The sequence below is a fragment of the Beta vulgaris genome, chromosome 4, assembly GCF_026745355.1.
Source record: "Beta vulgaris subsp. vulgaris cultivar EL10 chromosome 4, EL10.2, whole genome shotgun sequence".
Classification (NCBI taxonomy): domain Eukaryota; kingdom Viridiplantae; phylum Streptophyta; class Magnoliopsida; order Caryophyllales; family Amaranthaceae; genus Beta; species Beta vulgaris.
In genome coordinates, this window is record NC_079205.1 from 46,831,716 (window position 1) to 46,883,915 (window position 52,200).

At 34.7% G+C, this 52,200-nt stretch overlaps 1 protein-coding gene across 1 annotated transcript; it reads left to right on the top strand.

Moving 5' to 3' along the window:
- The first annotated feature begins 4,017 nt into the window (after positions 1-4,017).
- Positions 4,018-49,878, top strand: LOC104907769 (uncharacterized). Its single transcript, XM_019252675.3, has 10 exons — positions 4,018-4,751; positions 6,051-6,541; positions 6,683-7,280; positions 7,609-8,102; positions 25,350-25,971; positions 36,707-37,203; positions 40,807-40,911; positions 41,028-41,595; positions 48,107-48,585; positions 49,019-49,878. Exons 1-10 carry the CDS (start codon positions 4,151-4,153, stop codon positions 49,658-49,660), a joined length of 5,097 nt encoding a protein of 1,698 aa, XP_019108220.2. The 5' UTR covers positions 4,018-4,150; the 3' UTR covers positions 49,661-49,878.
- Positions 49,879-52,200: the final 2,322 nt, after the last annotated feature.

Here is a 52,200-nt window from a genome sequence, read left to right on the forward strand (position 1 = left end):
TGTGGCTTATAGCAGTCTTAGTGGCAACTTGCTTGCCCTTATCTTCTTTTTCTTGCAGCCCATTCCTTCTTAAAACCCTTTCCTTTTGAACCATAAGAACTTCCTTCTTAGGTGCAAGTGATGTTTTGCTCGCAGTCATGAGCATCCCATGTAACTCAGCAAGGGTTTTGTCACCCCTTCATATTAAATTCAACTAAACTGATTGAACCCTTCATGAAGTGAGTGCAGTTAATGTCAGTAGCCAACTCTTGGCTTATAAGGAAACCCAACCTCTCCATGCTTCGAAATAACCAATCATTTCGAAGACATGAGTGGCGACGGCTTGCCTTCAACTAACGCACATGCAGGAATAGCCTTGTGAGTCTCATACCTCTCAATTCGAGCTTGTTGCTGAAACATGGTATTCAGCTGTCGGATAATAATGTAGGCATCCAAGCTTGCAAACCTCTTTTGAAGGCTTGGTTTTATAGCCGCGAGCATAAGGCAAGTAACGAACAATTACTGACCTTTCTGCAATGGCCTGATGGGCCTCTTTTTAGCATAGTAGAGGTAGTAGTTAAAACTGGGATCGGGGTTTCAAGAACATCCTCTCGTCCTTCGGACTTAAGAACAATTCTTAGATTCCTTTCCCAATCAAGGAAGTTGTTCTGTTCAATTTATCCTTCTCAAGGATTGAACAGTAAGTTAAAAGGTGAATTATTGTTGTTACCAGACATGATATCTACATAAAGATGTAAAAGTATAAGTATGTTTATCATAATAGCTTTAACAATTTTAAAATTTAAAATAAAAGCATGCACTTGACAATTTAAGTGTCCCTTTTGAATCAAGTGTTCTAAGATCCTATAAACATGATTTATAAGTGGACTTTGGCCTCACTTAAAACCAAGTTTAAAAGGTAATAAACTCTTTACTAATTACATAATTGTAATTCTTAGTTAATGGTGATTGCAAGGTGATTACTCCAGGTAAGGAAGTTACCCACAACGTTGGGGAGAGCCTTCCTAATCCTAGACAGAGCTTGTCACCCCAACACAAAACCCAAACCTTTGCTACAAAATCCAAATCCGTTTTGATGATTTTGTTGGGCCAAACCAAACTAAACTTGCAAAATTCGGAAATTTACTCTACGTAGCCTAAGATTGGAAGTAACACTCTACTTTGGCAAAACCTATTACTAACGATCAAGTTTTAGTAGGTGTTTATTTGGAATACCAAAAAATCCAATATTTTATTTAAAAGACCTAACTAAATTATTATGTTGATTTAATTACTAGTGAACATTTAAATAATTAAATCACACGCATAATAAAATTAGCAATCATTTAAAAGAAAATACTTAAATGCAAAATAAAATGTGATCCTAGTATGGCCCCTAAACGTAAAGACTACTCGTTATTAAGGCCTCCTTTGTTGAATCACTATGAATCTCCATCCTTGTGCTTCATCGGATAAGATTGAATCACCATTATTCATCTTATTATTACTACTTGACTAAATATTTTGGAATTATAAACTAAAATATTACAAAAATACCAACGATGCGTAGATCGTATTTAGATTACAAAAATACATTAACGGTATACAGATCGTATTTTCTATCCAAGTTTGGGCCATAGTATTCAGTGCATGCATCCATAATATCAAATATACACATACATACATATATATATACATATATATATATATATACATATATATATATATATACATATATATATATACATATATATATATATATATAAATATTAAATATATATATACATTATATATATATATACATATATATATATATATATATATTATATATATACATATACATATATATATACATATACATATATATATACATATACATATATATATATATATACATATATATATATATATATATATACATATATATATATATATATACATATATATATATATATACATATATATATATATATATACATATATATATATATATATACATATATATATATATATATATATATATATATATATATATATATATAAACATGCATTTTAATCAACTATTAAAATAATTATCATGGTTTAACAACTTCAAAACATAATAGCACCATCTTTATTTAATGTCATATCAAATCAAATGGTTAGTACCTTAAGATAAATTTTAATCATATTAGAATTCATCTCTTCTAAAATATTAATCTAACAAATTTTTAATCAACTATTAAATTTAAAGAACAATACTTAAGCATTTTTAGACACTACATCATATTAAAATATAAACATAGCATGATATTTAATCACATATCCTAGCATGAAATATTTAATCAACATATTAAAACTAACAACCTAATATAAAATAAATATCATAAAAGTAAACACCCAATATAATTTTAGTTCGGTTAAGTAGTAGCATAGGATACCAGGTTTAATAGCTACTTTATATGCATTAAGGGATAAACAGATTAAACGTTTCAATCCATTGAAAAAAAAAAAACGACCCGTTGAAGCTAGAGCACCGCTCGCGACCCGCGACGCGAGCTACGTCGCCATCAGCGACATGTGTCGCGACCCGGGAGGATGTCACTCCTTTCGATTTTTTTTGCTTTCTTTTTGAATCTCAATTCAGGTTATTTTAGTCGATAAACGTATGATTTTCTTCATACATTAAAATATTTTTATGCATGAATAAATCATACTTGGCCTCAAATTCAAGAATCATGCCATGAAATTATGCATAATCATATTAATCATAAAAAAATTCAAAGCATGCAATTCATGAATCATACATATACATCATATTCTAATTAACAACTTAATTAAAACATGAAACAATAAAACAATTATATATGTACATGTATTGAAAAATGTATAAAACAACTTTTATACTCACACTAGATTAAAATCTTATTTTAACCATGCAAACAATATCCTCATGGTAATACCCTCCCCTAAATGAATTAAAAATTGAAGGAAAACATGCATCAACATGATCATATTAATCTATGCAATAGGCTACTTATACAATTGTAGGACTATAGATGCTCTATGTAGAAAATGAGTATCATATACTCAAATATCTAACCCAAGCTAAGATCTGTGCATAAATTAACATGAATCTAATAAAAGTATAGAATTATACCTCTTGATGCGTGAATTCCTCTTACACCACAAACCTTCTAGTGGAGATCTTTTAGAACGTCAAACGTCGTTCCTCTAGTGTTGGTCCATGAACAACCCTTGGATCACCACGTATGCTAGTACGGAAGAGAGGAAAACTCTCTTGCTTTTGGGGTGTATGGTAGTCGAATGGGGGGAAGGAAGAGAAAGGAAAAATCTAATTTTTCTCTTTAGATGATGTAATGTGTTGTACACACTTTGTAACCCCTATATCGCTATATAAGATGGTTACAAAGAGTTGCTTCATGATGTTTTATTTGCTTGATTATGTAACACTTATTATGAGCCTAATAATCCCATGAGTTACATCTCACTAGTCACTCCACCCATCTAAAATCGTCCAACCCATTTCACAAATGGGTTCAGGTAATATCCAAGGGTTCTCACATTGTATGACCTCATATGACCCAATATATATTAGTAGTTGGCCCTATTATACTAGCCCAACAAACCACAATTAGCTTCTAGCAAAACGTTGCAGTCACCTAATATTATTGAATATATTATCTCTATAATTTGTCCATATACATTTAGTTTGTTACACTTGATCGAGTACAAAATCCTTCAAGCACTTCTACTCCAATTTAGATAGTTACCTCCATTGAAAATCACTGCTCCAACTTGCATAGTGTGGTTGTCTGCAGAGAATAGGTAGTACTCCCTCCGTATTTTTTTAATCTTTCCTACTTTGACTATCCACGTTTGCCAATGCACTTACTTTACATTAAATATCTTTCATTACATATTAGTAAAAGTTATAATAATTGACTATTAAGAAAGTACTCATCGATACGAATCAAACAAGATCCCACATGACTATATTTTTTCTTATATATTGAGAAAAATCTAAAAGATTCTATCTAATTGTGAATAGTGTCAAGATTATAAGTGAGAACTGAGAACAGATAAAAAAAAAAAAATACAGAGGGAGTAAGGATTATGGTATCGGGCTACCTCCTTCCCTATCTACTAACATTTTGATTTGTATGTGCAGATGACATTGATTGCACAATCTGCTAAGGACAGAATAATGGACAATGACCTCTATAACGCGGCTTTATATGGAGATACAAGATTGTTTGAGCGACGACGACAAGAATCTAAAGAGGCTGATGAAATTCAATCAGCTGCTCGTGATGATAATACTAATGAATATGACGATTACTATTTTCTTAGTCAAGCTAATGATGGAAGCAACATAATTCACATAGCACTCCGACATGATCATAAGGAGTTCATCATGGAAGGTGTAAAACATTTTTCGCATCTTATTTACCATAAAGATTCCAAAGGAGATACTCCATTACATGTTGCTGCTAGACTTGAAACTCCTACAGCTTTAGAATTCTTAGAATCTTCCATCACCACATGGTATGTAGCCAGCTATAGAAGTTTCGAATCTGATCACCTTCCACCATGGATAATGAAAAATTCAAAAGGAAATACATTCTTGCATGAAGCTGCCTCAACCAGTAACTATCAGGCGCTACTTCTCGCAACAAATAACAAATTTGTAAGCTCTGAAGCATTTTCAGATGTGAATAACAATGGTGAGACTATTCTTCATGTGATAGCGAGATATGCCAACTTCCAAGGTGAATTCTTTTCCATTACATGTTTGATTATTTACTTTGAATCTTTGTTTCATTTGCTTTTCCTGTCTTATATTTAGACCTTTTTGACATGTTTTTCTTGTTGGATTATGCTCCAAAATTAGTCAAATAGTTTTCCTAATAGTTAGGATTAGTTGATAATAATTAATTAGTGGGCTAACAAGTAGTGGTCTACATAATGGTCTATTTAGTGGGATAAAAGTAGTGGGTTGAGTAGTGGACATGTTATTAGTAGTGTTTTGTAAGCCTATAAAAGGCACTCATTATATTGAGATTAATTGAGCAAGTTTAATGCAAAACTTCTCCATATATTATTTATTCCTCTCTACTCAAAAAACTATCATGGTATCAAGAGCTTTAGGTTAGATCCTTGGAGGCCAAAAAAAAAAAAGAGAGAGAGGAAGTAAGAAGTAAGCCATTGCAGGCCATCTTCTGTTTTATGAGTGAAAAAAATATGGGGCAAACCACCATGGCAAGAGTGGTTGAAAAGAAAAATATTTGTGATTATATGCAAAGTGGTGAAGAGAAGTGCTTCACAAAGTCGTGGTGGAGAGAAGTGCTTCACAAGGTCGTGCGGAGAGATGTGCTCCGAAAATGTGACGTTGGTAATGAGAAGTGCATTACATTAGGAAGAGAAGTGCTTCCATGTTAATGGAGAGAAGTCCACGAAGATTAAAAAAATGAAGGTCCATATATCATACGGGAAGAATTACGAACAAGCAAGATTGTGACACAATGTTTAATATTGGCTCTTAGAAATTTTGGAGCAAGGGGGTGTGTTGGATTATGCTCCAAAATTTAATAGTTAGGATTAGTTGATAATAATTAATTAGTGGGCAAACAAGTAGTGGTCTACATAATGGTCTATTTAGTGGGATAAAAGTAGTGGGTTGAGTAGTGGACATGTTATTAGTAGTGTTTTGTAAGCCTATAAAAGGCACTCATTATATTGAGATTAATTGAGCAAGTTTAATGCAAAACTTCTCCATATATTATTTATTCCTCTCTACTCTAAAAACTATCATTTCTTTCTTACTTTTAGTTATTTCTATGAAATCTTTATTGCATAAACCTCTCAATTTACTTCATCTTTTCTTACTTTATCAAAAAGCAAAAGTCTAGAAAGATATACAGAAAGTAATATATTCATTATAATTTCCTCCTGATATAGTGAACAAAAGGAAACAGATGCATGAAGTACTAATGAGTTGCACGCTTTGTGAAAATTTCAGATTGTTTGAAATCCTTTCTTTTCTGATTCTTAGTTGCATGCGTCAACAGATAGTCTAACTAAAGATGTGATGCTGACATTGCTGAACATAACCAAAGCTGATGTACTACATATGCGTGACGTTGACGGCTTAACTCCAACCTTAAGAGCTGCACAATGCGGAAAGCTTGAGCTACTTAGCTTGATTTCTTGTTATTTCCCTTCATTGATACTAGATTGTGATCATAAGGGTAGAACAATTCTGCACCTTCTTAGGACATCAACTATAACACTCGACAATAATTCAGGCTCAGAAACTTTGTGGACATACTTTACCGGCTTACAGGCATTTGGTAGTCTCATATTCATACAAGATCATGATGGAAATACACCATTACATCTTGCCATCATCCTTCGTGACTTCGATATTGCAGATAATCTCTTCAAGTATTATGCCAAAATAAATTCAAACACAAGGAAGGAGTTTGTGAATATTAAGAATAATGATGGAAAGTCGATTATAGACTTGATAGTTGGTGGATCAGACATTCCTTCATACCTGGTATGTATTAGCGATTCAGTTCTTTTCCTTTTACTGGTACTTGTAAGCCTTGCCCTTTCTCTCTTGTGCCAGTTGGTGTATGTATTAGAATTCTTGGAGTTGTCTCTCCCTATCTACCAACATTTTGATTTACATGTGCAGTTGACATTGATTGCACAACCTGCTAAGGGAAGATTAATGGACAATGACCTCTATAACGCGGCTTTATATGGAGATACAAGATTGTTTGAGCGACGACGACAAGAATCTAAAGAGGCTAGTGAAATTCAATCTATTGATCATTCTAATAATTCTTATGAATACGATGATGATTATTTTCTTAGTCAAGCTAATGATGGAAGTAACATAATTCACATAGCACTCCAACTTGATCATAAGGAGTTCATTGTGGAAGGTTTAAAACACTTTTGGGATCTTATTTACCATAAAGATTTCAAAGGAGATACTCCATTACATGTTGCTGCTAGACTTCAAACTGCTACAGCTTTAGAATTCTTGAAATCCTCTATGACCACATGGTGTGAAAGTGATATAAGTTTCAAAACTGATCATTTTTCACCATGGAAAATGAAAAATTCTAAAGGGAATACATTCTTGCATGAAGCTGCATCAACCAGTAACTATGAGGCTCTATATTTCGCAACAAAAATAGATTATGTAAGCTCTGAAGCATTGTCAGATATGAATGATAATGGTGAGACTGTTCTTCACGTGATAGCAAGATATGCCAACTTCGAAGGTGAATTCTTTCCCTTTGGTCATTTATTAGTGTGTTTGATTATGCACTTTGAATTTATGCTTCATTTTGCTTTTCCTGTTGTTCTTTTAGACTCTTTAAGAAAATTTGAATTATTCCAATGGAATCTTCTTTGCCAAAACTTCTTAATTTTACTAAGTATTTTTCTGAATTTTATTGAAAAGCAAGAGTTTAGTAAGATGTACATATAGTGATTGTGAATATTTCAGATTTCTTCCTAAAATATGGAACAAAAAGAAACAGATGATTGTGAATATTTCAGATTCTTTGAGATCCTTTTTCTTTCTGATTCTCTTGAATGCGTGAACAGGTAGTTTATCAAAAAATGTGATGCTTAGATTGCTGAACATAAGCAAAATTGATGTACTACATATGCGTGATGTTGACGGCTTAACTCCTACCTTAAGAGCAGCACAATGTGGAAAGCTTGAGCTACTTAGCTTGATCTCTCATTATTTTCCTTCATTGATACAAAATTGTAATCATAAGGGTCGAACAATTCTGCACCTTCTTAGGACTTCAACCATTACAACCAACAATAATTTAGAAGGCTCAACAACTTCTTGGGCATACTTTACCGTCTTACATGGACTTGGCAGTCTCATATTCTCACAAGACCATGATGGAAATACGCCATTACATCTTGCTATCATTGTCCGTGACTTTGAGATTGCACACGATCTCTTCAAGTGGTATGCCCAGATAACTTCAATCTCGTGGAAGGAGTATGCGAATATTAAGAATAATGATGGAAAGTCGGTTGTCGACTTGATAGTTCACGGATCAAACATTCCTCTATACCTGGTATGTATCAGTGATTCAACCTTCATTTCCTTTTACTTGTTAGCTTTCCCCTTTCTATTTTGTGCTAGTTCATCCTTTCTATGATAATTGCAAAAAAAAAATTCGACTCATGATAAAGTAACGTGAAATTTGCCAAAAAGACCTTTTACAAATCACGTTTTGCGAGAAACAACCTTTTAAATTTTTTTGACAACTTAAAACTTTTGATGTAAGTTTTTTTTGTGAGAAACAACCTTGGTCTATTGTTTGATGTTGACTAGCCGGATTCCAGCGTTGACTCGTATTTTGCTTAATTTCAACCTTTTCTCTCCATTCCCCCCTACGTTACCCATCACCACCACCCTCCATCATCTTTAATCCTCGCACCACCATCGAAACCAGCCACTAGTCATGCTTCACCATGCCCAGCGACAACCACCACCAGTCCATCCAGAAAACACCAAAACCCAAAAAACTAATGACACCACAAGCACCATTCGAACCCTAAATAAATTAATCACCATAAAAGCAGCGCAACCACCATTTGAACCCTAAAACATACCACAACACCACCATCAAATTCAAACCCATAATTTGAATCGCCACCAACATCAAATTCAAACCAAAACCACCCAAAATTCGCCACCACCACCAAGTGAAATGATCGTGAAGAAGGAGAGAAAGATATAGTGGGTATGGGTTTCGATATTGATGGTGGTGCTATATGGTTGATGGTCGTTGGTTTGGGGGATTGATGAAGAGATAGATAGTGGTCGGTAGGTTTTGATGTTGGTGGTGGTGATGTGGTTGACGTTGGTTAGTTTGGGATTTGGTGAAGAAAGAAAGAGATTGTGTGTAGGGTTGTTTAGGTAGGTGGGGGTGGTTTCGGGGTGGGGGAGGGGTGGGGCTAGGGATGGGCTAGAGTGGTTTAAGTATCTAGGTAGGGGTGGGGAGGAGGGGAATGACTTAAATTAAGCAAAACAGGAGTCATGAGCAAGTCACACGCTTCACTTAAGTGAGTCGACGCAGATTCTGACTGGTCAACATTGGAAAATAGTCCAGGGTTTCTCACAAGCGAATTACATTTAAGGTTTTATGTTGTCAAAAAAAACTCTTAAAAGGTATTGTTTTCCTTAAAATGTGATATATAAAAGGTTTGTCTGACAAACTTCGCTAAAGTAATTGAAACAGTTGTTTCATCAGAATAAAACTAGAATTAATAGTTCACCTTTTTTTTTTACCTCTAAAAACCTAATGCCAAAAAATTTGGTAAATAAATTATGAGATGGAGTATGTGTAAAGAGAAAAGTGGTTAGGGTCATCTTATGAAAATAAAATGAAGGTTAGAAGTTGCATATATTTATAAGTGTAGGAAGTTGATAGGAGGAGGACAGTTTAGCCCACCTACAAGCTATGAAGTTCTATCTTAAAACCAATTGGTGATAGGAGGAGTAACTCCTAATCTTATAAAGTGGTTTACTCTCTCATCTTTCTCCAATGTGGGACACTCACAAGTGGGCATTTAATGGGTTTCAACGCACGTCCTCACTTGTGAGTGTCTTTAGAATTTAGAGCTAACTAGAAAGGTAATCAGAAATAATCCTCTTAAGGGATGGACATCATGTCGAGGTAAACCCTTACCTAGTTGCTTGATTAGAGGCCTAGTTTAGAAGAGACCCACAACCCGGGCTCTGATACCATGTTAATGGACCAACTCAACCAAAAGCTTAAGCTGATGGTTGAGGCCCCAAGAATATATTCATACTCTATGATGCCCCCTCACGCAAGAGCCATTTGGGCTTCAAGTGCGGATACAGCACAAGCCTCCCTCATACCTGGCACTAAATATTCCACTGAGAAAGAAGGGGTGGACGAGATTCGAACACGTGACCTTTTTGTCACGATGGCTCTGATACCATGTTAAATTTCAGATTATATAAAAATGGGCCCGGGTAACCCAATAAGGAGGAGGAGAGTTTAGCCCACTTACAAGCTATGAGGTTCCATCCTAAAACCAATTGGTGATAGGAGGAGTAACTCTTAATCTTATAAAGTGGTTTATTTTCTCATCTTTCTCCAATGTGAGACATTCACAAGTGGGCATTTAATGGGTTTCAACAGAAGTACCTAATAATCTTCAGTAAAAAAGAAAGATGAGCGCACGTTAAGCTACTGCTCTCTCTCGCATAGCACGTTAAGGCAATTTGTTGAAACTGCCCGTAGCCATGACAAGGGGAAGAGGAGCTACAAAGAGTGCTCAGAAAGGTAAGGGGAAGAACCAAGGGCCGTCATCGTCGCCGGTGAGGAAGACTAAGAGTGTTGATGAAGTTATGGGTATTATCCCGCCTTTGAAGGTGCCTAGTCCGATAAAAGAGATTGCAGAAAATGAGGAGGTAAATGAAGTAGATGATGTCGATAAAGTAACAAAGGGCATTTCGCCGGTGAATCTGGTGGATTGTATTCAAAAATCAATTGAAAAGGAAACTTTATCTGGTTCGCTTAATGTGATGCAAAGTGGTGACAAGGATAATAGGCAGGCAAGGAGGTTATAATGGGCTTGACGAAACTAAGAAAGCTCAATCGAAGAAGAGGGTAAGTGATTCTAAATCTGTTGTTATGATTGAATCTGATGACGTACAAGATGAAATTGATTACTGGTCCTCTGCAGTCGTATGCTATGTCGTAGGTGCTAACCCACCTTTTCCTGTTATGGAGGGTTTTTTTAATCGTGTTTGGGGTAAACTAGGCATTGACACAATTGCTGGTATTGGAAGAGGGATGTTCATTTTTAGGTTTACCTCAATGGAATCATGTTTGAAAGCTAATAGTGATGGGTTTTAATTTTTTGATCAAAAACCTCTAATATCGCGCCTATGGAATCCTGACATGAATATGGACAAAAGACAATGTGCAACAAGTTCCTATTTGGGTGAAGTTTCCTGGACTTCCACTCAAATATTGGGGTGAGAAGAGTCTATTTAAGATAGCTGGAATTATTGGGAAAACGATTAAGATGGATCAAGCTACAAAGGGGAAGTAGAAATTGCTTTTTGCTAAAGTCTTGGTGGAGGTTGGATTGAAGCAAGACCTTCCTGAAACGATTGAATTCTGCATTGCATATGGCAATAAAGTGCAACATAAGGTTGAATATGAGTGGAGACCTATACAATGCACTAAATGCCAAGGGTTTGGGCATGAGGGAGGAAACTGTAAAAGGAATGTGGGGAAGCAGGTATGAGTTCCTAAGAGGAAGGCTCTAGTGGATAATGAGGGGTTTCAAATGGTAGGGAAGCCAAAGAGCAATGCTGGTCCTGGCCCTGGAGTCATCACTGAACATAACTCATTTGATGCATTGTTGGCAGAGGTTGATGTGAATGCAATTGAGGTTCTGAGTGGCTGTAATGATGAACAAGGGATGCTGCAGCCTGATACATTGGTGGATAAAGGGCAGGAGGTGATTCCTCCTACTCTTGATGGATAATGTTCTGACATGGAACATAAGGGGCCTAAACAGAAAGACAAAACAGACTAAGGTAAGTAAATTCATTAACTTACATAATGTGAAGCTGTTTAGCGTAGTTAAGCTGCCAAAGCAAGGTCAGTTTTATCTAAAGTTGTGTCCTAGCTGGTGCTTTTCTCATAATTTTGGGTGTCATAGCAATGGAAGGATTATTCTAGGGTGGTTTCCTAGGTCAGTTAATGTTGATATTTGTATGGTGAATAGTCAATACATTCATTATATGGTTGAACCTCGAGTTGGGGGTGGTAGGTTTGCTTGTACCTTCATATATATGGCTTTAATGATTGCCATAGTAGAACTAAACTGTGGACTTGTTTGAAGACCATAGCTAGGAACAATGTGCTTCCTTGACTATTAATGGGTGATTTTAATGCTGTGAGTAGCTATGAAGATAGAATTGGTGCCCCAGTGAGAGCAAGTGAAACAAGTCCCTTGATAGATTGTATGCAAACTTGCCAACTTACTGATGTGAAGACAACTGGAAGGTATTACACTTGGTGTAATAAGCAGGATGGAGATCAGAGGGTTTATTCTCGAATTGATAAAGCCCTTGCTAATCCTAAATGGATTGATGTTTCTGACTTAGTTGAGGTGCACATAATGCCTGAGGGTAATTTTGACCATACACCTTTACTAATGTGTGTGTATCCAGGGTGTCAACTCAAAAAGCCTTTTCGTTTTCATAATATGTGGTGTCTTCATGATAAGGTGTTGGAGGTTGTCAGGAGGGAATAATGTAGGAGTTTGCAGGGGTGTGCTATGTATAAAGTTTGCAAAAAACTCAAAATGGTGAAGACTGCTCTGAAATCCTTAAATAAGGAAGGTTTTGGTGATGTTGAAGCAAATGTGGTAAAGGCTAGAGGTAACCTTATGAGAGTGCAAACTGAACTTCATGTAAATTTAACAGATCATGCTTTGATCAGGGCTGAGAAGTAGGCTACTAAAGAGCTGTATAGAGCAAACAAAATGTTGAATAGCTTTTTGCAACAAGAGGCTAAATTGTCTTGGCTGAAAGATGGTTATGAAAACTCAAAGGTGTTTTATCAGGCTCTCAAGGCTAGGAGATGTCAGAATAGAGTGAATGCTATTCAGAATAGTGATGGAGTTTGGGTAAATCAGAGAGCAAAAGTAGATGATGCTTTTGTGAACTATTATAAGCAGCAGTTCTCTTGCACATAACAAAGACAACATGTTCTTGAAACTTTAGTAAATAGGAAAAATTGACAATAGAGGTCTGAACTTTGGTTGATAATTTTTAAAAGGTCTGAACTATTGATTAACCTGTGTAGGTCCCAACTTTAGGGGGTCTTAACTTTTAGCGGGCCTTAGTGACTTAAAACTGGCTTAATAGGTCATCACTTGTAAAACTTGGGTCACATCAGAAGGGTTAATTGAGGGAGGGATGTAGGAACTAGGTGAGATTTAAAAAAAAATCTTCAGTTTTAAGTCGTCGAGGCCCGCTAAAAGTTAAGATCCCCTAAAGTTGGGACCTACACAGGTTAATCAATAGTTCAGACCTTTTAAAAATTATCACCCAAAGTTCAGACCTCTATTGTCAATTTTTCCTAGTAAATAAGGGTAAAAAGTTAACTGAGCATCACCTGAGTATTGTGCAGAAAGAATACACCAAGGAATATGTAAAGAGGGTAATGTTTAGTATACCAGATACCAAAGCCCCTGGAATTGATGGATTCAACAGCTGTTTTTATAAACTTTGCTGGGACATTATCGGTGATGAGATAAGTGAGGCAATTATGCATTTCTTCAGAACTGGGAAGCTATTAAAGGAAATTAATGTCACAACTTTAACATTAATTCCAAAGGTGAAATGCCCTGAGAATGTGACTGAATTCAGGCCCATTGCCTGCTGTTCAATGCTATATAAGTGCATCACTAAGTTGATTAGTGAGAGATTGAATATGATCTTGCCTGATATTGTCTTTGATAGCCAAGGAGCTTTTGTTTCTGGAAGAAGCATTCTGCATAATTAATTTGCCAAGATCTAGTGAAATGTTACCAAAGGAAAGCTACAAGAGCAAGCTGCATGATGAAACTTGAATTGAAGAAAGCATATGACACCATCAACTGAAAGTTCTTACAACAAATGCTTGAAGGTGTTGGGTTCCCTAGGAGGTTCATCAGTTTGATAATGGTGTGTGTGCAAACACCAATGTTTTCTATTATGCTGAATGGTGTTCCTACATGGTTTTTTTGGAGCCCAGAGAGGGTTGAGGCAGGGAGACCCCATGTCTCCTCTACTCTTTGCTCTCTGTATGAACTATCTTGACAGAAGTTTGACCTACATAGGTGACATGGAGGGGTTTAATTTTTACTCCCAATGCAACAGATTGAAGCTCATCTACTTATGTTTTGCATGATTTGTTACTGTATGTTCTGCCATGGGGACTTTAAATCTATATACATTATGCTTTAAGGTTTTCAGATGTTTTCTAATGCATCTGGGCTTGATGTAAATGTTAATAAGTCTGAAGCTTATTTTGCTGGCTTGCAAGAAGAAATTATTCAGAGAGTCACTGATGTTAGTGGGTTTAAAAGAGGCTCACTCCCTTTTAGATATCTTGGGGTTCCAATATCCACAAGAAAGTTGAAAGCTCATGACTGTTAAGGACTCATTGACAAAATGGTGAATAGTATTAAAAAACAATACAAGGCACTGCAAGGTGTAGAGGCTCATAGCCAGTGGAGTAAGTATGTATGGTGCAAATACTCACAACCAAAGCACAAAATGATTCTTTGGCTGGCTCTTCAGGACAAACTTAAATCAAGACAAAGGCTGAAGAATATGAATATCTGTATAGATGACTCTTGCACTCTCTACTAGCAACATATTGAAACTGTACAACACTTGATGTTTGAGTGTGAGTTTAGTGCTCAATGTATCACTAGAGTGATGAATTGGCTCAATGTCATCTGGGGTGGAAGAAGCTTATTGCAGCCGTGTAGATGACTCAAAGACAGGTATATAAAGGCTCGAGACTCAGAAGGATAATGGTGATTATGGTTGCCATTGCTGCCACTGTGTACATGGTCTGGAACACTCAACTTACTGGGATCAAATTATGACAGTTGATAGAACAGTTAATGGTATTCAATATATGATCAAACATATAATTGTACAAGTCTTGAGTATGAAAGTTAAAGATAGAGACGAACAATGGATTGAAGGATTGTAAGTGCTGGGTGTATCCAGTTGTTTTGTGGTTGTGGGGTTGTTAATCCCTAGCTTCCTTTAGGTTGTTATGTTTCTTGGGCTTTAATATAATTACTTACTTACCCAAAAAAAAATCTTCAATACTTGCATTCGCTTTTACAATGAAATAGTAGATAATGGAAGGTGCTACACTTACAATATGTGTATAGAGAATCCCTATCCACCAGTAATAATATTGTACCACCTCGTTGTATTAAAAAAGTTAATGGTTGTTATTCAAGAAGGACATATGTTGAATTTAAAAAAAAAATATTAAAAGGTATATGCCAAAATTGTAAAATATATGATGAAATGCATAATTATTCAAGGATATTTAGTAAAATTAAAATGATTACATAGACAAATGAGATGTATATTAATTAGCTATTATTACTATTTTAAATTAAATCTCTTCGTCGTACAAAGGTTTGTACACTTGTTCGAACACGTAGTTTAAGGTGATAACTTGTAATGTGGTTATCAAATATTATTTTATTAGAAAAGTAGATGTGATAGGACTTGGTGAGATTTTTTACTTGAAGAGATAGAAAGTTGAGTATCTTTTTACTGATAAAGGTATATAATGTGGGTCAAATGAGTATAAAAGAAATAATATAGCAATAATGGGACGATGCCAACAACGATTTCAAACTAATTTAGGCCAAACAGGAAAGGAAAGTGTTCATACTATTCTGGGATAGAGGGATGAGTAATATTTTGAGATATAAGGGAGGGGGAAAGATTGATCTAACCGAATATACCCTGATAGGTTCGAACGAAAAATGACACACAACTATCCGTCTTATGACCCAATATAATATACTCTAATGCCAGAAAAAGAATCTCACATTTTATAGGTTCGAATGCCATGCCTCTATATTTTCCTAATTGTTGATTTACTCATCAAATTATAACCTAGAAGGGAGGGGGGGCGTTTCGTTTGAGAGTCTCTAGAAAGGGTAGCAGAAAGAACATTAATGATTCCCTTAGGTGTTTTTTGTTAGGTCCATTAACTCATACGCTTTATCCTCTCCTTTACCCCAAACTCTTCTACATCATTCCCCTCAGCCCCAAAGGTTTCAATTATCCTTTTTCTCCTCTACTCTTGACCATTATTGACCACTACCTTCACTAGCCACCACACCTTGACTTGACTAAAGCGCCACCTTCACCACCTCACCTTGGCCAAGCACGCACCAATGCCCACCCAAACACCACCTCCCACCAAACCACTATCACAGTCCAATCGCCCACCCAACCACCATCACTGATCAGTCACCCACCAACCTCCATGACATCTATCGAACCACCTCCATAACCAAAGAAGTACATCACCAAACCACCTCCATAAACCTCACCACAAAACATCACCAACCACAACCACTCCATCGAGGCAACAACTAACTTTCTCCATCCCACATCGCCACCTAGATATAAGAGAAGCAAGACCTGATCTCTAAATTCTATCCACTAGCCTTAGACTAGCCACCTCATAAACACCCACCATCCGATTAACTAGTTGCTCAAGAATGAGGGTCGCTGCGCAACATCAGTGAATGAGAGAAAGGCAGCCGCCAGTGAGAGTTGCAAAGTCAGGAAGGGGTTTAACTTTTGTAGTCCATTCTCTTCCTTAACCAAACATGTTAGAAAATTGGGGGGGTTTGGGGGTCCTTTTCCATTCATAACACTTTATTCATTCCTTTTCCTTTTCCCTCTTTCAACCGAACTCCCCCTTGTTGAAATATATTTCGTTCTGATTAGAATATCAATCGTCAATCGATCGGTAGCTGGTTACCATAATAGCCTGTGACTCCATAGTTATTGAGAATAAGTCGAGTTTGACCACCTTATAAAGTCAATCTATTTTAGATAACCATCTTAAAAACTGTTTTACCATATACCCACCAATGATGGATTCAATGGGGAAAAACACAGAAGTATCATGTGTGAGCTAGAATTGACAATTTATTAAACTTAGTATCTTAATTAGTGGCAAACTAAAAGAATTATATGTGGTGGTTATTTAAAATGCTCTTGAGGTGTTTTATAAATTTCAGTAGAAACCTAATGATGCTACAGTAAGACTTTTCATACAATTTAAACTAAATATCAAACAGACCATTTGGTAGACGTGTAAATAACCTAACTATTTCTCCTAATAATGTAGTAGAGAAGCCAGGGTCGATCCTGCAGAGAAAAAGTTATTCTATGATTAACTCTTAAACAAAGGTAAACCTAAAGGAGATCAATATTTATATACAATAAGCTACTAAAATAAATAATCTAATGAATAAAAGCGTTATAGTTAAGTATCTCCACTAGTATGAATCAATATAGTAACAATTCCTACCCCAAATAAGATCAGATTAAATATGCACGAGGAGTAATGCTTCCTAAAAATAACATAAAACTCTCTCGAGTATCTACAGCTTTCCTAAACATTCACTCATATCTATTCATATGGATTCATGCAAGAAAGAGACATTAAGCAAAGCGTCACCATTGAATTTCTAGTAATCCAATCTACTTATTCCCATAGAGAGATTTATGCTCATAATTGAAATATTCAAATCTGTCAAAATCCAACTCCCATTGTGATCAAACAAAGGAATCATAACAACACTTATTATCCTTAATCTAGTATTAAAATATGAACAATCAATTAAATAAGAACAATTAAAAAATTAATTTGGAAATCTAAAGGTATAATCATGAATTAATTCATACTAGGATTCAACCTAACTGAAACACCCCCAAACTACTCATTTTTAAATAAATAAGTTCGTAAATAATATTTGAGTAATTTAGGAGTATTACTGCCACGTGACTAACACGCTTTCGGCAACTAACTACTAACTAAGAAAATAACTTGTAGCGGAAGACTTTCACCAAAAATAATGATACTTCTTTACTAATAAAAGTAAATATTGTCTCAATACTCAAAATAAATAAACACCCTAATCTAGGTGAAGATCACTTTTCTAGTATGCTCCCATGCACATCCAAAATTCACCTGCAAAACTTCTTGCCAAAAAGGTAAACAGGGCAAAGCAAAATAGGAAAAACAAAATACACGTCAAAATAAAACCAAGTACAAAATGTACTAGATAAGTAACACATTTGTTAGTTCGTAATATTTTTCATTTTGAAAACACCATCACTAATAATTCAAGAATAACTATTTAAGAATAAACTATTTTAAAACACTTTAATAATAACTCAAGAATAACCTTTTAAGAACAAACTCTTTCCAAACACTTGAATAATAATTCAAGAATAACCTTTTAAGAACAAACTCTTTCCAAATAACTTGGATTAAAAAAAATCTTGAAAACAATTGCTCTTCTTATCTCCCCTTCTATTTCCTAAGTGTGTTGCACACCCCCAAGCTAGTCATCCCGTCACGTATCTATACCAAAGGGTAACAATAATTGCCAAAAAATGGATTTTGAAGCATGAACCCTTCTTGATGTTAATCAAGCGGTAATAATAATATGCCTTAGCTTATAAGTCATGAATATTCCTTAGCTTAACTTTGAATTGTTATAACTTTTGATTCAGAGCTTTGTTTGGTACATGTAATATATCGATGGGAAGCTCTTGAAGTCTAGTTTAAACCTTGCTTAGAATTAACTTATTATAATTTTTGTATAAAATATTATGAGCAAAATAGTGAAGATGTGTCTTATATTGCACGATTATGAATAGCACTTACATATTGTTTCAAAGGACATCCAAGTGCTTTAATCTTCATGTCCCTTTTTTGGAGTACAAACTACCTAAAATTACATCGAAACACGAAAAACCCATGTAAACAAAATAATTGATGAAAAGGGGCCCAAATAACAAATCTCTATTATATAAGCAAAGGGAGGAGGTGTGGTGTCCTCTTTTGAAGTGATTAAAATACCCTCTATTAATTTAAGTTTTTCATTTTATAAAAAATTGAAAAATGAGAATCAATGAAACTTGCCATATGAGTAGGTCAAAAGAACCTCAATAATTTACATCACAATCAAAATAATTTTAGATAAAAAAAACATGTCCATTTATATATAACTACATAAGATTGTCGACGCACGCATAATTTACATCACTACATAAAATTTATATATCTCTATTATATAAGGGAAGGGGGGAGCTATGGTGTCCTCTTTTGAACTGACTATTTTGCCCCCCTTCCCTTTCTAAATTACAAAAGGAATCTCAAAATTAAAATCGAGACTAAAAAAAACCTACCAAAAATTAATTTACAAAACTCACTCACAAATCACTTAAAAGAAGAAACTTTACAAATTACTCATACAATTAAGAAAATCATGTTATAGAAATCATGTAATCAAATAATCAGGAAACTTTATTCAAACTTAAAATTAACATACAAAGTAAAACTAATAACCTAGAACGTCAATACATGCAAAAACATTTACTACAAAAATTTACTTACAAATCATTGTTCTCAATAACCATTCACAATTACATACTCACAAAAGTTACCTATAAACACAAATTTGAGAAAAGCATAATATAAGATTTTGATGGCGATATCACACATTCATCCATCGACAATTTGCGAACTTCGAAAGAGGTACATAATTCTTTTAACCTTCAAAATTATTTCACATTAGTTGAAATAAACAATAGCAGATTAGTTGACTGTTACGTACTTAAAAAAAAGGAGATGACAACAATGAGTTCAAAAGGGATTTTATACAATCAGACTTAAATGAGTTCAAAAGGGATTTTATACAATCAGACTTAAATTTTATACTCATAAAAGTTACCTATAAACACAAATTTAGTTTTTTCTAAAAAAAAAATATTAAAATTTTTGCCCATAACTTTTGCAAAAAGTCCACGTTCAGAAATAAATTTTGAAAAATAAAACAATATCAAATTTTTTGTGAACAATTTTTGCAAAAATCCATTTCCAGAAAAAAAACTAAATTAATTTGCGAAAAGTAACGATTTTTGTTTTTCTAAAAAAAAAATCCAATATCAAATTGTGTATTAAAAAAATTACAATTTCATTTCAAATATAATTGAAGCTCAAAGTGTTAAAATTTAGAAAATGACCAAATTTGAAATGATGAATATTTTTAAATATCAATGTGTGCAAACATAATTTAGAAGTTAGACAAGAAAAAAAAAACTAAGGTGTATTTGTACTGAAATCATAATTTAGAAGTTAGACAAGAAAAAAAAATTACTTTTTCATAGTGTTTCCTATATATAATGAAACTTTTACATATATTTGGACCTATCTCTTTCTATTATACACTAGTGGAAAAATGAAGAAGGGCTGCGCTAAAAAAGGCATGTAGGGCTGCGCTTTTTGACAGCAGCCCTTTCAGTAGCAACCCTTCACTTTTTAAGTAGGGCTGCGCTAGAAAAGCGCAGCCCTTAAGCTAGAAGGGCTGCGCTAGTTAGGAAAAAGCGCAGCCCTTCTAGCCCAGAAGGGCTGCGCTAGTTAAGAAAAAGCGCAGCCCTTCTGGGCTAGAAGGGCTGCGCTTTTTCCTAACTAGCGCAGCCCTTCTGGGCTAGAAGGGCTGCGCTTTTTCCTAACTAGCGCAGCCCTTCCTACCAAAAAAAAAAATAAAATTTTTTTTTTTTTTTTGTCATTTTTTTTACTCATAATCTCACATTTTCTGAAATTAAACAGAAGAGAAGAGAAACGAAACGAAAATACTAAACCCAAAACAATAAAAAGAATGAAACGAAAATGAAAAAAGGAACAAAAACTAATATACAAAGAGAAGTATACAATAAGTATACAAGAACATTAATCAAAACAAAGATGAAAATACAAGAAATTATATACAAAGAGAAGTATACAAGAACATTAATCAAAATAAACAAAGAGAAGCATACAAGAATAACATTAATCAAAATAAACAAAGAGAAGTATACAAGAACATTAATCAAAACAAAGAGAAGTATACAAGAACATTAATCAAAACAAAGAGAAGTATACAAGAACATTAATCAAAACAAAACAAAGAGAAGTATACAAGAACATTATAGATCTGAAAATACAAGAACTACAACCTAATAATGTTTAAATACATAAAACAAAACCCAAATATATAATTTAAGGGAAAAAAAAAATTTCGGAAAAACTTAAAATGGCTATTTGGAGGCTTAAACGAACTCGGATGGCTTCCGAAAAGGTATCACAATAGGCAATCGGACTCCGTCGCCATGTTTAGTGCAAATCATTTCAAGGTTTTTGTCGCAAATGTTTATGGGAGTTTTTGAGAGAAGAAGAGGGATGAGAGAGAAGAGAGGATGAGAGAGAAGGAGGAAAGGAATAATGAGGGACGTGAGAGAGGAGAGAGAATGAGGGATAATATATTTGACGAATCCCCGCTCAATATTTCAAAGCCCGCGATTCCGAAATTTCAAATTTTTTCAGGAAGGGCTGTGCTTTTTTAAAAAAGCGCAGCCCTACTAAGCAGAAGGGTTGCGCTTTTTAAAAAAGCGCAGCCCTTCACTTAGTAGGGCTGCGCTTTTTTAAAAGCGCAGCCCTTCTTACCTACAGAAGGGCTGCGCTTATTTAAAAAAGCGCAGCCCTACTAGTGAAGGGCTGCGCTTTTTTAAATAAGCGCAGCCCTTCTGCTTAGTAGGGCTGCGCTTTTTTAAATAAGCGCATCCCTTCACTAGTAGGGCTGCGCTTTTACGAAAAGCGCAGCCCATCCTGCGCAGCCCTTTATGTTTTTTCCCCCAGTGATATAATAGGATATCATTCAAGAATTAAAGTACAACACATCTCTATTATATAAGGGAAGGGTTGCTATATATGGTGACCCCGAATAAAGAGACTATTTTACCCCTTTTCCTTTCTAAATTACAAATCCACTTACAAACCAAAGGGAGATTCAAATAAAAATACTGTAATAAAATTATAGCAATCATTCACAAGTCAACTTAAATCACAGAATTGCATAATTTACATTATAAAAATCACTCAAATGATGAAACTTTGCAAAAACCAAAAAATTAACTTACAAACTACAACCAATATACTACAACATCAATACATACTCACAAAAATTTGACTTGATATACAAGTGTCCACTTTCTTCACAATATATGAAGTAGTGTACTTAATTTTAAAATCAACTAAAAAATTATAATATTAGAAATCATAGTTCAATAAAATTTCTATTTTGTTCATATAATTTTGACCTTGAAAAGTAAAAAAAAAAAAGAGACTGGTGAAAGACTTTAAGACAGAGACTAAACCAATTAAATTTTGTAACTAAAAATAATTATACTTTGTATGTCTAATGTTCAACTTTTGACTTTTACATAAGTCGAAAAAAATCGAGTTTCTATCTTGAAAAGAATTCAAGCACGCATCGCGTGCAAAAAATGCTAGTATATACTAACCACAAGGAAGGGGTTTGTACATTCCTTAGAAACATTCAAGAAATAGTACTTTTTTTTTAATAATTTGATAATTCCTTAAATATAAGAAAATTATATATCCACAACAATCATAATATAACAAAATAAATAGAATTTTTTTGTCATGTATTACTATATTGCGTTATCTCCATTCTATATGGAAAGAGGGGTAGGACATCAAAATATTAGAAATCCCATTTTACCCTCACTACATCTCTATTCTAACTATTTACTTTGATTAAAAAAATTAAAAATAAAAAGGAAACTACCTAATTAATTTTAAAAATAAAAAAAGACATAACAAAAAGAAAACTATCAACAATTCAAATATCCCTAATTTATTAGATATAATTAACAATTAATTTTCTACCTATATTCGCACGCATCGCATGCATATAAAAACTAGTGTAATATAAATCAAATGCTCTAAGACTATATGAAAATGCACCCTAATATGCAAATGATACTTGAATGTTCTTATCACCACTTTCTATAAAACAACAAACAAGTTCAAACCGCGAAAATTCTTGGGTTTGCACATACATATCTAACACTGATAACAAAGTTCGGCTGTAGCACAAGTAACCATGTGATAGGGGAGTATCAACATAATAGCATTCGCAACTCGATATTACATATACGGTTATACTAATATTGCTACTATGTACCATGATTAATATTTAATATCTTTTCTATAAATTTGTGAAACTTTCATTAAAGGACTTATCAAAGACGTCAACGAAAATACAAAGAAATCGAAAGATGATACAAGAAGAAAAAAGGGAAGATTGGGCTAAGGAAAATTGCTTCTGACTAAAACTAGGAGAATATTAGACTCCTAATTAAAGATATAAAATACCAAAAGGAGAAACTAGAATTAAGTTGAATCCAGGTAAGGAACTCTGAATTTCGGGATGCCTTATTTGACGAGAACTTCAGCGACGAATAAATTTAAAAATGTCGTTGATGAAATCTATTAATTTATGTTAACAAATAAACATTTCCTATATGTGTTTTTTTATGAAAGTTTTCAGTAACGAAAAAGGTTTCCAGAGTTTCTCCGAGGACGGAAATAATGTTGTGTTTCCTCTAAATCACTCGAGCAAGAGAGGAAGACGTCTACAAATGAAAATCTTATTAACAGTGTGTTTGGTTCATTTTTAGTAAAGGAAAGAAAGGGAAGAGAAAGGAAGGGAAGAGAAAAGAAAAGAATGGAAGAAAAAGGAAAAAACCTTAATTTCACATGTTTGGTATAAATTTTCTCTTTCCTTCCGAATTCCCCCGCTTTTGGGAGGAAAGGAAAGTGAAATTTTATTAAAGATTCTTTCCTTCCAATTCCTCCCATTTCCTTTCACTTAATTTTTTTTAAATGAACCAAACATTGGAAAGTAATAAATTTCCTTCCACTTCCTTTCTTTTCCTTCCAAATTCCTTCTACCAAACGAACTGTAAGTTAAAATAAATAAACTATAACTACTTTTTTTTTAATTATTTTGTTGGAAAAAGTTGACTTCAATTATATGTTATAACTAAAATATGAATTTTGAAATCAAAACTTAAATTGATTTCAAATTTTCATTTGAAATTCAAATGAAAAAGATACTCTTATTATTTAGACCTTATAAAATATAAGCTAACAAAAAGCATACAACACTTTGTGTACATAAAATCTCTATCTCTATTATGTAAGGGAAGGGGGAGCAATGGTGTCCTCTTTTGAAATGCCTATTTTGCCCCCCTTTTCTTTCTAAATTACAAAAGAAATGTCAAAATCAAAATTACACTCAAAGAAAACTATCGAAAATTAATTTACAACACTCACTCACAAATCACTTAAAAGGAGAAAATTTACAAATCACTCATACAATTGAGAAAATCACGCAAATCACTCAAATAATCACGAAACTTTATTAAAACTTTAAATTAACATACAAACTAAAACTAATAACCTAGAACGTTAATACATACAAAAACATTTGTAAAAATTTACTTACAAATCACTATTCTCAAGAACCATTCACAATTAATGGTGGGTCATGATAAAAAATAGAGGTGTATTTGTAGTGAAATTAGAATTTAGAAGTTAGACAAGAAAAAAAAATTATTTACTTTTTTATAGTATTTCCTATATATAATGAAACTTTTACATATATTTGGACCTATTTTTTTCTATTATATGATAGCGAATAATTATCAACGTAAAAAGGCTTATGTAAAGTATCATTCAAGAATTAAAGTATAACATATCTCTATTATATAAGGGAAGGGGGAGCTATGGTGTCCCTAAATAAAGAGACTATGTTACCCCCTTTCTATTCTAAATTACAAATTCACTTACAAATTAAAGGGGGCTTCAAACAAAAATAGCAAAAATATAATTATAACAATCACTCACAAGTCAACTAAAATCATAAAATTTCATAATTTACGTTTTGTAAATCACTAAAATGAGGAAACTTTAGAAAAGCTTAAAAATTCACTTACAAACTACAACTTATGAAAAAATTGACTTGAAATCAAAGTGTCCACTTTCTTTACAATTTATGAAGTATTGTACTTAATTCAAAAATCAATTAAAAAATTATATTATTAGAAATCATAAATAAATTCAATAAAATTTCTATTTTGTTCATAAAATTTAACTTTGAAAAGTAAAAAAATAAAATAAAAAGAATGGTGAGAGACTTAAGTGACAAAAACTAAACCAATCAAATTTTGCAATATAAACAATTATACTTTGTATGTCTAATGTTCAAATTTTGACTCTTATGCCGAAAAAAATCGAGGGTCAACCCGATCATGATATTTGACTCATGATCTGGCCTGGTTGACCCGATCATGAAATTGAAGGATGGGACATTTTCTCGGAAAACTCATTTCTATTTTGAAAAAAATTCAAGCACGCATCGCGTGCAAAAAATTCTAGTATACATAGTGTGAGTCTAAGCTTTTCTGTAATAACCAAAGCAATAGCCTCAAATTTTGTGCAAAGGTTAGTGATACAATTGTTCATGATTAAGGGGTACTCGGCCCTTTCCTCTGTACCCCATTTCCCAATGCATTTTTATTGGTGGGATGATGAAGTCATTTATGCATGAAGGCTAATACTAGAAATCTCATGTTGTAGAAAAAGTTGATAGAATTGGCTTCTATCATTGGAAGAAAAATGGATGACAAGCTTCATGCGGCTGCTAGAACAGGAGATACACGTTTGTTTCAGCAACGAAGCTCACAAGAGAATGATGAAATTTCTCAAGAGATTGTACAAAATTATAAAGAGAAGGATGAGATTGGTACTTATGATGATACTTATTTCTGTCGTCAAGCTGAAGATGGAAGTAATATCATTCATATAGCACTTCGACATGGTCATGAGCAGTTCGTTAAGGAAGCTTTAGAAAGATATTTTGATCTCATCTTCCAGAAGGACTCCATAGGAGATACACCATTGCACGTTGCTGCTAGGCTTCAAACTCCTGCAGCATTAAGATTCTTGCAATCGTCTCTCCACAATGGGCGTAATAGGGATAGTGTACAAAACTCAGAAATCGAAAACCTCCGGATATTGGCTGTAAGTAATTCAAAAGGAAATACAATTCTCCATGAAGCAGCACGGACCAATAACTATGAGACTATACGTCATTTATTATATTGGTCAAGGTATACGGGGAACATTGAAGGAATAGCATGCACAAATCACAACAATGAGAATTTTCTTCACCTGTTAGCGAGATATGCCACATATACAGGTAAGTTATCTTTCCCTCAACACTCCTCCTCCATCTCCGTTATACAATATACATATACTATCAATTAAAATGCAGTGGGGGATAGTTTACCACTAAATGGTAGGCAAAGTCAAAGATGTTAGGGACTTCCAAGAACGCACTATTCAAGACTGGGTTTACCTCAAATGGACAACTAATGATGAGATTTCCATAAAAAAAGTAGGTAAACTATTTTTCTTCTTTTGTGTAGACAATAGAGACAGAGAAAACCTAGCCGCCCTAGGTTCAATTAGCTATGATGGAGCCTTGGTAATTTTCTCCCTTTGTAGTGCAAAAGCTTCGTACAATTCTGTCACGTTCCTAAACTCCTTAGTTTGGATTAGAGTAGAAGGACTACCCCTTATGCATAACAAACCTCACATAGCTACAATAGGTAGAGTTTTGAATTTTGATAACAAATCTACTTCTCCTGGTTTCAAGGACTACCTAAGAGCGAAAGTTGTCATCTCGATTAGCAACCCTTTAGTCCTAGGCTTCTAGCTACTTCGATTCACAAAATGGTGAACCATACTGGGTGGATTTTCAGGTATGAGGGGGTCTTTGTCTTTTGCTCAAAATGCGGCAGGATAGGCCATAGATGCAATCGCTGTAGAATGCCAATAATCATAGCGAAGCAACACTTTGACATAGTCCTGCATAACATGACCCAGAGCCGTGAACAAACCCACATCTCCCCAAACTTTATTCCATTGTTCACAAACAAACTCATTGGACTCAAAGGAGTAAACAGAAATCGCACAACAGAAGTTAACCTAGTAGATTATTCCTGGGAAAGGGACGAGGAAGGAGACAGCCCATCCGAAGCTACCCTGTCAGAGGAGGATGGACAGGAAGATCAACAAAATTCATCATCATCAGATGAATTATCAGGCAACTCAGAAGGGCCACAAGATTGTAACCTAGAAAATGGTAATAACTCAAGTCACCACCTTCCTAACTCCTAAAATGCCTTAGATAGAGACGAAAATCACAACGATCAGTCTGGAAATAGTCCGGGTAAAAGGAAAAGAAATCCTAAAATTCCTGATGAAAATTTAGCAAACAAGAAGAACAAATGCTCAATTCCTCCTTCACAAGGTGCCCCTCAGAACTCCAAGAAATTGTTTCAAAGTTCGAGGTTCACGCGCCAGGCCAAGCGAGTGCACAAAAAAAATATGCATGGGAATTCAATGCAACGACGTAATATGCATCCACTTCCCAACCATAATTCTTACACCAATTCATTACAGCCTCCAGGTATTATTATCCCCAACCCCCCTTTTCCTTTTGGCCGAGTAAGTTACGAAAAAGCCCCTGAACTTCAAAAAGAAAATAAGGCTCAGACAGTATTTTCCTGCGTCACTATTCACAATGTCAACACTAAAAGATCTCTTATCTGCCAAAAAATCCTACTTCTTAACATTCTTCTAAAATACCTGGAGTTAAAACTAAACCTTCCACTTCCTATTCTTTTATGGCAAACTCCCATACCCCACCCACCCTATTTAAACTGCATAATCTCCCCGTTCACTCTCACTTCTCACTCCCCAAACTTGAAAACACGTCAGCACCAAAAAATGAGATTTCCAACTTTGTCTTCTTCCCATAAAAGTCCAAACAATCAACCTTCATCCTTTTCCCCTACTCAATCATGGGATTCAATATTCCAAGACTTAGATCAAGAAGTCAACTTATCGCATCTTTTTCTCAACGTCAACATTGAAGAAAACAACAAGTTCTATTTTCCCTCTGACCCACTCTCGAATCCTTTTATCCCATTGGGGTCGATAGATTATCTAGAGCTTAACAACATTTTCAGCTCCTCAAATGTCTCAAAAGGAAATAACCAAACTCCCCTGATTCCTTGGGCCCAAACTACCCTTCATCCACAAGCCCACCGCCCACTTTGACCCCAACCTTTCACGAAGTCACGCAAGATGAAGCCCACAAAAACACTACTAAGAGAAACCCTTACTGGGCCCAAAATCTGACCCATTCACACCCAATAATCCCTGAACAACAATTAAGCCCATCTGAGGCTCTGAAGTTGGAAGCCTGGGATGAACTGGGCCAGGTAGTCAAAAGATTTCTCGAGTCCAAACAAAAACCTTTTGGGATTGAGCCCAAAAACCAGAATTCTGAATCTACAAAAAGTTTGACCCCTCATAAAGATTCGCAAACCTTTGTTCACACATGCCCTAGTCCCCCACCTAATTCACACATGCCCTAGATCTGAACTTAGCTCCGCCTTTGGACGATAACTTCTACCTCCCTCGATCTTTGAAGAGGAAAAAAATTCAAAAGAAATGAAAAGGAAAGAATACTATAGTGTTTGGCCTATGCAACAACGACTCTCATGACAACTCTATGTCAGACAAGGAATCTGCTCTAAGAATTGCAAGAAAGGGTGCAACTGACCAGGAATAGTCTAAGAAGGATACATGAATATCCTCAGCTGGAATTGTACAGGGTTAAGTTCAAATTCCTCCCCTCTGCATTCTTTCATCAAGAATTTGACTTCTATCCTACCTCTAGATTTTATATTCCTGTCTGAAACAAAATGTAGCATATGTCAATTAGTTCCTTTCTTCAATAGACTAGGACTGCAGAATTATATTGGTAGTGATGCTGAAGGTAGCAAGGGAGGCTTATTTCTGAGCTAGTCAGATAAGCTTAGAGTCCTAGTCCTGTACAACTCCCAAAATGTAATCTTTTGTAATGTTACTCTTCCTAATGGCTATGAATAATATGTAGGCTTTGTGTATGGCCGGTTCCCCAGTCTTAGCTTCTCGCAGTTCAGTGTGGACAGAAATACATGCTCTGATAGATAAATAAAAAGAAGACTGGATCCTTATAGGGGATATCAACCAAGTTGAGAACAAACATAAAAAATTAGGTGGAAATAATAAACTATTAGGGGCAAAAGAATTCCTCAACTGGAAGTTCAATAACGATTTATTAGAAATCCCTTTTAAAGAAGTAAACTATACTCGAACAAACAACAGGCAAGGGAACGATCTAGTTCTGGAACGAATCGATAAAGGTTTTTGCAATACGAAATTGAAAGAAGTGTTCCCCAATGCAGCAATCACAAACCTTCCAATCCTTCTTTCCGATCATAGTCCTATCTTATTGCAAATCCAACAGTTAGTATCAAAGAGACTAAGGCCCTACAAGCTAGAAGGGTGGTGCCTGGAAAAAGAAAATATCATCACAACGATAAAAAAATTTGGAGTTTGAAAATCCAAGGATCCCCAGCCTTCAAGTTACAGAGAAAGCTAGAATTCCTTCTACATGACTCTAGGAGATTTTGCTTAAAATACAAAGACATATTCAAACTGGACTGGCGATCGATCCAACATCAATCTGAAGATCTTCAATCTAACATCCAGAACATCTCCCAAGGAGTACAAAGTTAAAAGAAACAAAACTTCTGCGAAAACAAGCTCAAATCAAATAGGAATATTGGAAACAACGCTCCAAATCAAAATGGGATGTTGCTGGGGATGCTTCCACATCCTTCTTCTTCAAGAGTGTCAAGAGTAGAAGTGCCAAAAATGAAATTCGGATGATCCAAAATGCATAAGATGAATGGATCATGGATCAAGATGGCCTAAAATAGGTCTTCTTACAATATTTTAAAGACATTTTCATCCCTTCACAATAGAGAGATCCGGTTAGCCCCTCAGATCCCATTCTTGAAAACCTTCCATTACTAACAGAAGCACATCTCAGTATTCTCAATCGCCCTTTCACAAACGATGAGATCAAATCAGCAGATTATTACTCCCCAAAACCCTTCAAATCGCCAGGTCCCAATAGATTTCCCCCTGTTCTTCTAGGATAAATGGGATTCAGTACAAGGGGATGTTTGTGACACCATGCACATGTTCACCACTTCCAATCACCTACTACGGGAAAGCAATAAAACTTTCATTTGTCTAATCCCAAAAACCAAAACTCCAACTTCACCAAACCATTTTAGACCGATTAGCCTATGCAATTCCACCTACAGAATCATCTCAAAAACATTGGTCAATTGCCTAAAGCTAATTATAGGAGACCTAGTAGGAAACTTCCAAAAGGCCTTTATCCCAGGACGCCAGCTAGTAGATAACTGTCTTATAGCACATGAAGTCCTCCATTGGATTAAAAAGAGAGAGAAAGGTACCTTCTATGCTGGTATTATGAAAGTTGACTTAAGCAAAGCATATGACAGGATAAGGTGGGAGTTTGTGGAAGCGGTTCTAAGGAAGATGAACTTTCCTGAAAGATGGATAAAGTGGATAATATAATGCATAACAACAGTCTCTTACTCGGTGCTCACTAATTGGGAACCCACAACCTTCTTCAACCCAAAAGCAGGGCTTAGGCAAGGATACCCCCTCTGCTCATACATTTTCATTCTATGTATGGAAGCCCTCTCAACAACCCTCTCAAAAGCTCGATCGGGATGATAAATTGATCCATGGAATTAAAATTGCTAGATCCGCCCCTTCTCTATCACACCTTTTCTTTGTTGATGATGCTCTCTTCTTCTTCAAAGGGATCCCAAGAGTCTGCTGGAAACTAAAAGAAGTTCTGTCTGATTTCTGTGAGAAATCTTGCGAACTTATAAACTACGAAAAATCAACCCTTTACGTTCATCCCTAATACTCCAAGAATATTCAGTTCCATAATGCGGAAACCGCTAGGGATGAAAACTTCCAATAATATAGGGAGCTACTTAGGCTACGAATTGGACATCAATGGCGCGAAAACTTCAAAGTTCATTGATTTAGTAACCAAAATATCAGAACAAGATTAGCTCCTGAAAATTTAAGCACCTCTCCTCCCCTGGTAAACTTATCCTTATCAATGCAATCCTGTCTGCTCTCTCCTCAAACATTCTCTCAATTTATAAAATTCCCAAAACTATCACCAATACGATTAACTCCACTCATTTAAAGTTTTGGTGGAAATCAGACAAAGACAGGAAACCCATCTACTTGAGGAAAAGAACCTTATTCGAATTGCATAAAGATGAGGGAGGACTAGGCTTACGGAACGTGGAAGCAGCAAATAACTCTTTACTAGTCAACCAAGCTTGGAGGATCCACCATGCAAAGAACTCCATTATTCATCGCTTGTATCAAGCAAAATACAAGGTAGACCCTCTCAGGGCAGGTATCAAAAACAAAATTCCAATCACAACTTCATATGCCTTTAGAAGTATGTGCAAAGCAACCTCCAAAACAAAAGACTTCTTCAAAGACCATATAGGAGATGGGGCAAATACACGAATTTTCCAGGATTGGTGGGTAGGAAAAGAGAAGATCTCTCCTCAACAAGCGACTGTTTCGAACCTTACCCCTCAATCAACGGTTGAGGAACTCATAATGGAAGGTCAATGGAATGCTTCCATGATATGGAGAAACTTCACAAGAATAGAAGCCATAGATATACTGTCAATCTGTCTCCCTTCTACTCAGACTCCTGATACATTCTCATGGAGCCAAGATCCAAAGGGTATATACACCGCAAAATCGGGTTACTAGAAGCTAATGGGCATATAACAGATGGTATAGAGGATCTCACAATTAGGAATCTAGTAACTGCAATTAAAGATTTAGTAGCTCAGTTTGATTTTATATCTTGCTCATTTGTTAATAGAATTAAAGTTACTAATGCGCACAACCTGGCTATTAAAGCTAGGAAGGGCAATTAGTTCTCACAACCTCTTGTCAAAAAAAAGAAAAAAAATTAAAAGATTTAGATATATAAAGTATTAGGACTACCCAAGCCATCTCGTACAATTCAGGACCTTGTGCTAAATTAAATTATGAAGCTCCAAAAAAGTAAAAAAAAATGTTCTTATGTAAATATCGAAAGTAAAATCTCATACATTTAATAAAAGTTGTTTTCTTTCTAAACAAACATATACATACAGGCCAAGGGCGAAATAAGATTGAAGGGTCCACTAATAAAGATCGGAATAATTTTTCAAAACTTATAATCACATATATATACTTCCTCTGATTCTATATAAGTGTAGTAGTTTGACTTTCACGCTTGCCAACATACAATTTTGACCGTTAATATCGCTAATTATGTATTGAAAAAAATTATAAAAAGTTGATAGTATGAAAATATTTGTTGAAACAAATCCAACAACATTTTATATGTACAAAGTTGTTTTTATATGTTAGTAAAAAGTTACCATTAAGGTGGAGTATGTGAATAGTGCAAAAGTCAAAGTGTTACACTTAAAAAGAAATATATGAGATAATATATTAAAGTATTCAAATACAAGGTAGTATTTGTTGAAACTCGCATGGTATAGCTTCAAATGGGGAAGTACAACTCTTTTAAAAATAAAAGTTGGTAATAAATTAGTAAAAGTTAAAAAACTAAGCTGTCAAAAGTTTTCTCGTACTTGGCCCATTTAAGGTTCCGAAAACCATGCATTGAATATAGTATATACTATTTTTGCGATTGAGTGGGTAGATATGATGAGGAAATAATAAGATACATTTATTTGAGTGAGAGAGTGTGTGCCCTTAATCTCTATTATATAAGGGAAAAAGGGAGCAATGGTGTCCTCTTTTGAAATGCCTATTTTACCCCCTTCCCTTTCTAAATTACAAAAGAAATGTCAAATTTAAAATCGGCACTCAAAGAAAACTACCGAAAATTAATTTACAACACTCACAGACAAAATACAATCAGTTAAAAAGAAACTTTACAAATCACTCATACAATTGAGAAAATCACGTTATAAAATCACGCAAATCACTCAAATAATCGGAAACTTTATTAAAACTTAAAATTAACATACAAACTAAAACTAATAACCTAGAACGTCAATACATACAAAAACATTTACAAAAATTTACTTATAAATCACTATTCTCAATTAGAACCATTCACAATTAATTAATTGTGAGTCATGATAAAAAATAGAGGTGTATTTGTAGTGAAATCAGAATTTAGAAGTTAGACAAGGAAAAAAATTATTTACTTTTTTTTATAGTGTTTCCTATATATAATGAAACTTTTACATATATTTGGACCTATCTTTTTCTATTATATATAATAGCGATTAATTATCAAGGTAAAAAGGTTTATGTAAAATATCATTCAAGAATTAAAGTACAACATATCTCTATTATATAAGAGAAGGGGGGAGTTATGGTGTCCCCGAATGAAGAGATTATGTTACCCCCTTCCCATTCTAAATTACAAATTCACTTACAAATCAAAGGGGACTTCAAACAAAAATGCCAAAAATATAATTATAACAATCACTCACAAGTCAACTAAAATCATAAAATTGCATAATTTGCGTTATGCAAATCACTAAAATGAGGAAACTTTACAAAAACTTAAAAATTCACTTACAAACTACAACCTGTAAAAAAATTGACTTGAAATCAAAGTGTCCACTTTCTTTATAATTTATGAAGTACTGTACTTAATTCAAAAATCAACTAAAAAATTATAATACTAGAAATCATAAATAAATTCAATAAAATTTCTATTTTGTTTATAGAATTTAACTTTGAATAGTAAAAAAAGAAAAAAAATGGTGAGAGACTTAAGTGACAGAAACTAAACCTATCAAATTTTACAACTAAAAAAAATTATACTTCGTATGTCTAATGTTCAAATTTTGAATCTTATGACGAAGAAAATCGAGTTTCTGTTTCGAAAAAAATTCAAGCACGCATCGCGTGCAAAAAATTCTAGTTTTTTAGTAGTGGAAAAACTATGTGTTAAGGTAATAAAAGGATCATTCTGAACATTAAAATAATAAAAATTGTATTAAGTGACGGATGAAACTGAATTATAGGAATATACGTATTATAATACAAAGGTTTACTAAAAAAAGCACTTCCTCCGTTTCTAAATAAGTGCAACATTTGCATAGTGTTTACTATTCATAGTTTAAACGAACTTTAATTAGCTCTGGTGATTTATATTTTAGGAAAAACATAGTCATGTGGGAACTTGTTAGCTCGTCTGAATGTGAATATTTTCAATATCAACTTTTTATAATTTTTACTTTTTGATAGTTGAAGATATTAATGGTTAAAATAATTTCCTCACCCCATCCTAGAAAATAGATTAGTAAGATATGTGGAAAGCTTGAATAATACTTAAACTTGTGTTTTTTCTCCAAGGGGAGGAAATTTGCATTAACATCCATTACCAACACTAGTAGAAAAAATCTCAAATGTTCCAATTGTTTAGGCCCCAAATGCTCCGTATTTAACGCGTAGCAGACATCATACGAGCATTTGAGCATTTTAAAAATGCTCTGGTTTACAATCGGGGCATTATTTTTTTAAATGCTCCGGTTGTTAAAGAAAAACCAAATGGAAGTTTGTGACTTGTAATCATTAAATATGATTTACAATGAGAATCAGAAATATGAATAACTGCTAAATGATATCGTAATTGTTGAAAAGTGGATTTGGGAGGATGTCCAAGACGATGGAATTCAACGTTGTCGGTAGTGGTGTATACTTTCGGTGAAATAGGAAGAGACTTGGACCACTCATAAACTCCATCTTTAATTTGTCCTTGAAATAGGGTTACCCTTGAGCTAGGTTCCTTGACATAGAACAAAGAAGATGAGAACTCAATATTGACGTGATTACCGTGACAAAATTGACGAATTTAAGTGAAATTTTTTAATCATGGAAGGAGCACACAAAAAAAAATTGCATAACATAAAAAAATGAGAGGATGACGAAGGAGACTAATGTTGGATTATACTCCAAAACTAGTTAAATAGTTTTTCTAATAGTTAGGATTAGTTGCTAATAATTAGTTAGTGGGTTAACAAGTAGTGGTCTACATAGTGGTCTATTGACAGTAGCAAGTAGTGGGTTACGTAATGGGCATGTTCCTAATAGTTAAGATGTTATTAGTAGTATTATGTATGCCTATTTAAAGGCTGCTTTGTTTATTTATTTATGTTTGAAAAATATATGAAAACGTAATCTTTTTAATTTCTCCATGTTTCTGTTTTTTCTCCTCTAAAAATTCTACAAGTGAACCAGTAGAGATTGGAAATTTGGAATCTCGAAGTCATCGCCAATGATGATCTCATCCATACCATCGTAAGGAGAGTGTTAGAGAGAGGTTTGCAATGCTAGTGGTAACGTGGTGGCTAGCCCCACTATCAGGAAGCCATCCCAGGTTTGGTGAAGAGGGTGAAGTGGCTTGAGCAACAATAACATGAGTTTGGGGAAGGGTGTGAATATCCCAAGTCTGAGGAGAGAGTCTGAGACAAGGACTGAGGGAGTCTGAGACAAAGATTACCAATATTTTTAGGTGAAGTCTTACAAAGTCTTGAAGAGAGTCTTGAAATACCAAACTCTACTCAAGACTATGGTATTGCCTCAAAAAAAATTTACTTTTCTTTGCCCAACCAAAAAATGCCATTTGTCTCTTTTTTTAATGTTAAAGTAATGTGGAGTACTAGTGAGTTTGGAGAAAGTCTGAGGGATAAGGTATAAAATTAGAATGAGTTTGAAGTGAGTCTGTAAAATTAAAAAATAGTGGAAAGCTGATGTGGCACAGTCTGAAACTTGGAATTGAGTCTGAGGGATAAACTCACCCTTTAATTCATATTACGGTTGCTTCCAAGTAGAAGAATAATAGTAGGATGGATTTTCTTGAATGTGGGACAATAGGCGAGGACATGACCTCTCAGCCTCTCGCATGGCACGATTGACATTTCCCTTAAAAACCTATCTTTTATAATACAACTAAGAGCAAGATATATAAAATAAAGATAAGGATGAGATATATTAACAGCAAGTACATCACAATATTATTATCAGTATGTTATGTACATCACAAGATAAATTGTAAATTGTAGCCTTATAGGAGACATCTTAGGGATATAGTTTCATTGATATAATATGGCTATGATATGACTTGAATATTTCTATCAATCCTAAATTATCTGAATTCATTAGTTATTATTAGACCTTATCTAAACTTAATTAGGTGGATTAAGAATAGCAGAAGGACCAAGTTTCAGAAGCAATGTATGTATGCTGGGATTTCAGTAGTAGTCGACTATATTTTGCACAGTAGGAATAAAAGGTTTTGGTCGAATTGTATGCCTAGTATAAGTAGTGTTGTGAAATGATTAAGGAGCTTCTTACAGTGAGAAATGGTACTGCGTTGCCAAGAAAGCTCGGTAGTTAAGATTACACTTGGTTATAAGCTTGCAGTAGGATGTTAAGTTGTTTGTGTGGTTGTAATGTCTTTTCCTCCCTTGGCTAAGAGGGGTCCAACCTAGTTGGTTTGCTCTTGTTTTGAGGTGGTGTTAACTGTAGTCTAGTTTTATTATGGAATATAATTACTTGCTTAGCCAAAAAAAAACTAATACGCCTTATTTTTGAATATCAAATCTTATTTTAGCCAATTTTTGTTGAACTAAACATACAATAATTTATTGCACATTATTTTATGAGAGTGTCAAACTTATTTTTGCTAAATTGAACTTATTAGACATTATTATTCTTTATTAGTCTTATTAGACCTTATCTGAACTTACTTTCTTTTGATAAAGGTTGAAAATAAGATGCACAAAACTGGACTTTAAATTCGTATATTAACTCTTATTATAATACTACTCCCTGAAAGTTCTAGCATTTTGATATTTTCCATATATATTACAATATATATAACATATATCTTGCGTCATTGCATGCAGCAACGAGTAGCTCGTACTCAACGAAGTATAGCTTAATGGCACGTGAGTTGTACATCAGCGCCTCGTGTGCCTATGTACGTGATAAAGATGGCTTCACTCCGGTTTTACGAGCAGTACAATGTAGGCGACTTCGTTTGGCTAATTTTCTTGTAAACAAATTTCCCGAGTCAATAAAGATATTTGACAATAAATATAGAACAGTCCTACACCACCTAAGTGCAGCTCTGGTGATAGATGTTGTTGATGATTCAGAAGATATAACGCCACTCTTGAAAAAATTTATCGAATTTCACGGGGTTTGTGACTTTAGACTTGCTCAAGATGAAGATGGGAACACACCTTTACATTTAGCTATAATGAACGAAGATGTTTCTACAACAAAATTTCTCATGGAATTATGTCTCCGGGAAGAGGAAAGGCCTGAATTAACTATAATCAACAAAGATGGTCACTCGATTTTCAATCTACTCTCGTCAAAAGGCCACATAGCTACCCTGGTGCGTAATACGATCTCTATGCGTTTCTAATATTTACAACATTTTTCCCTTTTATGGAATTCTTTACATTTTTCGAACAAATACCCCCGACAAATAAAAAAATTCACCATATTCCCTCAATGTTTCAAAAATGCACCATATACCCTTGAGTTTTCAAAAACATGCACCAAATTCCCTTTTTCTAACTTTCGTTAAATCATTGTTTGCTTTATTTACCATTTTGCCATTATTAACCCCTAACCCTAATTCTAATATAACCCTAACTCTAATCTAACCCTAATTCTAACCCTAATTTTAAACCTAAACCTTTACCCTAACCCTAACCCACCCCTAACCCTAATACCTTGTTAGCCCTGGCCCGACCCCCAACCCCTCCCCTTCCCCTTCCCCTTCCCTTCCACCCCAGCCCAGGCCCCACCCTCTCTATCTCCCTTCCGCTCCATCACCACAGCCCCTCCCCCACTTCCTCTACCGTCAGTGCCCCAACCGCCACTCCCTCTACCGTCAGTGCCCCAACCGCCACTCCCTCTACCGTCAGTGCCCCAACCGCCACTCCCTCGCTGTTGATTTCCCCCTCCCTTTCCTGTTGATTTTTGCCAACCCCCACCCCCTCGATTTCTCACTCTCTTGCCTGCACTGCTTTCACCGACGTCCTTAGCCTCGCAGGAGAAACAAACTGATGGCCTTTACTTTCCCCTCACCACCACCATGTGGATGATCAATCGAATCCATCGCAACACCACGAACCACAAGCCTTCTCCCAATCAATCGATTATTCCTAGCTTTCTTTTAACTTCTTCGCACGGTGCAAGGGGTTGGAGACGGACCCAATGGTGGCACAACAACGTGTATCGATGAGCTTGTCGATGCTAGAGGGGAGGCGAACGAGTACACGACAAGAGGAAGAAGATTCTTTGAGGATTTTGGCCGAGGTGCCGGCAAAATGTACGAGTTTACCGCCTTCTTTGGGGCGGAGTTCGATGTTGTTGATTAGGGTTCTAATACGCATCATGGAGATTGGCATTGAGGTGCCAATTTGAGAGGCGAGGTCGTTGGTTAGGAGGTTGTCTGACATTTTTGAGGGGACAGGTAGCGGCGGTGGAGGGGGAGGGGTGGGGGAGGGGCGACGACGGTGGAGTGACTGGAAGGGGGCGGGGGTTGGGTGGAGGGGTGGGGGAGGGGCTGGTACAGGATTTGTGTTAGGGGTGGGTTAGGGTTAGGGTTTAGGATTTAGAATTAGGGTTATAATTAAGGGTTATAATTAGGGTTAGGATTAGGGTATTATGATTTAATGGTTCATGGTTAATAATGGTAAATAAAGCTAACAATGAGTTAACGGAAGTTGGAAAAAGGGCATCTGGTGCACGTTTTTGAAAACTCAAGGGTATATGGAGCATTTTTTGAAACATTGAGGGTATATGGTGAATTTTTTAATTTGTCGGGGGTATTTGGTGAAAAAACCGATTTGTTTATTACTTGGAACATTGATATTTTTGGAATTTTTTTAAAATTAAAAAGAGTTATGTATTTTAAGCATGTAGTAAGTGCATCTTTGATTGAGAGATATATATAGTTTACATCCATAACATTTTAATACGATGTAGGAAAATAATACATACTCCCTCCGTTTCAAAATATATGACATTCACATTTTACAAAAATTTGCTTTCACCACAAATATCTCTCATAATATGATAAATAAAAATTCTAAAAATTATACCATTCGATTCGTCCTAAAAATACTATAATAACATTAATTTCTTAAAAATTTATCCACGTAAATTTAGAGTAATTAACGCTCAAAGTTCGACCTCGAACATCGTGCGTGCCTTATATTTTGAAATGGATGTAGTATTTTCGTATATTGTTGGGCCTCAAACTCGGGAACAAGCAACTGACAATCTTGCGCTTGGGGTTTAGTGTGCCTTGGGGTACGCAGTTGGGGGTTACTGACCTTGAGGAAGGCAACACTAACGTAATATTTCTTCCGTTTCATTTTGATTGGAACAAAAGAATATTTTATATCTCACAAAAAATATCCCTTTGTTGGATTTAAAACAAAACAGAGGAATTACTTTAAGTATAAAACTAGGGGTGTTCGCGGTTTGGGTTGGTGCGGTTTGGGAAATAACCCAACCCAAACCTCAAATATATGGTTTGATATTTTTCCAACCAAAACTGCACCACACTTTTGCCCAAACCGAACCGCTCAAAACGGCTTGGGGCCGTTTGGTTTGTGGTTTAACCATTTTTCCTCCGCGGCATTAATTTTGTAATCTAAGAGTAAAAAGAAAATTTTTAATAAATATAAAGAGTCCAAATAAATATGAAGTTGATTTCATAATTGAACATAAATAATAATTTATCAAAAGTGTCCAACTTCTTTACCTAAACTTATTTTTTTAGTTGTATACTTGTATGCCACCATATCAAGTGTATTTATATTTTTTTTTTTAAAATCATATAAAATTGCGGTTTACGGTGTGTTTTCGATTTACAAAAATTAAAAGCCAACCCAAGCCGCAAACCGCGGTTTGCTTGAAATCATAACCCAAGTCGCAATTTTAAAACCGCAAACCAACCTAAACCGCCAAAAATATAAGATAAATACTTTGCATTCAAATCAAAGGCATATACAAACAAAAAGATATAAACAGGTCAAGGCGGAAAAATAGACTTTTTGGCAGGAAAATATTGAGACACTCTGAAGTAACAAAGGGAAGAAATTTAATAGGTCCTTTCAACAAAAAACGTTCTTATTAAGTCTTTTCAAACAAAAAAGCTCTTATCAAGTATTTTCCAACAAAATAGCTATTTTAATGGATCTAATCTAACTAAAAATTCTAATAAAAATTATTAAAGTTTGATATTTAATAGGATTTTTTGTCAAAAACCACCTTATAAACACATGATATTTGTGAGAAACCAGCTTATATAATTTTTTTTGCACAAACAAACTTTAAACAATTTTTTTTTTTTGTGAGAACAAACCTTATGGTGACTTCTGGTTATTGATTTAAGGTTCCCATTTACCATGTCATGTGCAAGGCAACTAGGCAAGTGACATTTTAAAACCAACAACGTCCATGACATCATCAATGTTGGAACCTCTGGTTAATGATCGAAATTAAGCATAAGGTTTGTTCTCGCAAGAAAGTTTTAGTTTAAGGTTTGTTTTCGCAAAAAAAAAAATATATTTAAGGTTGTTTCTCACAAATTTAATGTTGTATATGATGGTTTTTGACAAAAAAAATCCTATATATAATGTACTTATTGTCATGAATCAAACAAATCCCCACATGATTATATTTTCTTTTATATAGTGGAAAGTTTTTGAAATATTTTCTCCAACTTTTGAATAGTGCCAAGTGTCCAAATAGGAACTAACAAATGAAGCCGATGAAGTATCATTTAGTATTTCAATGGTCCAATGGTTGTTTTTGTCCAATATTCCTTTTCTAAACGTTCATCTTATCGTGTATTTAGAGTGGCTTTTGATAAGATAAATACCCCATCTTACAGGCCTGTTACCTGTGTGAATTGTATTTCCAATAATAATTGCTTTTCCTATTATTCTAACGAAGCAATACTACATTTACACAGTTTGAAATGGAAAAGTGGGTGAGCAAAATATATATCGAAGAGAAACAGATAGAAGAGAAGATGATGTTGAAGGCCGAGCTCTACCAGGCTACTGAAGATGAAGATGTATACCCCTCTTATATATTATAGTCCCTTTACCTCAGTGAATTTTATTTATATCCAGACAATGTATGGTTTGGTTTTTCTGATGAAAAGCAATAATTGCTACTAAATTTACACAGATTGATATGGCAGAGAAGTTGAACTATGCATTAACGTACATGGAAGAAAGACAGAGAGTAGATAAGATGATGATGGACTCTGAGCTCTACCAGGCCGCAATCGACTCCGATGTGCGAATCTTTCGTAAAGTGAGTACCAATCGTTCACAGTACTTTACCAGGACAAGCCTAGATGGAAGCAGCATAATACATATCGCTGTCAGACATGCTAAACCAGAAACAATAATGTTTCTTCAGCATGCTCTACGCTTGTTCCCACATCTCATCTCAAAACCAGATAGTAACGGGGATACACTGGTTCACCTTGCTGCCAAGTGCAAAACTGATTTCTCTGCCGACATAATATCAATGTACTATGGTAGTGTCAAGGAAATGAAAGGTGTTGCTACCAACCCATCCGCAGTGAAAAACTATAAAGGATCTTTGGCAATTCATGAGGCTTTACAGGCTGACAACTTAAAAGCTGCAAAGATTTTGTTAGAGCGTTCTGAGTTTGTTGCTACTACTCGTATCAACGACTTGGAAGAGACTCCACTCCATGCTTATGCTAGATATGGTTCTTCCCGAAGTAAGTTCCTTATCATTTTTTATTTGATACAAAACCTCTAGTTGTCAATTCTGATATGTGGCATAATCCTATCTATTCTTATAATCAAGTTCAATTTAGGACCCTCTTAAACATATTGTCACCCTTATGTTCATTATCAAGAGTTTAAAACATTGCTATAAAAAGTAAAATTTTATATACTTTACATAGGTGATAGTTGATACAATAGCTCTAAAGGTTTCTCTAAAACTGAGAAGAAGATCAAGAAGGATATTTGAGAGAATCTAAGAGATTAATCTCATTGACGAAGTTGTAACAAAAATTACAGCTTACAAGAGGAGGTTCTCTATTTATATTTACATCACTAAGAGAAAATAAAAGATATAATATTTACTTAAGTAACAACTTTTTAACGAACTGTAACTAACATAACAAACTATTAACAAAAGCTTGTTATTAGAGAAGTTAGCTAAGTTGGTGGATGATGTACGAAGTGTTTGGGTAGGATCAAACAAACCCGACTTGGACAAAAGTTTGTTGAAATGTGGTGATGGCATAGACTTAGTTAGAACGTCTGCTAGTTGTGACTGACTAGGGAGATAAGATAACTGTAACAAGCCTTCAAGCACCTTTTCCCTAGTAAAGTGACAGTCAATTTCAATGTGTTTCGTCCTTTCATGAAACACTAGATTGTGTGCTATATGGAAAGTACTTTGATTATCACAAAACAGTGTCACATATTGGAGTTGAACAACCTCCAACTCTTCTAATAAACGCACAATCCATGCTAGCTACTTCCGAGGCTGCAGAGGCCATTGCTCTATATTCAGCCTCTGAGGAGGATTTATTGAGAGTACTTTGTTTCGTTGAACGCCAATAAATAGGAGATTTCCCAAGCATAAGTAGATAATCAGTAACTAACTTTCTCGAGCTAGGGCAAGATGCCTAATCAGAGTCTGAAAAAACTTGTAAGGTAAGATGGTCATTCCTTTGTAAAAGGATGTCTTGCCCAAGAGTATGTTGGAGAAAACGAAGTGTATGAATGATAGCTTACAAATGTGAAGACCTTCAAGAATGCATAAACTGGCTTAGGCACATCAAAGAAAAGATCTTGTATGTGTGAGAAAGTTTAACTTTCCAACAAGAGATCTATAATGGTCTAAATCAGGTAGTAATTCATCCTCATATGTTTGAAGTTTAGTATTGACGTGTAGAAGAGTAAGGGCCTTCTTTGTTAAGTCCAGATCACACTCAGCTAGCAATTCTTTAGAAAACTTTTGTTGGCTTATCATAAACCTTCAGGAAGATAAGCAACTTCTATACCAAGAAGTAATGTAGAATGCCAAGGTCTTTAATACTAAATGTGTGATGAAGATGTTGTTTGAGGAAGATTATAGCATTGATATATGTTAACGTGAGAGCAATATCATCAACATATGCTACATCAATAGTTATATGTTTGTCAACTCTCTTAATAAAGAGATTGTAATCATTCTTGGACTGACTACATCCTTGAGCAGTGAGTTCTTCTACCAATTTAGCAAACCAGTGCCTTGAGGCTGACTTTAAGCCATATTTAGCTTGCAAACCTTGTTGAGAGGATTAGGAAATCCAAGAGGAGCATGCATGTAAGCTTCTTCTTTGAGGTCACCATGCGAAAATGCATTGTTGACATCAAGTTGATAAACTGACCACTTTTTGAATGAAGCAAGAGGTAAAATACACATGACTGTTGGCATTTTGACTAGGGGAGAAAATGTTTCCTCATCGTCTATGCCATATTTTTTTTTATTAAACCTCTTGGCCACCAATCTTGCTTTACACCTATCCAAAGTGTCATCAGCCTTCAATTTCACCTGATAAACCCACTTGTTGCCTATTGGCTTCTTTCCTAAAGGAAGATCAACAAGATCCCAAGTGTGATTTGCAACAAGATCCTTAATTTCTTTATCCATAGCTTCAATCCACTCTGGCTTGGAAAAAGCTTCATTATAAGTAACGGGTTCTTTGATAGCATCGGAAGAAATAGAGAGAAAAGACTTGTGAGAAGATGGGGAGGAAGAAAAGGAGATCAGATTGCACCAATGCATTGTTAATGAAGAAGTTGTATTGCAATAATATTAACTGAGATATGGAGAAGTTTTAGATAACCTGGAAGAATGTCTAATAGGTGGGGAAGAAGAAACCGGTGGTATTACAACACTAATATCAACAAGGTTAGAATCAAGAGGTATAAGTGGTGGTAAAGAAGAATTAATAGATGTGGAAGGGGAAGAATGAGAATTTGCAGGAGAAGGATTGTTGTCAGGAGAAGAATGAATGGGATTGCTTTGTGGTGATGAAGATGTAGAATTTGTAGGTAAGGTATAGGTTGGAGAGGGAGAAAGTGGTGAAGTTTCTTGTTCAATATAGGTTGTGTTTGTGTAGGTAATATTGGAAAATCATCATCAAAGCAGTTAAGTATAGCTGATGTACTCCAAATAGGATCAGGAGTAGGAGAATCAACCATATGAAATGGGAAATGCCTTTCATGAAAGGTGAGATATCTGGTGACAATGACCTTGTGAGTGAGTGACCAAGTTATAAACCTTACACTCTTTCTATGTCACATAGTAGCCAAGAAAAACAATAGGTTGAGCTCTAGGTTTAAAGTTGGATCTATGTACCTTTAGAGTAGACATTTCACAAAGATAACCAAAAATTCTAAGGTGACCCATCAAAGGTGCCTTCTTATAGAGTTTCTCAAATGGAGAAACATTATTGCGACTAGAAAGTGGTATTCTATTAATGAGATATGCTGAACACATAACACTGTCTCCCCAAAAAGAGTCAAGAACTTTGGAATGCAAAAGTATCCTCTGACAGTATCTAACAAATGTCTATGTTTGTGTTCCACCACACCATTTTGTTGTCGTGTATCAACACAACTAGACTCATGACGAATACACTTCTGAAGAAATAATTGCTTCATAGATCCTTCTCCAAGCAATGTGTATGAACATATGTAAAGAAGTGATCCAAAACATCAAAAACGTTAGATTTAACTTTCAACAAGTAAATCCAATTAAGTGAACCTGGTGAAATCATCGATCTACAATAGTGAGGAATTGATTACAGCCTGAGAGTGTTTAACTTTATAGGGACCCCACACATTAATGTAAATCAATTCAAAAGCTTTACTAGTCTTAATAGAACTGATAGGAAATGGTCTTCTAGTTTGTCCGGTAGCTGGACAAACCATTCAAATAAGACCTTGTGAATAACAATTTTGTACATCACATGAAGGAAAAACAGGTTGCAACTGATCAAAAGGCATATGACCAAGATGCAAATGCCATAACTTAACATCATTTAGTAAAACATGATTTTGGAGCAGGAGTTACTTGAACATGATTTTCTGCAACATTGTTGTGTCCATCTTGTAGCTTACCAAGAAGTATAGATTGACCTTTCTAAAAAAGGGTCCTGAACAAAAAACTTATCATGAGTGAAGGAAATTTGACAATTTTAAATCCTTGCTCTGCTTCTAAAAAAAATTAAAGTGAAACCCAAGGACGTGCAAGACATTGTGTAGAGTAATGTCTGGACTTAGAATAACCAATCCAATGTGTTTTATAGGAACATTGGTAACATCTAGAATAGTGAGGTATGTTGTGGTCCAATAACAACATCATATGATTGAAACCAAGATAAATTATTGTATATATGGTCTGAAGCTCCACTGTCTAACAACCATTTTATATTTAGACAAGATAGAAAGCAATGTTTACCTGCCAGAGCATGGCTAGAGGTGATGTCTTCTTCAGTGGAAGGTGATGTAGATGAGAGTGGTTGTTTATTGAGAAGAGTCAATAAATGATTGTATTGCTCCATATAAAAAGTGTCCAGTTTTGCGTCAGATGGGCTAGTGTCAAGATTTCCTTGAGTAGACTGTGTAGCAGTAGCTGCGAATCTCTTCTCTCTTGGTTTGTATCCTGGTGGAAATCCATGTATGTATTTTACAATGAGTGCAGTAATAATGAGAGCCTAGCCTCTTGTTTCCAGAAATAGAAGCTTGTTCACCACCACCAAAAGAGTAATGTTAAGATGCATGCATATACTTGTTATTTTTCATCAACAACAAAGGTAAGAGACTCTGAATTAACATAGTGAGTTCTTTGTGTCTCACCTCTTGTGCGAAAATCCTGTACGCTTGAGAGACTTTAGGCAAAGGCTATGTAATCAATATATTTCCCCTGATAGTTGAGAATGTCTCATTCACCTTCATCAGGAACTGGATTAATTAGTTTCAAATCTTGCTCTCTAGTAAGAATTCTTTGTGTCAGACTGCAAGTACACTTATTACAAGTGTAATATGGAATAGGCTTTTCATCATGCATCTCATCCCAAAGTGTTTTAATTTTTGTATAAAATTCAGACACACTCATAGATCCTTGTGTAAGATCTACCATCTTTTGTTCAAGAGAAAATACTTGAGTCATAGATTATTAACCAAAACGTTCGTCAAGATCCTTCCATACGTCAGATGTAGTACGTAAGTATAAGATACTTTTCTTGATAGTATGATCAAGGTTAGCATGTAACCAGGATAGAAGAAGGTTGTTACAATGTTCCCAAGGCTTGTACTCATCAGTTTCAGGTGTTGGAATATAAAAGTTATCATCAACAAACCTCAATGTGTTCTTAATAGATAACATAATCAGAATTGAACGTTTCTAATCATTATAATTAGTTCCATTAAATTTCACAGTAACAATTTGATTCACATTTGTATCTGATGGATGAATATAGTAAATAATGTTGGTAGGATCTCAATTAGGAAGTAAAGTTGTAGAAATCGGTGTTTCAGTCCTTGTGAGATGAGAAAATAGAACTGAGAAGAAATTTCAGGCAATATGAGATGATTTTAACTCAAAAAACACAAAATCATACAATTTCAGCAAGGAAGCTGTATGCAAAAAAACAAATTCATGTATTGAAACAATTAGAAGGAAACGATGAAACTGTCAAAGGACCAACTCAACCAAAAGCTTAAGCTTATGGTTGAGGCCACATGAATAGACTTATACTCTATCCCGCCCCCTCACGCAAGATCCCTTTGGGCTTGCAGTATGGATGCAGCACAGGTCTCCTTCAAACCTGATGCTAAATATTCCACTGAGAAAGGAGGGGTGGTGGATGAGATTCGAACCCATGACCTTTTTATCACGCTGGCTCTTGATACCATGTCAAAGGACCAACTCAAACAAAAGCTTAACCTTATGGTTGAGACCCCAGGAATAGATCTATACTCTATTAGAAATGATCAGATGATCAAGTACTAAATTAAATAAGATGAGAATTAAATTAGATGATCAGGAAGTAAATCAGATAAAATGATCAGGATTTTAAGAATTTAAATTGAGAAAACTTATCAGAAATGAAGGATTTAACCTCAATTTTGCAAAGAGATCTCAAGATTAACGAGATCAAGTTATGTGGAAGTTCGCGGGAGAAATGTAGCCATAAATCTATAGAAAAATTAATCCAGAAATCTGTCTTTGTTTGCAAAAAGTGCGTTGTAGACTTTTAGAGAAATTTGAGCCAGGAAATTGTGGTATCCTGCTCTGATAGTATGAAAACCTTGATAAAGCTCAGAAGAAGAAGAAGAAGAATATTTGAGAGAATCTAAGAGATTAATCTCATTGATAAAGTTGTAATGATGAAAATTACAGCTTTGAAGAGGAAGTTCTCTATATATATTTACATCACTAAGAGGAAATAAAAGATATAATAATTAATTAACAACTTCTTAACAAATTGTAACTAACATAACAAACTGTTAACAGAAGCTTGTTGGAGAAGTTAGGTAAGCTGGTGGATGATGTTTACCTATTCCTTCATTGCTTGATATACTATACCATCTCCACACATGCATATACTCAACATTTTCCCACTTGGAGATCGGTATAAGCTATGACACCTTAATAAATACTACCTCTGTTTTTATTTAGTTGCAACAATTTCTACTTTTAGGTGTTTTTTATTAGTTGCAACATTTCCCTCTTTAGAAAAGCTTTTGGGATAATTTGACTATATTACCCTTAAATCTCTCTCTCCCCATTTAATTACATACAGTACTAGTAGTTGGGGCAAGTGGGTCAATTATACTCTCTTTTCTCATTTCTTAATATTTTTGCAAAAAGGTAAATGTTGCAACTAAATAAAAACAGAGGTACTATATAAACACCATCATCATTATCTTTGCAATCCCTAAAGCACCATCTTCTCCTTTGACAATCACCTGAAGCCAACCAAGGTTCTGCACAACCTTAGTTTATCAGCACTTTCACTCTTGGTGACTCTTGTCCCGCTCAGCCCTTGTTTCGATGTGCAGTGAAGGAAGGAAATCAAATTTTTCTTTAAGATTATGAACCTTCCTTGTATGTTGCCCAGGCTATTTAAATTTTAAAATCACAATATATCATAACATTTTGTTCATTTGTTGAGTAGCTTATTTGGTTCCTCTTTCTGACTTCTCACTTCAATGTAGATGGTGATGCAAAAGGGTTCCTGAGCACTTTGTTCAAAAAAGACAAGTCAGCTGCGTATATCCGTGATAATCAAGGCTTCACACCATTATTAAGAGCAGCAATGTCTGCTCGCTTTCATGTTGTAAAAGCCATACTTGATGATTGCCCTCAATCAGCAAACCTTCGAGATCCAAATGGCAGGACTTTTTTGCACCTTGTGCGTTTTACAGGTGGGGAGGTTGATGAAAGTTTAACAGACAAATTTGAACAGACAGGCAAGCAGTTATTTAAATATCCTGAGGTAGACTTACAAAGGCTGGTGCAAGATAATGATGGAAACACCCCTCTTCATTATGCCATAAAGACTGGAAACTCGATCGTTGCAATTGTTTTAACTCAAAGATGTTTAGAATCAAGAACTCGAGCAGAACTTGACTTGGTTAACAAAGAGGGTGCTACAGTATCTGACCTACTTGCAGCACATGACGTCCCGAACGAGGTATGTAGTAATCTACAATGTTACACTTGCACATGGCATAATGGAAAAGTAAAGAGAAGTTAAGATAGTGAGTTAGTGACATCTTGTTTTTAATACATCTTGTTTTTACAGTCTCTGTTTTCATATAAATTGTAAGACGGCCTTATATGAGATTTTATAGTGTGTTTTGTTAAAGTCTGTTAGGTTTAACTTTCAAAAACAAATAATATTGTAATTATCTAGACGCAAGCTAGGAGAGAAACTATATATATGAACGGGAATGATAAGTCTCTAATAGTTAGATACTTCCTCGATTTCATAATAAGTGAAACACTTATCTCTTTTATGTGAGAGCTTTTTAGAAAAGTGTTTCACTTAGTATGGAACGGAGGAAGTATAATATAACCACATTGGTTTCAAATTTTAATATTTTATCCCTGATGGGTTGAAATAGGTAATTGAGCTAATACGGAAGAAAGAGCCAGAGGCAGTATACTCAGCAAGAAGCTCATATGGTATCCACAAGACGGATATGAAATACTCAGCCAACGCTCTCTCCGTGGTTGCTGGTCTCCTTACGACCATAACTTTTGCAGCTGGGATTCAAGTACCAGGTGGTTTTAACGAAGATGATGGCTCCTCTGTGCTACTATTGAAGCCAGCTTTCCAAGCATTTATTGTGTTCAATACCTTTGCAATGTGCGGCTCTATGCTTGTCCTATTCTATCTCCTATGGGTAATGGGTATCGGTAAAATTCACGGCTCTCTCATGGTGTTAGACCTTTCTATATTTGTATTACGCGCATGCTTCTACTCCACCTTAGGAGCATTTACAACCGGCGTGTATGTAACCACTTCCGAGAAATCTTTCTGGCTGGCTATCTTTGTGTGTGTGATCTGCTTCCTTACCATCTTTGTAACAATCAAGGTTTCAGTCGCCAATATCACCAGATTGGGTAAGTGGGTGAGCAAGAGCAGCAGAATGATGCTATCGTTGATTCGCGGTCGTTATAATGCTCATATGACAGCAATCCCATTCCAACCTGTTGCCAATAAGGATAAGGTTGATGTTATTGTTGAGTCAAAAGCACCGTAATTTGGATCGTCTGATCGTCTCATAGCTCGATGGATTTTTCTTTTGATATTTGTTTAGAATTTGGCTATTTGGCTAAGTTTTTGCTAGTTAATAGCAAAATGAAGAGAACATCCACCCTTAGAAGTTTGGCAAATTTCTGAAAGGCCATTTGTTGTGAATTATGGACCCATCTACAATAGGTGGTATCTATTCAAAATAAAAATAAAAATTGTCGTGAATCATGGTTAAATCTCTATTATATAAACTAGGGGAAGTTATGGTGTCCCCCTTTGAAAAGATTTTCTTAACCATTCATTCAATAAAAATACTTACCTATTAAAATTTGAGATTTTCCTTAATCATAACCCTTCGTAATTTAAAATATGTATTTCAAAAGAAGTTTAAAGTAGCTAAAATAAACTTTCATAAAAATATATGTAGTGAAAGAAAAAGTTTATGATTGAAAAACAGATCAACATAACTAAGGGTCTGTTCTCTTCGGCATAAAACAGCTGAACTGAACTTAACTGAACTGAACTGAACTTATTGGAGTTGAACTGGACTGAACTGAACTGAATGGATCTGAACTGAACTAAACTAAACTGAACTGAACTGAATTGAATTGAATTGAATTAAATTGAATGTAATAAATATATAAATAATATTTTAAACAATAATAATATGAATATTAAATAATAATTATAATGATAAGTAATAATAATGAATAATAATAGTATTTTGGATATTTTTAAATGATAGTTATAAATAAATAATATTAATAATAATAAATTAATAATAATAATAATAATTAATGATAATAATGATAATTAATAATAATTATTTTATATTATTTGTATTAATATATTAATACTTGATGATGATATATAATAACATAATATCTAAGAAGTAAATTAATATTACTATTTTAATAATTAAATTTAATAATATAATAATATTTAGTAATAAAAATAATGATTGGGTTGTGTTGAGTCATGTAGTATTTTGATGATTGTAAACAAATGATGATTATCTAACTAACATGTGTGTTTGAGATGTGCATATTACATTAACATGAAACAAGTGATCAATGGTTGAATATATCACATCATGAAGGTTATCCAACAAGTGAAGTTCCTAAAAATCCTATAACGAAACAAATAGAGTTCCTATACCCTTGAACATTAAATGAATCTAGAGTTCTGGAGCAGTTCCTGAGTGGGAGCAGCAATATTACGTTTCAGAGTTGAAACAAGAAGTTCCTGAGCTATGAGTGCGAAGTTTCTTAAAGGAACTAGCACACTGAAGTTCCAAAGGAGGAGCATCAACATGCGGTTCTTGAGTTGGAGCAGCATGGAGCATGAAGGCAGAAAATATGAGTTTATTTTCTAGGATTCATGTAAGTATATGGAAACATGAAAGGTAATGGAACAAGGTCTAAAGGAACTCGTAAGGTCAAAGGAACTCGTGGAACTTAGAGTCAAAAGTATTTAAGAGTCAATAAATTTGATGCATATTATTATCTTAATCTATAAGAATTTATTAACCATGATAATACTTTTGACTCTTAAATACTTTTGACTCTAAGTTCCACGAGTTCCTTTGATCTTACGAGTTCCTTTAGACCTTGTTCCATTACCTTTCATGTTTCCATATACTTACATGAATCCTAGAAAATAAACTCATATTTTCTGCCTTCATGCTGCATGCTACTCCAACTTAAGAACAGCATGTTGATGCTCCACCTTTGGAACTTCAGTGTGCTAGTTCCTTTAAGAAACTTCGCACTCATAGTTCCTGCTCAGGAACTTCTTGTTTCAACTCTGAAACGTAATATTGCTGCTCCCACTCAGGAACTGCTCCAGAACTTCATATTCAATGTTCCTCATATGATGTACCTAGGAACCGCTCTATTTGTGTTCTTATAGGAACTCTTTTAGGAACTTCACTTGTTGGATAACCTTCATGATGTGATATATTCAACCTTTGATGACTTGTTTCATGTTAATGTAATATGCACATCTCAAACACACATGTTAGTTAGATAATCATCATTTGTTTACAATCATCAAAATACTACATGACTCAACAATTTTCCCCTTTTTGATGATGACAAACAAATGATGCTTATCACAAATTAAGCAATAAATGATGTATTTTAATTCCCCATAATAAACAAGTCATGCATGTATATGAAGGAAATATCAACATAATAAACACATCATACAAAGAACATTCATCATAGAAGGATATAGACTTAACTATATTTGAACATAAGCATCATACATATTCTTTCCCCCTTTTGTCATTATCGAAAAGGATCACCTTGCACATATTTATTTTAGGTAAATCATATACACATTATTTTATATGCTACACTTACCACCATCATGGTTAAGCACTTGTTAGTCCCAAAAGCCTCAAGAATCTCAGTTTTCAAACTTAGGATGCATGTGCTATACAAATTTCCAACTCACAATCCAAAGACCCAACTTCAAAAACCATCGAAGGAACTTGACATGTAAGAAAATAAAAGTCAAGCAAAAATCAATTTTGAAAGTCAA

Excerpts from the sequence above, each read along its gene's own strand:
- LOC104907769 (XM_019252675.3), top strand. The coding sequence starts at position 4,151 with ATGACATTGATTGCACAATCTGCTAAGGACAGAATAATGGACAATGAC. Across the intron at positions 8,103-25,349 it reads CAAACATTCCTCTATACCTG|AAAAAGTTGATAGAATTGGC; the intron begins GTATGTATCAGT and ends CTCATGTTGTAG. Across the intron at positions 41,596-48,106 it reads TAGATATGGTTCTTCCCGAA|ATGGTGATGCAAAAGGGTTC; the intron begins GTAAGTTCCTTA and ends ACTTCAATGTAG.